Here is a 71,831-nt window from a genome sequence, read left to right as displayed (position 1 = left end):
TAAAATTAATACACAGAAATCTCTTGCATTTCTAACTGAAAAGCATTTCTCTTGCATAACTAACTGAAAACCAGAAAGAGAAATTAAGAAAACAATCCCATTCACCACTACAAAAGAATAAAATACCTAGAAATAAACCTACCTAAAGATACAAAAGACCTGTATGCAGAAAACTATAAGACATCGATGAAAGAAATCAAAGTTAACTCAAACAGATGGAGAGATATACCATGTTCTTGGATTGGAAGAATCAATACTGTGAAGATTACTATATTACCCAAAGCAATCTGCAGACTCAATGCACTCACTATCAAACTACCAATTGTATTTTTCATAGAACTAAAGCAAGGAATTCCACAATTTGTGTGGAAGCAAAAAAGATCCTGAATAGCCAAAGCAATCTTCAGAAAGAAGAATGGAACTGGAGGAAGCAACCTTCCCAACCTCAGACTATACTACAAAGCTACAGTCATGAAGACAGCATGGTACTGGCACAAAAACAAAGATATAGACCAATGGAACAAAATAGAAGGCCTGGAGATAAATCCACCTACCTGTGGAAACCTTACCTTTGACCAAAGAGGCAAAAATATACAATGGAGAAAAGACAGTTTTTTCAGCAAATGGTGCTGGAAAAACTGGTCAACTACATGTAAAAGAATGAAATTAGAGCAGTTTCTAACACTATGCACAAAAATAAATGCAAAATTAATTAAAGATGTAAGTGTAAGGCCCAAAACTATAAAACTCTTAGAGGAAAACATAAGCAGAACACTCTCTGACATAAATCACAGCAAGATCCTTTCTGACCCACCTCCTAGAGTAATGGAAATAAAAACAAAAATAAATAAATTGGACCTAATTAAACTTAAAAGCTTTTGCACAACTAAGGAAACTATAAGCAAGGTGATAAGACAGCCCTCAGAATGAGAGAAAATAATAGCAAATGAAACAACTCACAAAGACTTAATCTCCAAAATATACAAGCAACTCATGCAGCTCAATACTAGAAAAACAAACAACCCAATAAAAAAAGTGGGCAGAAGACCTAAACAGATATTCCTCCAAAGAGGGCATACAGATGGATAATAAACACATGAGAAGATGCTCAACATTGCTCATTATTAGAGAAACTCAAATCAAAACCACAATGAGGTATCATCTCACACCAGTGAGATTGGTCATCATCAAAAAATCTACAAACAATAAATGCTGGAGAGAGTGTAGAGAAAAGGGAAAACTCTTACACTTTTGGTGGGAATGCAAATTGATACAACCACTATGGAACAGTATGGACATTTCTTAAAAAACTGGAATAAAACTACCCCATGACCCAGCAATCCCACAACTGGGAATATACCCTGAGGAAATCAGAACTGAAAAAGATACATGTACCCCAATGTTCATTGCAACACTATTTACAATAGCTTGGACATGGAAGCAACCTCGATGTCCATCAGCAAATGAATGGATAAGGAAGTTGTGGTACATATACACAGTGGAATATTGCTTACTATAAAAAGGAATGTATTTGAGTCAGTTCTAATGAGATGGATGAACCTAAAGCCATACAGAGTGAAGTAAGTCAAAAAAAGAAAGACAAATACCATACTTTAACACATGTATATGGAATAATCTAGAAAGGTGGTACCAACAATGCTACTTGCAGGGCAGCAACAGAGACACAGACATAAAGAACAGACGTTTGGACTCAGGAGGAGAGGGTGGGATGATTGAAAGAATAACATTGTAGCATAATACATTACCATATGTAAAATAGATAACCAATGAGTGTTTGATGAATGATGCAGGGCACCCAAAGCTGGTGCTCTGTCATCACCTGAAGGGATAGGGTGAGGAAGGAGGTGGGAGGGGTGTTCAGGATGGAGGGGACCCATGCATACCTATTGCTGATTGATATTGATGTATGGCAAAACCATCACAATATTGTAAAGTAATTATCCTACAGTTAAAATAAATAAATAAAAAATTTTAAGAAAAGAATCATATACCATGATCAAGTGGGATTTATCCCAGGGATGCAACGATTTTTCAGTATTTGCCAATCAATCAGTGTAATACACCACATCTACAAATTGAAGCATGAAAACCGTATGATCATATCAATAGATTCAGGAAAAGCTTTCAACAAATTTCAGCACCCAGTTATAAAAAAACTCTCCAGAAAGCAGGCATAGAGGAAACACTGTTGTTAGTTACTAAGTCATGTCCGACTCTTTGATGACCCTATGAACCCTGGCCCAACAGGCTCCTCTGTCCATGGGATTTCCTAGACAAAATTACCAGAGTGTGTTGCAATTTCCTTCCCCATGGGATCTTCCTGACTCAGGGATTGAAACTACAGCTCCTCTCTTGCAAGCAGATTCTTTATTACTGAGCCACCAGGGAAGCCCCAGGTTTGTCATATATGGTCATTATTACATTGAGGTATGTGTCCTCTGGCTTTCCTGGTGGCTCAGCAGTGATGAATCTGTCTGCAATGCAGGTGATGTGGGTTTAATCTCTAGGTCAGGAAGATCCCCTGGAGAAGAGACTGGCAACCCACTCTGATATTCTTGCCTGGAGAATCCCATGGACAGAGGAACCTGGGGGGCTACAGTCTACGGGGTCACAGAGAGTCAGACAGGACTGAAGTGACTGAACACACACACACACTGGGACCTACGACCTGGGGCCAGTTCCTCTGGGAGAGCATACAACTGGCTTTAGACTGTAACATCTGGCATGTCTTTGCCACCCCAGGCACTCCCCAGTACATCCTTATTGTGGCTGCCATACCCAGCCCTCTCCCCAGCCTGAAGGAACAAATTCTTAAAACATTTGCCAAGGCTTGATTTAGTATCCAACATGTAATTTCCCCTGAAGAACGAAAGTTCCACACACACTTGAGAAAATGTGAAATCTGCTGTTTTTGGATGAAATGCCCTATAGATAACAATTTGGTCCAACTGGTCAAATCTATTATTTAAAGCTTGTGTTTCCTTATTGATTTTCTCTCTGGATGATCTGTCCATTGGTATTAATGGGGTATTAAAGTCTCCCACTATTACTGTGTGACTGCTAGTGCCCTTGTGCCCATGGTGAGTCCCTGCCACCCCATGCCTCTGCAGGATGCCTTCCAATACTAGTATGCAGGTTGGTTCAGTCTTCTATGGAATCACTGCTCTTTTCCCCTGGGTCTCAGTGTGCACAAGATTTTGTGTGTGCCCTCCAAGAGTCTCTTTTTCCCCTCTCCTGTGGAAGTCTTGCAATCAAATCTTGCTGGTCTTCAAAGTCAGATTCCCTGTGGACTACTCCTCGCATTGCTGGTCTTTCCTGGGGCTCAGAATCTTCATAACAATGGGAGAACCTCTGTGGTATAATTGTTCTGAGTTTGTGGGTCACAAATAGAGCAGGTATGGGATTTGATTTTATTGTGATTGTGTCTCTCTCTTACCACTGAGATCTCAACTCAATCCTCACTGCAGTGGAGAAGCCTTCCTAGACACTTGCAAAATCCCCCTTTATAAGGTTGACATAGTACCATGCACCTTTCTTTCATAGTAGTCATCACTGCTACAATATTATTTGAGGAATAATTTGATTGTTGGCCTCTAAAAACTGAAGTCCCTTTTCCCTTTCTGTTGCACCAGTGAAAGGGAAACTTCTGTATTTCCTTTTACTGACAACCAATACATCTGACACCAAATGTGTGGGCTTTTTTCCCCACACCAAAAAATTGGCTTAAAGCTCAACATACAGAAAACTAAGATCATGCCATCCAGTCTCATCACTGGCAAATAGATGGGGAAACAGTGGAAACAGTGGCTGACTTTATTTTGGGGGGCTCCAAAATCACTGCAGATGGTGACCGCAGCCATGAAATTAAAAGACACTCCTTGGAAGAAAAGTTATGATCGCATATTAAAAAGCAGAGACATTACTTTGCCAACAAAAATCTGTCTAGTCAAGGCTGTGGTTTTTCCAGTAGTCATGTATGGACCATTGGCCTATAAAGAAAGCTGAGTGCCAAAGAATTGATGCTTTCGAACTGTGGTGTTGGAGAAGACTTTTGAGAGATCAAACCAGTCTATCCTAAAGGAAATCAGTCCTGAATGTTTATTGGAAGGACTGATGTTGAAGCTGAAACTCCAATACTTCGGCCATCTGATGCAAAGTACTGACTCATTTGAAAAGATCCTGATGCTGGGAAAGATTTAAGGTGGGAGGAGAAGGGGATGACAGAGGATGAGATGGTTGGATGGCATCACCAATTCAGTGGACTTGAGTTTGAGTCAACTCCGGGAGTTGGTGATGGATAGGGAGGCCTAGTGTGCTGCAGTCCACGGGGTTGCAAAGAGTCGGACACGACTGAGTGACTGAACTGAACTGAACCGAACCAATTCTATGACACAAGCTTGGTGTCATTTCAATTCTGAAACTATTTATACCTAAACCAATTCTATGATGTAAGCTTGGTGTCATTTCAATTCTGACACTATTTATACCTAGAGTTAGTGTCATATTCCACAAGTTAAGTGCTCAGACCCACAAGACTGCCCCACTTCTGAGGTCAGTCTTAAGTCTGGGCTTCTTGTACTTCTGACCAACCCTTTATGAATGGAGGATAACCTCTTTTTTTCCCCGAACAATTTGTTAGAATGGCTCACAGAATTCAGGAAAACAGTTCACTTACTGGATTACTGGTGTCAACAAAAATTTTAATCAATAGTCAATCTGAGAAAGAAATGAAAAAATTTTATTCAAGCCAGACTGAAGGTGCAACTGAAAGGACAATCTAACTGAAAGCTCTGAGGACTATCCTAAGAGGTGAAGGAAGAGACTAGTCCATACGGATTTTGGCAAAGGTAATACAGGCAATTAAGCACACATCTCCTTGCTGCTAGTCGCTAGGAACAGACATCTCAGTTAATGGTTGTAGTGGTTTTCTAAGTATGGGAAGATGCAAGGATTCAGGTTCATAAGAAGTTTTTCCTGAGAATACCTCACCGTCTGAAGGCCAGTTCTGTCAGTTTTACCAGAGTATAGAGTATCTCATCCTGATCAGTTCAGTTCAGTTCAATCGCTCAGTCGTGTCTGACTCTTTGTGACCCCACGAATCGCAGCATGCCAGGCCTCCCTGTCCATCACCATCTCCCGGAAGTTTCACTCAGACTCACGTTCATCAAGTCCGTGATACCATGCAGCCATCTCATCCTCGGTCGTCCCCTTCTCCTCCTGCCCCCAATCTTTCCCAGCATCAGAGTCTTTTCCAATGAGTCAACTCTTGTCATGAGGTGGCCAAAGTACTGGAGTTTCAGCTTTAGTATCAGTCCTTCCAAAGAAATCCCAGGGCTGATCTCCTTCAGAATGGACTGGTTGGATCTCCTTGCAGTCCAAGGGATTCTCAAGAGTCTTCTCCAACACCACAGTTCAAAAGCATCAATTCTTCAGTGCTCAGCCTTCTTCACAGTCCAGCTCTCACATCCATACATGACTACTGGAAAAACCATAGCCTTGACTAGACAGACCTTAGTCAGCAAAGTAATGTCTCTGCTTTTGAATATGCTACCTAGGTTGGTCATAACTTTTCTTCCAAGGAGTAAGTAATTTCATCTTTTAATTTCATGGCTGCAATCACCATCTGCAGTGATTTTGGAGCCCAAAAAAATAAAGTCTGACACTGTTTCCACTGTTTCTCCATCTATTTCCCATGGAGTGATGGGACCGGATGCCATGATCTTCATTTTCTGAATGTTGAGCTTTAAGCCAACTTTTTCATTCTATTCTTTCACTTTCATCAAGAGGCTTTTTAGTTCCTCTTCACTTTCTGCCATAAGGGTGGTGTCATCTGCATATCTGAGGTTATTGATATTTCTCCTGAATTCTTTTCAGGATATATTGTGGGTCAGTGACTATGGCTATTATGGAACTTATAGACTATGACTCTTATAGAACTGGATGACGGGCAGCATTCTTTACAATCACGTCTCTTTTAGTCTTAATTTGGACCAAGATTTGGGAGGCATTTTGTGACCAGTTTGTCCCATGGCACTAGGACTGCTTATTCCCATATTTCCATATCTAGAGTTACATCATTACAATCCTTGATCTTATAGGAGTATATACTTGGTCAATCATTTCAAGTCACTAGTCAACATAAACTTTATCTGAGACTCAGATATGCATATGGTAATTCAAGAAACAATAATCTTATAAAACAGGCAGAATATAGGTAAGATAGCTAGTAATACTAATGCGGTCTTAAGTTAATAGTTAAGCTAAGAACTTTCATTAATTGTGGCCCAGCATCCCCTCAGTTGTCTGACCATTCTGTTCTGTACCACTACTACCTTTATGAAATATGCATATGCATATATTCTATATATTGCATATGCATATAATCTACATGCATAAGATGGATGCATCTCCAAAGACATATGCATAGACAAGGTGAGTAGTGGGTTATTGTGACTCCTTATAGAATTTAAGGGAATATTATCTTCTAAGGAGTGACATGGCTGGTCCCAGAAGGAGAAAATTTTCTTTATGGTTGAGTAGATATTTCTGCCATTGGTGCACTCTGGTTAACACATATGCAGTGGCACAATGCACACTAGAGGTGGCGGGGGGGGTAGCGAGGGGACAAGGAGGTCAAAGGACAGAGGAAATCATGTATGCTTAATGTTCTTGTCTTGCCTTAAAATGTGAATTTTTATTTCATCAGTGGTTTTTTATAAAAGATACATTTCAGGAACAGACAAATGGAAGAGATGGACAGAGCAAACTCCTTACATACGTAAGGAGTGTGAAGCTTCCATGTCTTCTCCAAGCTCACCACCCTCCCAGAACCTCCATGTGTTCACCAGCCTGGAAGCTCTCTGTACCCTCTTGGTGGGCAATTTTTTAAAAGAGAGGCTTCATCATGTAGGCATGACTGATTAAATCATTGAACTCTGGTGACAGAACTCTGCCTCTAGCCCCTCTCTCATCCCTGGAGATTGGAGGTGGGTGGGTAGGAGAATTGGGTGATGATGGGGCTGAAATTCCAACCCTCTAACCATGTGGTTGGTTCCCCTGGTGACCTGCTAAAATCCTGAGACTATGCAGGAACTTCAGTCATATGATTGTAATAAGATCAGTCATCTTATCACACACACACACACACACACACACACACAACGCATTGCTTTGAAGATTTCAAGGATTTTTGGAGCTGTGTGTAAGGAACGTGGGAGAAGATCAACATATATTTTTTATTATATCACAATATCACAGCTTCTCACATTAGAATATAAGCACTCTGATGGCAGAGACCTCTGTTTTGGGCTCACTGCTTTATTTTATGTTCAGCACAGTTCCTGGCACTGTGTGATGCTCAATAAGTTCTGCTGAATGAGTAAATAATGAAGGCATGCATGAATGAATAAATATCTGCCTGAAATGGTATAGATGCATTTCTTGTATTTCTATTTCCATTTAAGCACCTGGGATCTACAGCTCACAAGCCCTAAACTACACAGCTGGGGGCTGCAAGTGTTGGATCTTGATGTAAAAGGCGATTTCCTGTCCTTATCAGCTGGTGATTTCCTGTCCTTATCAGCTGGTGATTTCCTTCCCCTGCTGGTTGAACTCTTGAGGTGAGGTGTCCTTCTGCATCTGGCCTTTGGAAAGATCTTGCATGTCAGGATTCCAGATCCATTGGCATCCTGGGCCCAATTTCAGCTCTGGTGGGAAAGAGAAAGAAGAAGTGGGGAGAGTAATTCTAACCGTTTTAGCACGTGAACTGGCTTAGAGGAGAGAGGAGGTGGGGGAACGGATGCAGTTACAACCCTCCCCCTCCTAATTGTCACCCCTTCTGAAGCTCCTCTAACCTCAAGCCACCATCTCATAACCTTTTCCTCTGATGAGTCTTGAGGGGCTTCTTCCCACCCATCCTCCTTCGGAGAAAGCACTTTCCATCTTCCTCCATCTCACCCCCGACAGGTGGGTCTCAGATTTTCCCTTGCCCCTCACAGTGGGCAACACTTCTGTTTTTCCTCACGGAATGTTTATTTAAAATTTCTTCCACTCCATTATGTAATATGCGTCTTCTCATTAAAGAACATTTGAACAATGAAGACAAGCAGAAGAAAACGATGCTATCTACCGCCCCTCCCCCCAAAAGACAGTGTTAATATTTTGATGGTTTTTTTCTGATGAAACAAATTCATATTTTATGGCAAGTCAAAAAAAAAATTAAACATAAAATTTTTCTTTGCCCACTTGGGGCTTCTCCTTCCCCCTTACTGTGTATTATGTGTCTGCATAACCAGACCTCCTAAGGAATAACACTTCTTTTTAATATTATAAAGCATCATAACTCTTTAGGAGATAATCTTCCTTCTTAATCTTGTAAGGGGTCAGGACCTATGACTCACTTACTTTCTTTGTATGCATAGATATGGATTGAGTAACCTGTCAATAAGCCATTTGACTATAACCGTTTGTCTCAAAATCATATATAACTGTGGTTTGATTTCTACAAGGGATGAACAGTCCTCAGAACTTTCTTAAAGAGCATCTCCTGGGTTATAATTCTCAGGTTGGCATGAATAAAATTTTCTATTTCTTTCTTAGGTCAACTATTGATTAATTTTTTCATTGACACAATTTCTTTTTGCATAGGCCTTTTAAAAATGCAATTGTAATCATACAACATATTAAAATTTGCGTTCTACTTTTTATACTTGTGATGTTGTAGGGGATGAAACCCAATCTTCTACCCTCTCCCTTTCTAGGTTCTGTGACTGAGACCCTCCCCTTAATCAAAGATTAACAAAAGAAAAATAGACAGAAGTGTAATAACAAGTATACCACCTATGTACATGTGAGATACCTAGGAAAACTAAATAACACCCCCTGTCCCCAACATGGCCCCTTCCAACTCCACCTCTAGCTAAAGAGAAAAGATAATGTGAAGGGCAGTCATGAGAGGTTTGGGCAAAGCACAGTAATGCATGGTTGTTATGCAGTTTTAGATCACTGCCTTCTTGCCTGGATGGGAGGGGAGTTTGGGGAGAACGGATACATGTATATGTGTGGCTGTGTCCCTTCCCTGTTCACCTGAAACTACCACAACATTGTGTGTTAATTGACTATATTCTATTACAAATGAAAAGTTAAAACAATTAAAAATTAAACTATGAGTAACATGTTCTTTTATTGGACAGAGAGGTTTACTGGTATTTGAAACTCTGTTGTCTGCTCGTCAGTCACATGCCCGTGGGTGGCCCTATTCAGAGGGAAGTCCAGGCTCTGGTTTAAACTTGATCCTTCCTTGCTTTTCTCTCCATGATCCTGGAGTCAGAATGAGGAGGCTTTCTTGGGGAAGCCAAGATTGAAGGATCCATGAGGGTGATAAGGTGGAGATGTACATTGATGGTTCAGGGGTGCTTTCCAGAGCCAAGTCACAATATTACACTGTTTGGGGAGTAGTCCTAAAACCTAATGTTGGCATGGTTCCATCTTAGCTTTTATCAGCTGGATGTGAATGAGGCTTCATTGTCATATACTTAATATGTTTGCTTGCTGCTGCTGCTAAGTCGCTTTAGTTGTGTCCGAATGTGTGACCCCATAGACGGCAGCCCACCAGGCTCCTCCATCCATGGGATTTTCCAGGCAAGAGTACTGGAGTGGGTTGCCATTGCTTTCTCCGAATATGTTTGCTCAGATCTTTGGCTAACCAACTTTTTTCCATGACTTTCTGACAGCTATTTTTGTTCAATAATGAATAATGAAGTGAGATTTACTGTAAAAAATAAATTACCGCCTTTTCCACTGATAAGAGTTTTTAGAGATTTAGTCACCCTCCTCTTCCTGGTACAAAGGGGAGACACCCTTCACATGGAGATTTCCTTATAAATATAAATGTCCCTTACAAAAGGATAACTTCTGCTTGGTTTTCAGAGCTTCTCCCGTGTCTGCTGATTCTTAAAAATAAAAAGCTCAAGGAAATTCCCTGGTGGTCCAGTGGTTAGGACGCTAGACTTTCAATTCCTGCTCAAGGAACAAATATCCTACAAGCTGTGTGGTGTGGCCAAAACAAACAAACAAAACACATGCACACAGAAAATCAGCTCAAGGTAATCATGCTCAAGAGGCATAGTTTTGGGTGGTAAAGTTGGTTATCCTTCATAACATTTTCTAGTTTTATAATGCATAATTCTCTACTGTAAGTTTTAAAATCACTGATTCAATTTCATTACTGGTAATTTATCTGTTCACTTAGTGAGTGATCAACAACAGCAGCAACAAAAATTGATCTATTCATATCTTCTACTTCCTGGTTCAGTTTTGGGAGATTTTCCTTGTCCATTTCTTTCTAGGTTGTTCATTTTACTGTCATATGGTTGTTCACAGTAGTTTCATATGATCATTTATATTTCTGTGGTGTCATTTGTAGCTTCTCCCTTTTTCATTTCTGATTTTTTTGATTTTCGCCCTTTCTCTTTTTTTCTTGGTGAGTCTGGCTAAAGGTTATCAATTTCATTTATCTTTTCAAAGAATCAGCTTTTTTCTTTCTTTCTTTCTTTTTTTTTTTAAATTTTAATTGGAGGTTAATTACTTCCACCTCCCTCCCTATCCCATCCCTCAGGGTCATCCCAGTACACCAGCCCTGAGCACCCTGCCTCATGTGTTGAACCTGGACTGATGATCTATTTCACATATGATAATATACATGTTTCAATACTATTCTTTCAAATCATCCCACCCTCACCTTCTCCCATAGAGTCAAAAGTCTGTTCTTTACATCTGTGTCTATTTTGCTGTCTCACATGTAGGTCATCATTACCATCTTTCTAAATTCTATATATATGTGTTAATACACTATATTGGTGTTTTTCTTTCTGACTTACTTTGCTCTTTATAATAGGCTCCAGTTTCATCCACCTCATTAGAACTGATTCAAATGCATTCTTTTTAATAGCTGAGTAATATTCCATTGTGTATATATACCACAGCTTTCTTATCCATTTGTCTGCCGATGGACATCTAGGTTGCTTCCATGTCCTGGCTATTATAAACAGTGCTGCGGTGAACATTGAGGTACCACGTATCTTTCAATTCTGGTTTCCCCAGTGTGTATGCCCAGCAGTGGGATTGCTGGTCGTATGGCAGTTCTATTTCCAGTTTTTTAAGGAATCTCCACACTGTTCTCCATAGTGACTATACTAGTTTGCATTCCCACCAACAGTGTAAGAGTGTTCCTTTTCCTCCACACTCTCCCCAGCATTTATTGTTTAGACTTTTGGATAGCAGCCATTCTGACTGGCATGAGATAGTACCTCATTGTGGTTATGATTTGCATTTCTCTGATAATGAGTGATGTTGAGCATCTTTTCATGAGTTTGTTAGCCATTTGTATGTCTTCTTTGGAGAAATGTCTCTTTAGATGTTTGGCCCATTTTTTTGATTGGGTCACTTATTTCCTGGAATTGAGCTGCATGAGCTGCTAGTATATTTTTGAGATTAATTCTTAATTAATTCAAATTTGAGATTAATTCTTTTGAGATTAATTTTTGGAATTAATTACTTTGTTTGCTATTATTTTCTCCCATTCCGAAGGCTATCTTTTCACCTTGCTTATAGTTTCCTTCATTGTACAAAAGCTTTTAAGTTTAATTAGGTCCAATTTATTTATTTTTGCTTTTATTTCCATTACTCTGGGAGGTGGGTCAGAGGATCCTGCTGTGATTTATGTCAGAGGATGTTTCGCCTATGTTTTCCTCTAGGAGTTTTATAGTTTCTGGTCTTATATTTAGATATCTAGTCCATTTTGAGTTTATTTTTGTGTATGGTGTTAGAAAGTGTTCTAGTTTCATTCTTTTACACGTGGTTTACCAGTTTTCCTAGCACCACTTGTTAAAGAGATTGTCTTTTATCCATTGTATATTCTTGCCTCCTTTGTCAAAGATAAGGTGTCCATAGGTGTGTGGATTTATCTTTGGGCTTTCTGTTTTGTTCCATTGATCTATGTTTCTGTCTTTGAGCCAGTACCATACTGTCTTGATGACTGTGGCTTTGTAGTATAGCCTGAAGTCAGGCAGGTTTATTCCTCCAGTTCCATTCTTTCTCAAGATTGCTTTGGCTATTTGAGGTTTTTTATAATTCTATATGATTGTGAAATTATTTGAAAGAACCATCTTTTAATTTCATTGATTTTTTTTCTATTGTGTTTTAGTCTATATTTTATTTATTTCTGCTCTGATCTTTATGATTTCTTTTCCTTCTATTAACTTTGGGGTTTTTGTTGTTGTTGTCGTTGTTCCTCTTTCTCTAGTTTATACTCCTTAATTCCTACTGTAAAATTCATGTATCTTTCCCTTGTGGTCAGACTCTTAGGTGTTTTCCAAAACTTCACCATCACACATGGCAAAATAACACGTTTCTGTAGGTAAGCCTTACATTCCTTTTTGAGACGAGATAACTCTCAATCCAACTTCTTCAAGAAGCATTGTTTTTAAGTTATTTTAACATTTGGTAGGGAGAGAGATTAATTCCCATTTCCTCCCTCTCTTCCTGCCCCTTTTTGCTATAAGTCAGTATTAAAATAAATTTCTTGGTCCAAGATAGAGCTGCTTCAGCCTAGGGAGTCAAGTGAGCAAAGTGAAACTCAGATAACTTGTGTCTCTCCAAATGTTTCCCTTGATCAAAAATGCAGTGTATCTGGTCAGCCAATCCCCAAAGGCCAAGCCAACTTTGGGTCTTCTCACCCCAAACAAGGTTGATGATGTGGCTCCAGCCAATCAGATATTTTCTGTTTCCTTGTTCTTCATTCTTTATCCTGTAAAAAGTGTCCAGCCTCTTGCCCAATTTGCAGTTCTCCAAATGGAGACTGTACCCTTCATGAAGTGTTTGTTTGTATCACCTAAGCTATTCATGTTTTAATGCCAGTAAATGGGTCTAGAATATGCCACCTTAGAATGTGCCACTTTGGCAGGTGAATTATTTTGCGCTAAAGTCAACTAAGTTCCTGCCATCCAGGAAAAACTTTTTATCACTCCTTAAAATTGCTTAAAGTAATTTAGAAATGTGGTCTGTACCAGAAAGAGGGTTATTACCAAAGACAGCTTTTTCGTCTGAGACATGTGTCTGTACAGCAGGCAAATATCTGCTAACCAAATATTTGCTCTTCTTATCTTCCTGTGAGCTGTCTTCTACCCTGATGAAGTCCTAGCTCCCCATTTCTTTTATTAGCTTAGGATGGTATATAAGCCTTAATTGCCTGACTGCCTTTGAGTCTCATATTCCTATGGGTCTCCCATACATATAAAGTTAAATTTGTTTCTGTCTTGTAACTCTCTACCATTGATCTAATTATTCCAGCCAATAAACCTAGAAGATAAAAAGAAGAATTTTTTTCTCTCCTACAATAGACATCTCTCTTTTAAAGGCTGAGTATCCACTTTAATGCTTCTGTTATCTTATCCTGAGTTGACTTTTGGGAAGTTAACCATTAAAAAAAAAAAAAAAGTACTATTGTCTTTGCTAAGCATCAGTACCATATATGAATCTGACTACAGACCAAGAGCTTGTTTCATATAATCCTCACCACTGGAAGCCCTGTAAGGGTTTTAGAGATAAGAAACTAGAGGCTCATGGAACCCAAGTCTTTGGTGAGAGTTGTTCTGCTAGTAAGTGTTCTCAACCCCAAGCCTGCCTGTCTCCAAAGCTATATCCTTTCCTCCATCTAAAGTTGGGAAGAGGGGGATTCACCCTTCTCAAGCTTTGAGCCACATCTTCCTCTGCAGTGGCTAATAGGTGGTGGAGAGGGCTTTGCTTTTGTTCTAGCCTTGATTGCACTCTGAAGTGTGGAACTTTAGCAGGGCTCCTAGTTTGTCTTGATTTCAGTGTCAGCATCTGCAAACTGAAAATACATACCCCAGAATAGCTTGCCTCATAGGCGTCATATGAGGAGCCAATGGAACAAAATTTATGTGAAAGTCACTGGCCCTAGTGAGGGATTGTTGGGTGGGAAAGTGTGGCAAGAGAGGGGCGTCTAAGAAGACTCACTTGTTGAGAGGGTTAGGTGGGTGTAAAATGCTAGTGGAATCTCAATGACACATTTTCTCCAGCGGAGTCAGGCAAACACCCTGAAGGTTATCATCTCAGTCTAGGGAATACTGTAAAGTAGTATTTTTTTCCAGTTAGAATAATGGGGGAGTCACACTCTTGCCTAAAGACCCACCTGACTTTGGACTGAGGGAGAGAGAACAGTGCAGCTCAGAGGATAAAGCATCAAAAATTTAACTAAAGACAGAATCCGAGCAGATTATTTTAAGCTGAAAATTAGTCATCAGTTAAGGAGATTAGCCATCAGTTAGGTCTATTAAACTGTAACTTGTCTTCTGATCAAACTTGTTTTAATTGTCTTTACAAAAACTTCGGTGTCCTTCAAGCATCATGTAGCCTAAAGAAAATGTTTGCCCTAATTGTTTTTTAGGAACTTGGAGTCATCTGTTCAGTTGGAGATTGAGCCAGTTAAGACTGATTAAGATCTCTGGTTCTCCAACTGGGCATGCATGAGTGTCCTCTTGGTGACATTTTAACATTAGCGGGTTCAAAAGTCCACCCTTGGAACATGCTCATGCAGCCATTTTCAGAACATGCATCCAATGAAGAAGCCTGTATCTTAGTTGTAGTGCACAATGATTATTATCTCACTTTTTTTTAAAATTTCTAATTACCTTTCCCCACATTCCTCATGCTTCAGGCCACCTGCTTTCTTACCTGAGCCCTTCACCTTTGGAGAAGTAGATTTGGGATTTGTTCTCCTGTCTCCTCACTTGGCTGTCTTATGAATAAACCTTTCCTCTACTTCAAACTTTGGTGACTCAGGAACAACACTGATGCCTAAAAGAATTTAAGATAAGAGGCCTATCCAGGAAGGTTCCGCACCCCCAATCTTTCTGAGAATTAGAAAAAAGCCTCTTCCTCAAGACTTGCTGATTTTATCTTTAAAAAGTAATTATATAGAGGAGCGTGGCCCCCGACGTGGGCTTCGCCTTGTGGGCGGCCTGCGGAGGGACCCGGCCCTGGGGCGGAGGGCGGCGGTGCACCTGGTCTCGGGTCCAGCCAGGTGGGCGGACGGGAGGGGGGCTCCGGAAGGCGGCCCTGCCACATGCTTTCTGCGCGGGGCTGCGCGCCCTGGCTGCCTGAGACTTCTCCCACGCGGACCTTCCAGGGCTGAAAGGAGCGGGGTTGGTAACCTGGGAAAGGAAGTCTTAATAGAAGACTACGGGTTAAGACGTGTTTTTTTTTTTTTTCCCTTCTTCTTCTAAAGCTGCCTTATTTTAAATTCAGATGAGGGTGGTGGGATTTGGTGCCACAATTTACCTCAAAGGCTTTTCCGAGGTGGTTTTCCTCACGTGAAGGGCCTTGAATTGTTGGCAGTTACAGTGGTCCAGTTGTAGTCCTCACTGAGAAACGGTATGGTGAAGCGAGGTTCAATTCTCGCTGGAGGTGTCATTTTTAAAACGTGTGTGCTCAAAGAACGTAGCAAGAAGAGAGTAGCCTTTTTATCCAAAGCAAAGGCTGGTAAAAATCAAGGTGACTCCAAGAAAATGGCTTCTGCTCTGAAAGAGGTAGAAGATAGTGAAGATGAGGAAATGTCAGAAGATGAAGACGATGAGAGCAGTGGAGAAGAGGTTGTTATCCCTCAGAAAAAAGGCAAGAAGGCTACCACAACTCCCCCAAAGAAGATGATGTTTTCCCCAACAAAAAAGGTTGCAGTTGCCACACTGGCAAAGAAAGCAGTTGTCACCTCTGCAAAACAGGCAGCAGCTACACCAGCCAAGAAGGCAGTTACACCTGCTAAAGCAGTGGTAACACCTGACAAAAAGGGAGCCACCCCAGGCAAAGCATAGCATTGGTAGCACCTCTGGTAAGAAGGGAGCAGCCGCCCCAGGCAAGGGAGCAAAGAACGGCCAGAATGCGAAGAACGAAGACAGTGATGAAGATGAAGACGACAGTGAAGAGGAAGACGACGATGATGAAGAGGAGGATGAGTCAGCCGTGAGGAAGGCAGCTGCTGCTTTTGGTGCTGCTCCTGCCACAGATGATGAGGATGATGAGGATGAAGATGACGATGAGGAGGAAGACGAAGATGACTCTGAAGAAGAACCTATGGAGATTGTATCAGCCAAAGGAAAGAAAGCTCCAGTAAAAGCTGTTCCTGTGAAGGCCAAGAGCGCTGCTGAAGATGAAGAGGATGATGATAATGAAGAGGAGGAGAAGGATGAGGAGGAAGAAGAGGAAGAGGAGGAAGAAGAGGAAGAAGAGCCTGTCAAAGAAGCACCTGGAAAAGGAAAGAAGGAACAAAAAGCAGCTCCTGAAGCCAAGAAACAAAAAGTGGAAGGCACAGAACCAACTGCATCTTTCAATCTCTTTGTTGGAAACCTGAACTTCAATAAATCTGCTCCTGAGTTGAAAATGGGTATCAGTGGCCTTTTTGTTAGAAATGATCTTGCTGTTGTCGATGTCAGAATTGGTGTGTCTAGGAAGTTTGGCTAAGTGGATTTTGAATCTGCCGAAGACCTGGAAAAAACCTTGGAACTCACTGGTTTAAAAGTCTTTGGCAATGAAATTAAACTAGAAAAACCAAAGGGAAAAGACAGTAAGAAAGATCGAGATGCAAGAAGGCTTTTGGCTAAAAATCTGCCTTACAAAGTTACTCAGGATGAATTAAAAGAAGTATTTGAAGATGCTGTGGAGATCAGATTAGTCAGCAAGGATGGAAAGAGTAAAGGGATTGCTTATATTGCATTTAAGACAGAAGGTGATGCAGAAAAAACCTTGGAAGAAAAGCAGGGAACAGAGATAGATGGGTGATCCAGGCGGACTCATGTTGATGTATGGCAAAACCAATACAATATTGTAAAGTAATTAGCCTCCAATTAAAATAAATAAATTTATATTAAAATAAAATAAAATAGAACATAGTAAAAAAAAAAAAAGAAAGAAAGATCAAAGTCAAGACCATAGAGATGGAAAGAATAGCACTTGGAGTGGTGAATCAAAACCCCTGGTTTTAAGCAACCTCTCCTCTAGTGCAATGGAAGACACTCTTCAGGAAGTATTTGAGAAGGCAACTCATATCAAGGTGCCCCAGAACCAAAATGGCAAAGCGAAAGGGTATACATTTATAGAATTTGCTTCATTTGAAGATGCTAAAGAAGCTTTAAATTCATGTAATAAAAGGGAAATTGAGGGCAGAGCCATCAGACTGGACTTGCAAGGACCCAGGGGATCACCTAATGCAAGAAGACAGCCATCTAGAACTCTGTTCGTCACAGGTCTCTCTGAGGATAAAAACAGAAGAGACGTTCAAGGGATTGTTTGATGGCTCTATTCAAGCAAGGATAGTCACTGACTGGGAGACTGGATCCTCCAAAGGGTTTGGTTTTGTAGACTTCAATAGCAAGGAAGATGCCGAAGCTGCCAAAGAGGCCATGGAAGATGGTGAAATCGATGGGAACAAAGTCACTTTGGACTGGGCAAAACCTAAGGGTGAAGGTGGCTTTGGTGGCCGAGAAGGAGGCAGATGTGGCTTTGGAGGCCGAGCTGGTGGCAGAGGTGTTTGAGATGGATTTGGTGGCAGAGGCCGGGAGGCTTTGGAGGGCAAGGAGGCTTCCAAGGAGGCAGAGGAGGAGGAGGAGACCACAGCCACAAGGAAAGAAGACGAGTTTGAATAGTTTCTTCTATCCCTGTCTCTCCCTATTCCATTGGAAAGAGAGGACTCGGGTTTTTACTGTGTTATCTGATCAATGACAGAGCCTTCTGAGGACATTCCAAGACAGTGTACAGCATTGTGGTCTGCTTGGAGGTCCGTATAGATAACATTTCAAGGGAGATAACCCTATTGGTGTTGACTGGATATTCGTATAAACTTTTTAAAAGAGATGAGTGATAGAGCTAACCCTTATCTGTAAGTTTTGAATTTATATTGTTTCTTCCCATGTACAAAACCATTTTTTTCCTATGGAGTTTTGTGTGTGTGTGTGTGTGTGTGTGTGTGTGTGTGTGTGTGTGTGTGTGTTGGGGGTGTAAAGGAAAGCAGAATGTTTTATCATGATTTTTGCTTCAGCAATTTTGGGACAAATTAAAAGTCCTAGAACTTTGAAAAAAAAGTAATTATAGTAATAAATACAATCACTTACAATATTTACCATGTGAATATCACTCCACTGGGTGTGGTGTCTCAGAAAGGACCCATCTATGAAGGGGAGCAGAACTCTTTGGCATAAGGATTATTTTGTGCTGATTGTTTTTACAGAAATAGCAAAAGCTCTGAAAATGAATAGACCTTCCTCTTTTGTAAGTTACATTTATTTTTACACTTTCCCAATGCAGAAGTTGTTTTCCCTTAAATAAAGGAGACACTTCACACCCCCAGACCTGGGATCTCAGATCTGTTCCCAACATTTCCATTCAAGTTGTGTATCCAGAAAGACCCAAAAGCAACCTTCCCTCTCTGCATGTTCCTTGTCTGAGTTTCCAGTCAGCCAAACTGTCTTCCACCTGGCTTCTCTCCTTGTGCACTTTGACTCCCAAGTCTTGTGTATCCACTCTTGACCCTCTGGGTTTCAGAAATCTGTGGTCAGGCCTGCTGCCACTGCCCAGGGAAGTAGTTCCTGAAGGGTCAGTTTCAGGATAGCAGAGAGCATGTCTGACCAAAATCACTGTGTGCTCAGCACAGCACTTGTGAGGTCAGCATGTCACTGATGAGTCAGTAAATCAATCCCTTCAACTGCTGTCTTCTGCTTCTGTTGCTGAGGTCGGCTGGCCACCCTGAAGTTCTTGCCCTCTTGGCAACCAAGCACTTGGTGTATTCCTCATCTCCAAGCCCTGGAAAGGGAGCTGTTTGAATCTGTGTTAACATTTCAACAGAGATGCTTCTAAGCCCCTTGCTTTGAGTTGGCCAATAAATTCCTAGTCAAATTTCCAGGGTCAGATTTAGGGTTTGGGGAGATTTGTCAGCAGTGGATAGGGATGTGAGACTTTTTTTTTTCCTCACTCCATGGCTTGTGGGATCTTAGTACCATAACCAAGGATTGAACCTGGGCCCTCAGCAGTGAGAGCACAGAGTCCTAACCACTGGACCACATGGGAATTCCCAGATTAGGAACTCTTAACTCTGAAGGAGCATAAGGTATAGTTTATTCTGGAAGTCAGAGTTCTTCATTCTTTCTTGATGTTTTTGGTCCAGTCAGTGAATTCTTCTGGTCATTTTCTTTGGAACACATGTCTGTTCAGATGACCTTGTTATAGGTACATGATCTTGGTGTATCTGATGACATGGGCAGGGAGTGGGGTTCTGTTACCTGTTGGGCAGACATAAAGATGCAGAACGCTGTAAGGGAGCAGGGCTCTGGATCCTCCCAAGAGACCCCAGCATCCCAGACACTTCACTGCCAAGGGTACTCAACCCAACCTCCCCACTGTGCTTGCTCGTCTGTTTAATCATTTTGACCTTAGAAAACCCATCCCTCAAGCGTAACCCACGTTTATCTTGAATTCTTAATGGACTGAACTTTCCTTCTAACATTCTATCCAAACCAACCTTTCCTATTACTAAGCACAGTGCTTGCCCCATCCTCAATTTTCTGATCTGGTTTGAAGACAAGAAAGGAAGGTATCCCTGCTTCCACCAAGCGTGATCTCTGTAGGAATAAGATTTACAAACTTACTGTGTTGGTAGTAATTAGACTGTGGGGGGAGGTGTAAACTAGATGTAACATAGCTAGATCTTGGAAAAGAAGAAGAATGTTCTCCTGCCTCTAGTTTACAAGTGACTCAAAATAAGCTGGAGTTGTCTCCCCAGCCATCCCTTTCTCCCGGCACAGGCTAAGCTGTGGACATTTTCCCATGCCCTCAGGCAGGATCCTGCTGATTTTCCCTATCACTCCTACCTGGAAACTCTCTCCTACTCTATTTGTTCCACTTTATCCCCACTTCAACTCCTAAAACACAATTCTCTCCTTTTCCCCACATACTTGTAAACTTAAGCAACGGGAATGGGATACACTGGGTGCCTTTTAGTACCAGGGAAAATGAGATCCCTGGGGCCCAAGAAATTTTAGGTAATCTTGAATAAGAAAAGAGGATGAGACACCTAAGATGAAACTCAACCCTAAGGGTTCTTACCTTTGGGGGTATGTGCAAAATGGAATAGATGGTATTTGCTGGGTTTTCCTCTGGAATAACTCTCTGTTAGAAAACAAAGAACAAACAAAAGAAATCATCACCTACACCCTGGGTCCTTGGAAGAAAAGTTATGACCAACCTAGACAGCATATTAAAAAGCAGAAACATTACTTTGCCAACAGAGATCTGTCTAGTCAAAGCTATGGTTTTACCAGTAGTCATGTATGGATGTGAGAGTTGGACTGTGAAGAAGGCTGAGGGCTGAAGAATTGATGCTTTTGAACTGTGGTGTTGGAGAAGACTCTTGAGAGTCCCTTGGACTGCAAGGAGATCCAACCAGTCCATCCTAAAGGAAATCAGTCCTGAATATTCATTGGAAGGACTGATGCTGAAGCTGAAACTCCAATATTTTGGCCACCTGATATGAAGAGCTGACTTATTGGAAAAAACCCTAACACTGGGAAAGATTGGAGGCAGTGCTGGGAGCCAGCGTGAGGAACTCTGCCCATGGCAAAGGTCATGAGGAAGGAGGCTCGGCATACGCAAAGGCGGGATCGAGCCTCAGGAGACCCCCTGTTCCTGAGCATCTACCCCCAAAACCAGAGTCTGCCTACATTACAGTTTTATGCTCTCATCTACACCTCTGACTTTACAGGGGGCTGTCCCCCACCACCTCTCTCTCTAATGGAGTTAACTTAGGACTCCAGATAATAAATCTCTTGGGCGTGACAAAGGTGTCTCAGGTCAAATCTCTCTGCTGGCAGACTAGCTTCTGTGACAGGATTATCCACACTCCTGCCACTACACACATGATTGTTTACTACCTCTCAACCATAAACAGCACAGAGAGTTTGGAGTATTTTAAAAGTCTTAATTAGCATAGAGCTTTTCTCATTGTTGAGTCATTGATTGCCACCAGGCCTCCATATCCTTAGGCACCTGGGAGTATGTTAATCAATGTAATTGGAATGTAGAAAAGGAAATATAGTAGTTTTGATGTTAGCAATGCTAGACTTTTTGAGTTAATGAATTTTGTTTTATCACTGTACTCCTCTTTCTTTGTTACAAATCACTGTGTCCTTGCTATGTAAAAATGTAACTTTATCACTATCTTAAGACTAAGTAGATCTTAAGGGGAAACAGGTTTTCTTAAATTGAAGAAAGTAGGGAAAACCGCTAGACCATTCAGGTATGACATAAATCAAATCCCTTATATTTATACAGTGGAAGTGAGAAATAGATTTCAGGGCCTAGATCTTATAGATAGAGTGCCTGATGAACATGGAATGGGGTTCGTGACATTGTAAAGGAGACAGGGATCAAGACCATCCCCATGGAAAAGAAATGCAAAAAAGCAAAATGGCTGCCTGGGGAGGCCTTACAAATAGCTGTGAAAAGAAGAGAAGCAAAAAGCAAAGGAGAAAAGGAAAGATATAAGCATCTGAATGCAGAGTTTCAAAGAATAGCAAGAAGAGATAAGAAAGCCTTCCTCAGTGATCAATGCAAAGAAATAGAGGAAAAGAACAGAATGGGAAAGACTAGAGATCTCTTCAAAAAAAATTAGAGATACCAAGGGAACATTTCATGCAAAGATGGGCTCAATAAAGGGCAAAAATGGTATGGACCTAAGAGAAGCAGAAGATATTAAGAAGAGATGACAAGAATACGCAGAAGAACTATACAAAAAAGATCTTCATGACCCAGATAATCACGATGGTGTGATCACTAACCTGGAGCCAGACATCCTGGAATGTGAAGTCAAGTGGGCCTTAGGAAGCATCACTATAAACAAAGCTAGTGGGGGTGATGGAATTCCAGTTGAGCTATTTCAAATCCTGAAAGATGATGCTGTGAAAGTGTTGCTCTCAATATGCCAGCAAAGTTGGAAAACTCAGCAGTGGCCGCAGGACTGGAAAAGGTCAGTTTTCATTCCATTCCCAAAGAAAGGCAATGCCAAAGAATGCTCAAACTACCGCACAATTGCACTCATCTCACATGCTAGTAAAGTAATGCTCAAAATTCTCCAAGCCAGGCTTCAACAATATGTGAACCATGAACTTCCTGATGTTCAAGCTGGTTTTAGAAAAGGCAGAGGAACCAGAGATCAAATTGCCAGTATCCACTGGATCATGGAAAAAGCAAGAGAGTTCCAGAAAAACATCTATGTCTGCTTTATTGACTATGCCAAAGCCTTTGACTGTGTGGATCACAATCAACTGTGGAAAACTCTGAAAGAGATGGGAATACCAGACCACCTGATCTGCCTCTTGAGAAATCTGTATGCAGGTCAGGAAGCAACAGTTAGAACTGGACATGGAACAACAGACTGGTTCCAAATAGGAAAAGGAGTGCGTCAAGGCTGTATATTGTCACCCTGCTTATTTAACTTCTATGCAGAGTACATCATGAGAAACGCTGGACTGGAAGAAACATAAGCTGGAATCAAGATTGCCAGGAGAAATATAAATAACCTCAGATATGCAACAGATGACACCACCCTCGTGGCAGAAAGTGAAGAGGAACTCAAAAGACTCTTGAAAGTGAAAGAGGAGAGTGAAAAATTTGGCTTAAAGCTCAACATTCAGAAGACTAAGATCATGGCATCTAGTCCCATCACTTCATGGGAAATAGATGGGGAAACAGTGGAAACAGTGTCAGACTTTATTTTGGGGGCTCCAAAATCACTGCAGATGTTGACTGCAGCCATGAAATTAAAAGACACTTACTACTTGGAAGAAAAGTTATGACCAACCTAGATAGCATATTCAAAAGCAGAGACATTACTTTGCTGACTAAGGTCCATCTAGTCAAGGCTATGGTTTTTCCTGTGGTCATGTATGGATGTGAGAGTTGGACTGTGAAGAAGGCTGAGCACCGAAGAATTGATGCTTTTGAAGTGTGGTGTTGGAGAAGACTCTTGAGAGTCCCTTGGACTGCAAGGAGATCCAACCAGTCCATTCTGAAGGAGATCAGCCCTGGGATTTCTTTGGAAGGACTGATGCTAAAGCTGAAACTCCAGTACTTTGGCCACCTCATGACAAGAGTTGACTCATTGGAGAAGACTTTGATGCTGGGAGAGATTGGGGGCAGGAGGAGAAGGGGACGACCGAGGATGAGATGGCTGGATGGCATCACTGACTCGATGGACGTGAGTCCGAGTGGACTCCAGGAGTTGGTGATGGACAGGGAGGCCTGGTGTGCTGCAATTCATGGGGTCACAAAGAGTCGGACATGACTGAGCAACTGAACTGAACTGAACTGAACCTTTATCAATAGAAAGTAAGGTGGGACCATAAAATGTTGATCGGCCTCCAGGCCAGAAGATATTGTGAACAAATGTAAGACCTTTGTAAGAACAAAGATATGCTGATAAGGGTTGGAGCAGCTGACCCTGAGTGACTCTGTTTCTTACATTTATCTCTATGTATAACTAAATGTATAAAAGTGGACCTGGAAAATAAAGAAACAGGACCAGTTCCTGGAAAGATTGGTTTCCCCCGTGTGGTCTTTTCTCGTTCTCTTCTTTTCTGGCTGAATTCCCATCAGGAGCATGGAGGCTCGCCATGTCTACTTACCTGCCCTGGCTTCTAAAACCCACATGAGAGGGAGCCCAAGGAGGGGCACCCTCCACTATTCAAGCAGGCACTTGTGGCCTACATAGATAGTGCAAACCTCTTGTCTCGAGGTTTTATTGGTTTTCCACATAAACCAAGTTATTCAGCCTCTTTTTCTCCACTTATTTTCCTACTACACTATTTCTTTCTAATTTCCATCCATATCTTTAATTAAGCAATTAATTCCTAGGGCGCTGACTCCATCCCCAGTTTGAATTACCCTGGATCCACCGGGGCTGGTCCCCGGCAAGGCAGGAGGAGAAGGGGATGACAGAGGATGAGATGGTTGGATGGCATCACTGACACAATGGACATGAGTTTGAGTAAACTCAGGGAGTTGGTGATGGACAGGTAGGGCTGGAGTGCTGTAGTCCATGGGGTTACAAAGAGATGGACACGACTGAGCAGCTGAACTGAACTGAACTGAACTGAACATGCTGGGTCGCATAGACATAGACAAGGCTAAAGAGACATCCAGAATCTGGAGAAGGGAAAGCAGAGGTGGGAAGAGATGGTGAGAGGGAAGAGAGGGTTCTGGAACAGGAACAGGGAGTGAGAAGTATTCTTGCCCATGACTGCCATTGTAATTATTAATGACTTTTTTTCAAGAAGCAACTGCATTATTTTTAAACTGTGTTCTGTTTAAATCACTTAATAAATATGTAAGATAAAGAAGTCCCATGAGCTATGAATCTCCCAAGTGATTAAAGAATAATTTGAAATAATTCTGCTAATATTGCAAACAACTCAAATCAGAAAGGGATAAAACAATGATGACAACAATAACAAAAGCTCCTTCCAGGGCAGAGAAAGATATCCTGGGTCAGTAAAGTTTATTCTTGAACATCGAGGACAGTGCTGTGGTCTCCAGGGAATGTGTCTTGAGCAGGAGAAGAGGAGCATGTTGGGAAAGTGATCAGTTTTGACAAAAGTCAGGCTGAATGGAGCACATGGAGGTCTCTCCTGTGAGGAAGGAAGGAGCTCTCAGGACATCAACAACTTGGAAAAGGAAACGTAATGACTCCTCTTGGAAAAGTTGTAGATAAGTGTAAGAAGATGCATCCTGATCCAGAGGCATTGACGGATGGAGTGACACGAAGATTTTTGAGGCTGTAAAGTGCTTTAACTCTTTCATTAAGTGGGCCAATGTGGAAACAGCACTATGACCCCTAAGAAGCAAGCCCAGCTTTGGCTACAATGATTGCTCCTAGGGGACCTTTTGAAGCTGTCTATCTAGTTCTTGTCTCAAAACTGCATCTCTCTCTCTCTCTCTCTCTCTCTCTCTCTCTCTCTTCTATAACCAATTAATCAATTTAGCTCTGCTGAATCTTAGTTGTGGCACACAGGATCTTCATTGCCGGGTGCAAGCTCTCTTAGTTGCAGCATGTGGGGTCCAACTCCCTGACCAGGGATTGAACCTGGGCTTTCTGCTTTCGGAGTGTGGAGTCTTAACCACTGCACCACCAGTGAAGTCCCCAACTTGTCTCATTTTTTGGATTAATTTCAACTTTATCTTGAGATTTTCTTTTCAAAGAGTTTTCTTTGAGTTAACCTTGTGGTCACTGAAGCTTGATGACCCACACGTGGGAAGTCTTGGGTGTGGAACATCTGAGCCCTGCTGGTTCCTTGAATTGCCTCAGAGGAAAAAGCATCTCTGAAGCCCATCTTCTGACACCATAACTAAAATATCATGTTAAAATCACATTTCTATATCCTCCTTCCTATACAAAAGGAATCAGGCCTGTTCAGTGGCCATTGTGCCGGGGCCAGGGTCGGGGGGGGGGGGGGTGGCGGAGAGGGGTGATTCCATGGATCACAGTGTTAGCATTCCTGGCTGAGTCAAAACCAAAGGCCATCAATTCCTGCACAGGAAAGAATCCATAAACATAGAAGAGATAAAGTGCATTGGGTTTCAAGGGTTACACATTCTTATTTTTCATGCTGCCCTTGGAAAAAGCTCAACTAAACAAAGGAGGGACTCAGAGGAGAATCAGGCCCCAGAAAAAATGGGAAATAACTCACATTAAAATTAGAGATTGTATCATACTCGGGCATCTCTTCAGAAATGGGAGGGAAGTGAAGAGTTTCCTGATGAGTGTCCAGTTCCTTCTTCTCTTCAATGATCTCTGAAAATAAGTTGAGAGAGAATCAGAGCTGATCCTCTTTCCACTAGCCACCCCTATTGGTCCACCATCCCATTTGAATAACCCACTTAGGGTGATTATCAAGCATCCTGATTTTCCTATAACTGAAGGGTTTTCCAGAACATGAGACTTTCAATGCTAAACCCAGGAAAACTCCAAGATGAACTAGTAACCCTCATCACTTTGCTTCCCAAACTCTAAATAGGAAGCAGAGGAGATCATAAATTCTTCCTCAGTGTTTCCAGGAGGGAAAGAAGATCTCAGTGTCTGCAGTTCATTCCTAACCAATGCTTAGGTCCCTCCCTGATACCCTGAGCGGACGGTATCAGTGGGAACCCAAAAAGACAAATCAGCAGGGTTTAGGGACATGGGGTATAGCATGCAGAAAGACAGACAATGCCTTCTCCAAGAGGAATGTATCTAAACTGAGGTGGGGAGGAAAGAGAAATCTCTGGAGTTGATCCAGTGGAGGGAATTGGGATGGGTGGGGGCTCTGACAGGGATGGGCTGACTGGAGTGTGCTGGTCTGTGGCTCTCAGTGTTGGAGGCCATGGCCTCCCAGTCAGGGTAGCAGAGTCAGCTGTGTGGGGCCTGTGTCAGCAGAAGGGCTACACTAGCAAGTCCCTCTGGGGGGAAGGAGAAGGCAGGCACTGGAGAAGGGACTGAGAAGACCTTGGTCTCAGGATAGAAATTAAAGTATTCTCTCCACTCCAGAACCAAGTGCCAATGGATGGTGCTGTCCTTTAGGACAGACTGTGGCTTCTTCATTTCTGCATCCTTAGTGCCAGGTACGAAGCTTGGCACACAGTCCAACATATGCTTGTTAAATGAATGAGGGAAAAGATTGAGGTAAACAGTACATACTCTACCTTTTTTCCTTTCTCTTCGTATGATCAAAATAATTAACACCAGCGTGAGGGAACAGAGCAGGAAGAGTGACAACAGGACATAGAGGATCACATAGGGAGTCTGGCCCCCAGCAGCACCTTTAGAAAGAGAATGGGTGGGGGCACAGGGCAAGGAGAAGAGTCAGCTAGGGAAAATGGCACAGCTTTTGGAGCAATTGCAACCTCCCTCCCAGTCTGATGATTTCCCCAGGGCTTCTAGTTTTCACAAAAGGTTTGTTCACATGGGAACCAGGAGTAGAAGATATAGGTCTTAAGAACAGGGGCTCCTGGAGAAACAGGAGAGACAGTCACCTTCACAGAGATTCTGGGCAAAGATAGGGTTTGAGGAGTTGCTGCTGATGGGGTTACTGGCCATGCAGATGAAGGTCATGTCACTTTTCTCCCACCTCCAGGATATGGGAAGGATGGAGCCCCTGTGGGATTCATTGGTTGCCTGGTCCAGAGACTTCCAGCTGTAAGTTACATCCTCTTCTCCATGTTCCATGGAACATGTGAGATTGGTTACACAGGTGCCATTCTTATTCTCCTGCAGACCTATGATGACTTTGGGCTTTGACAGGTACTCTGTAAGAGAAATAGACAACCGAATAGACATCCAGTCTTTGTTTGAACAGCTTCAATATCAGGGAGTTCACCACTTTATGAAGGCAGTCATCCACCTTTGGACCTGATTCTGCTCACCATAGACATGCAGCTCATACTCTTGGGTGAGGGGATCCTGGAGGGTTGAGTTGTGTATCTCCACACGGTAGACACCTGAGTCATTCTTCGTCAGTCTGCTGAGCTTCAGGGAGTAGCCTTCATGTGGGAAATTCACTCTTTCCATGTTACGCTTTTGGGTCACTATGATAAGGGCGTTTTTGTCTGCCGTTTTTGGCTGTATGATGACGAGAGTGGTTGAATTGAAGACCCAGATAATGCTGTCAACTAGATTTACTGAGAGATTCAGAGGGAAAATCACAGACCCACCAATGGCACCAACCAGCTTCTTTGGGATTCCAGAGGCTGCTGGCCCTGCAAAACAGAGAACCATAAAGTAAACCTGAGTCCCTGCCTTTGCCACCAATTACTCACTCCCTTTGGGTCTTGGAAAGGTCCCAAGAAAGCCTTTCAGTCTAACCTAACCAGCCCCAGGAAACCTTTTGGGACCTCCTCACACAAAGACATTGAGGTCAGAACTCGCTGCCTGAAAGGGGTGATGGCAGGTAAATCCACCCCATTTCCAGAGACCTCTGGTTGAAGAGACCAAGCTCTGAGGCACACCATGAAACCCAGCTCCAGCCTTGACAAGTTCCTGTAGAGGGACAAGTAGGGAGGTTACTGTTTAAGCTCCACTTAGGACTTCCAAGATACTCCTGGGAGAGCCAATTTTGATGCAGATGAGGAAGGTAGCAGCCTATGTGACCTGGGGCAGAGGTTCTCAAGCACAAGCCAGAGCATTGAGAAAAAAGCTATAAGTTCTTAAAGACAATGGTAACATAGAATTTTGAGGATGATTTATTTTTCTATTTTTTAAAATTAATAATTTTTTTATTAAAGGATAACTGCTTTACAGAATTTTGCTATTTTCTGTCAGACCTCAACATGAATTAGCCATAGGTATACATATATCCCCTCCCTTTTGGAGCTCCCTCCCATCTCACTCCCATTCCCACCCCTCTAGGTTGATACAGAGCCCCTGTTTGAGTTTCCTGAGCCATACAGCAAATTCCCATTAGCTATCTATTTTACATATGGTAATATCACCTCACACCAGTCAGAATGGCCATCATCAAATAGTCTACAAACAATAAATGCTGGAGAAGGTGTGGAGAAAAGGGAATGCTCTTGCACTGCTGGGAATGTAAATTGATACAGCCCCTATGGAAGACTCTATGGAGATTCTTTAAAAAACTAGGAATAAAACCACCATATGACCCAGGATTCCCACTCCTAGGCCTATACCTTGAGGAAATCAAAATTGAAAAAGACACTTGTATCCCATTGTTCATTGAAGCACTATTTACAATAGCTAGAACATGGAAGCAACCTAGATGTCCATCAACAGATGAATCGATAAAGAAGTTGTGGTCTATATACACAATGGAATATTTTTCTATTTTATAATAGAATGGAGGGAATTCAAGATCATGCCCAAATGAGGTTCTCATTCACTTGAGTTCCAGTATCCAGTTCCAGTTTCTTGAGTGAAAAGGAAAAAAATGAGTGACTGGGAGCTCTGGAATATGCCCAGGCTACCTTGTAATGCTTACTCTGGACTATTGGGAATTGTAGTAGGGTTTTAATGCCCACTGTTTCCCCAATTTTTATTTCACTGCAATATTAATTCACCTCAAAAAGCATGACTTGCAAACAACCATCACTGATTTTTTGTCTCCAGGTGAAAAATAGCTAAGAATGGCTGCTGAAAAAGCTTCCAGAAGTGGTCAAGTGAGTATTTCTAGTAAACAAGTATGAGGAATAAGTCACCTTCTACCTATTAAGATCTGAAGGTTGGCCTCTGGATATAGCAGTGAGGGAACTTAGATAAGGACTAGCGGTTTGAAAGCCCCTACTCTGATCTCATGTAACCCAAACCAATGCTTAGAGGAAGAATTTTTTTTTTCCCCAGTCTCATTTTACAGACCAGGAACCACAGCCACAATGAGGTTAAGTGACTTACTGAAATACATGGTAAGAGGCAGACACGACCTCAGTAATCATAGGGTTAAGACCTTACAGAGCATATTTTACAAATGAGAAAACTCAATAGTGGAAGTTATTCAAGGTTCAGAAATAGTGGAAAAACTAAAACCAGAACCAAAATCTTCTCCTTAAAGATGTTCTCTGTGAAAGTAAAAACCCAAAGTTATTTTTCCTTCCTAGTTGGTCATTCTTCCATAAAATATTAAAATTTATATTTTGTGCTGTGTTGGTATAAAAATGAATGTTAACACCTGTTAGATTTATTACTACATAGTCATTATTATTGCAATATTTTTTCTTCAGGTTTCAAAAAAATATCAAAATGAAAACTTATGTGGGTCCCAGGCACTGTGCCTAATTGGGCCTGTGTGATTGACCAAGCATTCAGGTTCTTTTTTGTTTCACAGATAGATCTCCTGCCATAGTATTTTCTACCACCTCAGCACTCATGCGACTCATAACTCTTCCAGTAAAACACAAATTCCTGCAACTGTCTTATTCCGATATCTAAACTCATGAAAGCCTGAAAGTGAAAGTGTTAGTTGCTCAGTCATGTCTGACTGTTTGCTACCCCATGGACTATAGCCCGCCAGGCTTCTCTGTCCATGGGATTCTCCAGGCAAGAATACTGGAGTGGGTAGCCATTCCCTTCTCCAGGAGATCTTCCCAACATAAGGACCAAACCCAGGTCTCCCATATTGCAGGCAAATTCTTTACCATCTGAGATACCAAAAGAAGATTTTTATCTAAAATTATAGTTCCTATTAACACTCAACTACCCTGCTGTTGCTGCTGCTAAGTCGCTCAGTCATGTCCGACTCTGTGCGACCCCATAGACGGCAGCCCATCAGGCTCTACCGTCCCTGGGATTCTCCAGGCAAGAACACTGGAGTGGGTTGCCATTTCCTTCTCCAATGCATGAAAGTGGAAAGTCAAAGTGAAGTTGCTCAGTTGTGTCCAACTCTTAGCGACCCCATGGACTGCAGCCTACCAGGCTCCTCCATCCATAGGATTCTCCAGGCAAGAGTACTGGAGTGGGGTGCCATTGCTTTCTCCAACTCAACTACCCTAGAAAGTATTATTCCCAAATAACTATATTGCTGTTACTAAGGGTTTATTCTATGTCAAATGTCTTTTTTTGTAAATATTATACCTGTGACTTAGAGCAATCCTGAAAATTAGTTTTGATCCTTTTATCAGGGATCAGCAACCTTATAGGCCATGGGCCAAATCTGGTCTGCCCCTGTTTTGAAAATAAAGTTTTATTGGAACTCAGCCACGTTCTTTCCATAGCAGCAGTCTATGACTGCTTTTCCACTACAAAGGTTGAATTGGATAGTTGTGATAAAAATCATACTGCCTGCAAAACTTAAAATATTTACTATTTGGCCCTTCATAGCAAAAGTTTGTAAACTGGATTTGATTTAAAAAAAAAACAAAAAAAAAACCTCAAGTAACTTGTCCAAGAACACAAAGCTAGCAGGTGATAATTTGAGGGTTTAACCCAATGTCATTCCATCCCTGGAGCCTGAACTCTTTACACTACAGCTCAGTTTGAAGGTCCCTTGGCATTTGTTACAGCTCCAGGCCTTTCCATTACTCCCCATCCTCAGTTCCCTCAAGGGTTTAGGTGTCCACTCTGAAGCCCAGGGGCCTCATTGAATCCCAATTTCCCATTCAAGTCCTTTCTTGATCTTCCTTCAGGGGCAAGCAGTTCTATCAATGCCCCAGAGTAAGGGAATCTGTTGCTACCAAATGTTGACCTAGTCCTCTGATTACAGGTCTTGGATCTTAACCAACTTATTTGTTAAATTTATCTCTGCAAGAACTGGTTTCTCTTCCTGGGTGAATGATCTTTAGGAGTTGGTTTTTGCTTTAAAACATTTCCCTCTCTATAATTTATCAGTCAGTGGATATATACTTTGGATCACTCAAGCCTTTGTCAAATCACCTTGTTAACCAGACTTTTTTTTTTAATTGCCTCCTTGCTTCTCTAATACTAAGGGAAAGATGATTTTTCATTGCTTTCTCTTTGGTCATCTCATGAGGTGTCAGAATAGTCCCAGTAAATATTACAGACAAAAATTACTTTTATTTTGAATTTTTGATTTATCGATGAATGCATTCGTTCTTTTACTTCAATCGCAAGATGGAAGGGGTGAGTATTTTGAAGTCAAGTAAAGACTGGCTATGACTTGCTGCTAAGTAGGTGATTTTCCCAGATTAGGGTTCATTTCAGTATATATTTTTTTCACTTGAGATGTTGGGGGGATGTTTAAGTTGGGGACGTGATAAAACTATAAGAGTGTGACTTTAGTGGTTTAGCACTCATGCAGCACTTAAGCCAAGAGTAAATAATTGTTCTTTTTATGTCTCTACATATGTAGTTCTATCTCCCCAGGGTACATTTTAAGAAATGTGAATATTGTGAAGATATAAAAAAATGTCTTCAAATTCAATTGTTCCTTGTTAGAATGAAACTGGAGGGCAATATAGTGCAAATTGCCAGCGGGAACCTAGATGGAGGACATTGTTCTGGCTTTATTGTATCTTCAGGATGAGAAGAAGCACCATAAAGGAGGAAGGTGGTTCCATGCCATTCCCATATGTGAGCTCAGAGGTTAGGGGGCTGGACTGGCGAATCCTAACCAATTTTGCTTCCTCTTCCCAGTTGACTGTTTCTTGATCCAGAAACAAGACACTTCTCTTCTCAGGTGTTAAGACAAAACTAAAGCTTCCCTTTCTTGAATGGCTTCCCCACCTTCAGTGTGTGGCCCTCTGTAGGGTTTTACCACATCTAGGTAGGTCATGCTCTGCTCATTCAGTCATTCCTTCTTTTAACAAGAGTTTGTTTAGCTCCATATTTTGGCCAGATATGATTAGGAACTGGAGGGTATAAATGGGGAGCAAAATAATCATGATCCTTGCACTCATGGAGCTGGAAGAGAGTCATTAAATAAGTAACAACATGTGTTGTGAAACGAGAAGTGACAGGTACTTAGGGAACACACAGTGGGGGATGGGGGATGTAACATGTGTGATCAGAAGAGCCTAGAGAATGGGTGGCTATTTCCGTTTATCTACAAGGCCTGGAGGTTTGGGCCCCGTGAGATTCCCACCTGGATCAGTGCAGTGAATACTGTAACTTTCCTCCTCTGCATCCATTTCATTCCCTCCTCATTTTGTAGCAGCAAAATGGTTTGGATAAGACTGACAGGCACTCAACTCAAGTAGTAGCCTTCCTCTGGCATTAGTTCAGAGGCATCACACATCCCAGGTTGATTGTATCTAGAGAAGCCCAGGATTTTTGCTCCTAGGCAAGCAAAAGTTGATGCTGTGGGATGATATGAAGCCTTGGATGGCCACTCACTTAACCAGCAGACAAGCAACCAAGACTCCCCCCTCAGCTGACCCCCCGTTTATGTCCTAACTCATGCTGTTGTTGGTGCTTTATCCTTTTCTCTGTCCATCAAAATCATATTTAATACTCATAAAGCCTACTTCAAAGCCCTTCCCTGAGAAAGTCTTCAACTCTTTCTCACACTTAACCCCTTGAAATTCCACCAGGATTGTCATTTTATTTTCCACTTTAAATTTCCCAGAAGGAGCTATTCCCCTGGTAGTTGACTAGACATACCATTTTGCTGTGAGTTAGGAGATGACTGATCTACAGGCATTAGGTTCCAGATCCCGTGGTGATGGGGTCTGGGATCTCATCCAGGGATGAGTGGAGATGACCTCTCCTCTCAGGCAGCTTGGAGCAGTGTAAAAAAGAACTCTGAGCTAACTGGGTGTCAGGAGACTTGAGTTCCATTCTGGTTTCTCTGTGGCAATAACTCCAGCAATGAATACTTGGTATTATGAGTACTTTCTTGATCCTCAAAGCAACTCTGTGTGATAGAGGTTAAACTGCACTTTATAGATAAAGAAACTGGGGCTCCAAGATGCTGAGTCACTTTCCCAAGACCCCAAACTGGAAAGTGGCAGATGTGACAAGAGGAGATAATTTGTTCCTCGGCCTCCTCTAAAGACCCTCATTCTTTCCGCTTCTGCCTCCCACTACTGCTTTGAGTTTCAGTATTCTAAAGACTCATAGGAGAAAAGGCATAACCTTTATTCACCAGAATTTGGGTGAGGGTGAAGGGTGAATACAGATGTGAAGGCTGTTCTTGAGAAGCACAAAGCAGTCTGAACCACGGTGGGGGGCCCAGGGGAAACAGGCAGTAGTGGTATAAGAGACAGGCTTTGAGAACGCTTCCTATTTTTTGGTTTCATTTCTACAAGAATGGCTAAAAGTGAGATTTCCCCAAACCTCTTTTGGGTGGCTTCTCACAAGTTAAGCTTCTTATAAGATGGTCTGGACCCTAATGCATACACATCAGTCACTGGCTAATGCACAACAAAAGAGTATGTCCAGCCATCTCACAGGGAGATAGCTCCTACAGTGAGCATTCCCACCTACTTTTGGAAGTGGAGGGAGCTGGGAGAGAAGACCTTTTGCTTTCTGTCATGGCCAAGATATTTTTTGCACCAGGAGAGTCAACCCAAAGATGCTCTTCATAACAAGAAGGGACCATAGCTCCTCCCCTTTGCCACATGATTTTCCTGTGAGTTGTCACCTCCCAAACCTTCCTTCTTGTTTTTCTCATCTTGTCTTTTTCAACACCTCCCCAATACCGTCTCACCCACTTTTTAAAATTTCATTTCATTGACTTTCTCCTCAACACTACGGTATAATAGAATCACCATAAAATTGTGCCCATTTTCCAGATAAGAATACTGAGGCTGCAAGAGTTACTCCTTAGCCCCTCTGAATTTGGCTAGGGTAATTCTTGGTTGGTGCATCCACATTCTGACAATGGAGTTACCTATTCTTCTTGGGCATTTCCAGCACCTACATTGGCTTCATGTACCTGGAGAGGGAAGGAATCCCTGGGGAAGATTCAGCTCAAGTACACGTTTATCAAGCACTTTTCCTCGGAGTACAGTGTTATCCAGTTAGTTTGCTGTGATGAAATGAGCACTAGCTTTGGAAACAGTCTCTGCTCTACCTCCTCTTGCCTAAGACATTTGACCTCTCAGAGCCTACATTTTGGGGATAATACTATCTATCTTGTAAACTTGTGAGGAAATTGTATGAGAAATGCCTTGTGTAATAGGAGCTTAATAAATGGTGATTTATTATTATCTTGTTTTGCATTTGATATCTCATTTAAAACATCACAATAATTTGCAAGTTAGGTTTCATTTTCTGTTACGTATTTGTAAGCAAAAAGTTTCAGAGGCCAAGAAACCTATTCACAATAATATAGTCACTATCAAACTCAGGACTCCTTGTCCAGGGCAGCACTGCTTCCATGGTCCTTCTTCCTGGAAGCTCTAGAACAATCTTGGATTGTCCTTTCAATCACAGGAGGTATAGCATGCAGGCTGCCACAGTCTCTTGGAGCAGGGCTCACACTTGCAACCCGCTGCCCCAGGTCAGGTTTCAAGTGAGCACCTGGGTTGTGAAAAGTCCTGCCATGTTTCCCCCCGTGTCACCATCCCCAAGTTCCACTTCTGATCACCACTTCTGTTCAGGAGTGGTTTTTAAAGTGGGGCTCTATACCAGGACCATGTGCTTCCTAAAAATGGAAACTTCTAATGAACTCAAGGAGGGCAAGAGTCTGTTGATGCTTCAAGAGGTCTGGTGGTGGGGAGGAAAGGATTGGTTTTCTAAGCAGAGACTGATTGCATTGCTTGGGTTAAGAGAGAAAATTCAAATGTTCTCTGTCATTAAAATGATTGTTAAATGCAAAATCATTTAAAATACTTTTCTGAATAACATATATTTATATTGACATAAATATGAAACATGGGCTTCCCTGGTGGCTCAGTGGCAAAGAAACTGCCTGCCAGTGCAGCAGATGCAGGTTAGATCCTTGGCTCAGGAAGATGCCCTGGAGACAGAAATGGCAGCCTACTCCAGTATTCTTGCCTGGGAAATACCATGGACAGAGGAGCATGGCAGGCTACAGCCCATGTGATCACAAAACAGTTGGACATGACTTAGCAACTAAACAACAATGAAAATATAAAGCATAGAAAAATATATGTATAAATGTTATAAATATATTTAAATAAAAATATTTAAAATACATATTTGTAAGTAAAGAAATATACACTTGTACCATCTCACCATCTCATTTGGTTTTTAAAATTACTCTCACAATGAGGGAGAGCTGAGGTCTGGAGAAGATGACATTCTTCATCTAATACATGGCAGACTCCAGGTTAAAACACAGGTCTTCCTGATACCCAGCACCACTTCTCTCAACCCTTCCTTCCCTGGGACAGTCAGAAGAGCAGTCAACCCCCAAAGTCATCCCTTCTCCTGTCCCTCCAGTCTCTTTCAGCCCTGGGTGATTCAGATACCACAGGAAACAAAAAGCAATATTACGTGAGTGACAGAGCCTGCTGAGTTGAGCCAGAGGTCCAGAGTGGAGCCAGGAGCCTGGAGCTACACCCAGGATGGGGTGGACAGTCAGAAAAATAAGAAAATCTTGTTGCACTCACCTGCGAGCTGGCAGAGGAGAAAGATAAAGCATGCTGGGACGCCAAGCATGTTGCTCTCTGAATGTTAGTGACTGAAACAAAACCATCACTGAAACAAACTACTTCCTGTCTGTAGTGCTTATATCTCTTCCCCTGTTGGAAAGTGGGGTCATGGGATAATGAGTCACTTTAGTGACTCTTTCTCACTATGTTCACAAGGAATGACTAAATCACTAATGATTAAAGCTATATGGTCAGCTCTTTCTGCTGTAACATAGGACCTCTCAGAGATTTAGAAGAGAGAACATGGAAGGAAATAGAAGGTTATATGGAGAATGAGAGAGTTGCACTGGAGATAATACTAATATCTCTTGAGCTTTTCAGAGTACCAGGAGTACCTGAATTCTTTTATGTATTCCTCATAACAATCTTGTGAGTAAAATACTTCCATAACCCCTAGTTTTACAGATGAGAAAATGAAGGCTTACAGTATATTACAGCAAAATCAAGTAGTTCTTTAATCAAAAGATATCATTATAATAGTAAAAAGAAAAGCCATGTGGTGGTAGAAGATATTTGTGTTCAGTTCAGTTCAGTTCAGTCGTTCAGTCGTGTTCGACTCTGTGCAACCCCGTGAATTGCAGCATGCCAGGCCTCCCTGTCCATCACCAACTCCCGGAGTTCACTCAGACTCATGTCCATCGAGTCGGTGATGCCATCCAGCCATCTCATCCTTTGTCGTTTTCTTCTCCTCCAGCCCCCAATCCCTCCCAGCATCAGGGTCTTTTCCAATGAGGTAATTCTTCGCATCAGGTGGCCAAAGTATTGGAGTTTCAGTTTTAGCATCAATCCTTCCAAAGAACACCCAGGACTGATCTCCTTTAGGATGGACTGGTTGGATCTCCTTGCAGTCCAAGGGACTCTCAAGAGTCTTCTCCAACACCACACTTCAAAAGCATCAATTCTTCAGTGCTCAGCCTTCTCCACAGTCCAACTCTCACATCCATACATGACCACAGGAAAAACCATAGCCTTGACTAGACGGACCTTTGTTGGCAAGTAATGTCTCTCCTTTTGAATATTCTATCTAGGTTGGTCATAACTTTCCTCCCAAGGAGTAAGCATCTTTTAATTTCATGGCTGCAATCAACATCCGCAGTGATTTTGGAGGCCCCCCAGATAAAGTCTGACACTGTTTCCACTGTTTCCCCATCTATTTCCCATGAAGTGATGGGACCAGATGCCATGATCTTAGTCTTCTGAATGTTGAGCTTTAAGCCAACTTTTTCGCTCTCCTCTTTCACATTCATCAAGAGGCTTTTTAGTTCCTCTTCACTTTCTGCCATAAGGGTGATGTCATCTGCATATCTGAGGTTTTGATATTTCTCCCGGCAATCTTGATTCCAGCTTGTGCTTCTTCCAGCCCAGCGTTTCTCATGATGTACTCTGCATATAAGTAAAATAAGCAGGGTGACAATATACAGCCTTGACGTACTCCTTTTGCTATTTGGAACCAGTCTGTTGTTCCATGTCCAGTTCTAACTGTTGCTTCCTGACCTGCATATAGGTTTCTTAAAAGGCAGGTCAGCTGGTCTGGTATTCCCATCTCTTCCAGAATTTTCCACAGTTTATTGTGATCCACACAGTCAAAGGCTTTGGCATAGTTAATAAAGGAGAAATAGATGTTTTTCTGGAACTCTCTTGCTTTTTCAATGATCCAGTGAATGTTGGCAATTTGATTTTTGTTCCTCTGTGCTGCACTCAATATGCCAGCAAGTTTGGAAAACTCAGCAGTGGCCACAGGACTGGAAAATGTCAGTTTTCATTCCAATCCCAAAGAAAGGCATTGCCAAAGAATACTCAAACTACCGCACAATTGCACTCATCTCACACGCTAGTAAACTAATGCTCAAAATTCTCCAAACCAGGTTTCAGCAATATGTGAACTGTGAACTGCCAGATATTCAAGCTGGTTTTAGAAAAGGCAGAGGAACCAGAGATCAAGTTGCCAACATCTACTGGATCATCAAAAAAGCAAGAGAGTTCCAGAATACTTGTATTCTATAAGGGTCTCGTATCCGTAACACATGGTTGTCCCACTGTTCCAACACCATTTATTGAAAAGACTGTCCTTTCTGTATTGATTTGTTTTTACACCTCTTTCAAAAAGCAGCTAATCATACCTGTGTGTGTATATTTCAGGGTTCACTATTCCATTCCATTGGTTTATATAATGTAGTTATTGATTTATCATGGCTTAAATCTGCCATTTTACTCTTTGCTTCTGGTTTCTTCTGATTTTTTTTGTTCTGTTTTGCTTTCTTGGCCATTCTATAGGTTACTTAAATTTAAAAAAAATCCATTTTGATTTGAAACGAAGATCATGGCATCTGGTCCCATCACTTCATGGGAAATGGATAGGGAAACAGTGGAAACAGCATCAGACATTATTTTGGGGGGCTCCAAAATCACTGCAGATGGTGATTGCAGCCATGAAATTAAAAGACGCTTACTCCTTGGAAGGAAAGTTATGACCAACCTAGATAGTATATTGAGAAGCAGAGACATTACGTGGCCAACAAAGGTCTGTCTAGTCAAAGCTATGGTTTTTCCAGTAGTCATGTATGGATGTGAGAGTTGGACTGTGAAGAAAGCTGAGCGCTGAAGAATTGATGCTTTTGAAGTGTGGTGTTGGAGAAGACTCTTGAGAGCCCCTTGGACTCCAAGGAGATCCAACCAGTCCATCCTAAAGGAGACCAGTCCTGGGTGTTCATTGGAAGGATTGATGCTAAAGCTGAAACTCCAATACTTTGGCCACCTGATGCGAAGAGTTGCCTCATTGGAAAAGACTCTGATGCTGGGAGGGATTGGGAGCAGGAGGAGAAGGGGACAACAGAGGATGAGATAGCTGGATGGCATCACCAACTCAATGGACATGAGTTTGAGTGAACTCCGGGAGTTGGTGATGGACAGGGAGGCCTGGCATGCTGCAATTCACTGGGTTGCACAGAGTCGAACACGACTGAACGACTGAACTGAACTGAACTGATAGTGTGTGTTGAATGTATCTCAATAGATTTTTAAATGACTGCTTAAAGCCTTACATTGTTGTTGTTTTTCAGTTGCTAAGTCATGTTCAACTCTTTGTGACCCCACAGAGTGCAGCACTCCAGGCCTCCCTGTCCATCACCAACTCCCGGAGTTCACTCAAACTCATGTCCGAGTCGGTGATGCTATCCAACCATATCATCCTCTGTCATCCCCTTCTCCTTCTGCCTTCAATCTTTCCCAGCATCAAGGTCTATTCCATTGAGTGAACTCTTCATATCAGGTAGCTAAAGTATTGGAGCTTCAGCCTCAGCATCAGTTCTTCCAACAAATATTCAGGGTTGATTTCCTTTAGGATTGAATGGTTTAATCTCCTTGCTGTCTAAGGGACTCTCAATAGTCTTCTCCAGCACCACAGTTCAAAAGAATCACTTCTTCAGTGCTCAGCCTTCTTTATGGTCCATTTCTCACATCTGTACATGACTTCTGGAAAAACCATAGCTTTAACTATATGAACCTTTGTCTGAAAAGTGTCTCTGCTTTTTAATACACTGTCTAGATTTGCCACAGCTTTCCTTTTAATTTCATGGCTGTAGTCACTATCCACAGTGATTTTGGAGGCTAAGAAAATAAAATCTGTCACTGTTTCCCCTTTTTCCCCATTGAAGTTTTAAGGCAGTTTTTTCACTCTCTTCTTTCACCCTTGTCAAGAGGCTCTTCAGTTCCTATTTGCTTCCTGACATTAGAGTGGTATCATTTTATTATCTGAGGTTGTTAATGTTTCTCCTTGGAACCTTGTGATTTATCCAGCCCAGCATTTCACATGATGTACTCTGCATATATGTTAAGTAAGCAGGGTGACAATATACAGCCTTGATGTACTCCTTTCTCAATTTTGAACCAGTCTATTGTTTCATGTCTGGTTCTAAGTGTTGCTTCTTGACTTACATACAGTTTTCTCAGGAGGCAGGTAAGGTGGTCTGGTATTCCCATCTCTTTAAAAATTTTCCACAATTTGTCGTGATCCACACAGTCAAAGGCTTTAGTGTAGTCAATGAAGCAGAAGTATGTGTTTTTCTGGAATTTCCTTTCTTTCTTTATGATCCATTTACCAGTTCAACTAATGTGTAGAAATATTATCTGTACTAGATTCTTTTACCATCACTCCTTAATATCTTATCTTAAATAAAACCTCTCCATACATTGAGAATCATGTCAGGTAAAGCTGTAATTTTTGCTCCAGTTATCAGACATAATTTAGAAAACTCCAGAGGAGAAGAATAGGAAATTACCTATTTGTCCAGTGGTTAGGAGTCAGCGCTTACACTGCAAGGGCTGGGTTCAATCCTTGGTTAGGAACTAAGATCCTGCAAGCTGCATGGAGTGGCAAAAAAAAAAAAAAAAAAAAAGGAAAGAATAGAGAAAGATAGTCCATTATATTTTCTCATGTATTTTTACTCTTCCCATTGCTCTTTCTTTATGCTTGATGTTACAAGTTTCTTTCTATTTTCTTTCTGTTTCTAGATATTCCTTTAGCCATTCTTTTAGGGTAGGTCTGTTGGTGACAAATTTTGTTAGTTTTCCCTCACATTGAGGATGTCTTGATTTCATCTTCATTTCCTGGGTATAGAATTCTAGATTGACAGTTCTTTTCTTCCAGCACTTGAAAAACATTATGCCACTTCTCTTGCCCATATTAGTTTCTGATGAGAAATCAGCAGTCCTTTAAATTACTTTTCGCTGTAGTTTATGTTATTTCTCTCTGTTATGAAGATTTTTTTTCTTTTTTGTTAGTTTTCAGCTGGTTGATATTAATGTGCTTTGGTATATATTTTTTGAGTTTCTCCTGTTTGGGGTTTATTCGGTTTATTGAATCTGTAGGTTTGTGCCTTTTGCTGAATTTGGAGAAATTTAAATGTTTGTTTGAATACTTTTTCTTGAGACAAGAAAAATAAAAATATATGTAAGAGGAGAGACAAATTATCATATTTTCAGATCCTATTACTGCTGATGTAGAAAATCCAAAGGAATCTGTAGACAAAGTATGAGAACTAATAAGGCAGTGAACAGGACTCAAGCAAACAACGATACTGTATACAAGATATTCTTCTAACTTGGCGCTCACTTGTTTACTAATCTTGACCTTGTTCAATTAAGAGACAAAGAGGTATTTTCCTCATGGTAACACAGCATCTTATTAGCAGAATCAGAATATTGTGGCTTTTCTTGTTCTAGAAATGACCATGCTAAGGCTTCTGGGAAAATAAAGAGAAAATATTTTTGAAATGGGAAAGGGCATGGATGGGGTGGAATGAGATCAGTGAAAAAAATCCTAGGGATGCCCCATTAGGACACAACTGAAAAGAGGAACTAAAAGAAGTTTATGCTTTTAGAAACAGAAAGTAATTATGTTTGAAGAGTGAAACTTAGCAGCAGAAACTTATTATTCAGTAGTCCCCCTCCTCAGATATTCATGGAATAATTTTGCTCATGGAACTTTGTTCTCTCCTGGTTTTCTCCTACCTCAGGCTTCTGTTATATGAATTTGTTGCAAATTTCTCCCATCTATAAATATTGAAAAGTCTCTGAGTTCAGTCCTTGTTGCTATTGTTGTTTAGTTGCTCAGTCATGTCTGACTCATTGCAACCCCATGAACTGTAAGGGTTCCGTGGGATTTCCCAGGCAAGAATAATGAAGCGGGTTATCATTTTCTTTTTCAGGGGGTCTTCCCGATCCAACGACTGAACCCACGTCTCCTGCTTGGCAGGCAGATTCTTTACCACTGAGCCACCTGGGAAACCCTCAGTCTTTAGACTTACTCATTTCTTTATCTATCCCAATTCCTTAGTCCATCTCATTCAGCCTCCTGATTTGAAATGCCCAATTTTATTTCCAGGCCTGACTGTTTCCTTAATTTTTGTCTTGTATATTCAGCAACTTACTCAGCATCTCCATCTGAATGTCTAACAGGTATCTAAATACCAAATCAAACTGTTGCTTCCCTATCTTCTATTTCTTTCTCCATCTATCTTCATCTCAGTAAATTGTCACTCATTCTTCAAGTTTTCCACCCAAAAAATTTAAATTATTCTTGACTCCACTTTCTCCTATGCTATGTCCAATTGTCAAAAAATTCTATTGGCTCTACTTTGGAAAATCAAGAACTTAATCACTTCTTATCACCTTTACCAACTTTTGCCAACACCATCTCTTCCTGCACTATTGCTGCAGCTACCTAACAAATCTCCTTACGTGTACCTTGGCCCTCTGTAATCTGCTCTTCACAGACTAGAGTGATATTCTAGATCACTAGATCACTGGAGTGATATTTATATCAGATCATCTCATTTCTCTGTTTGCTGGTTGTTTCCTATATTACTTGGGATAAAGAGCAAACTCCCTTTCAGGGCTTCTTGTTAGGCTTTATGATAGCCCTTGGCTACCTTCTGACACATTTTCCTAGCTCTTTCCCCAACTTAGTTCACATCTATGACACTCACCACCTCATTGTTCCTAAAATTCTCCACCACACTCCCACCTCAAGGTCTTTGCAGTAGAAGAAAGCTCTTCTCCTAGATGCCCACATGGCTATCTCTTCCTTAAGATTCACTCAATGTTACCTATTAATGAGAGTCTCCTGATCCCCTTGATATAACAACACTGCTTGATCTTTTACTCCCTACCTCTTTATCCTGCTTTATTATTTTATTCTATGAAAAATTGATAAATAGAAATCTCAATCAGAGTTGAGAAGAGGGAGCTCTCATGTCTGAGATGAAAACAGAGCCCAAGAGGAAAAACAGAGACTTCCTTCCCTGGCAAGGATCAGCCAGTGAAAAGACATGAACTTTGTTTAGAGCAGCCCTGCCAAATTATCTTTACTCTTTTTAAAAGCATTCTCCTTTTTTGGCTGTGCGGGGACTTGCACATGGCTTGCCATGATTGCAGACCCCAAATTTCAATTTTCTACTAATTTCTAAATAAACCCATCTTTGCTAGAGAAATATCAGGCAGTCTATCTGTTTCAGGTCAGCATTCTATAGGATCTACCATGCTAAAATGTAAGAGTTCTAAGAAGAGAGACTTTCTCTGCGTGTTCAGAACTCCATTCTCAGAACTGGAATAGTGCCTGGTACACAGTAGATCTTCAACACATAGTTGAATAAACAAGTGAGTGTCCTGAGCATTAAGAGTTCAGTAATTATGAATGATACCTGGCATTTCCCTCTTTCTATTTGGAAAATAAAATTGAAAGCAGAAAAGGTATGGATTTCTTAAGACCTCAGGACTCAGCCTTCTGTGAAGATTGGTACAGTGGCAGAGAAGAATATGAAAGGAGGATTCCCTCAGTCTAGAGAGGTGAGAGAAAATTTATTTAAAAAATAGAATGCTTGTATATTTCCAAAAGGAAATCTATGTCATCTGAAAGTGAGAAACGGTTATTGCTTTCAACCATGACTGTATTGTTAAGACTCACTTATTTTAAAGTTAGCCTTTCAATAGTACTTTATTTTCAAAACATCAATAATTAGAGTATATTATGCAAAAATAGCCACAAAGCAAGCACAGCAGTCACATTTCTTATGGTGTGATTTTTCATTCAATTGTCATTAAACTTTTTCATTGTAAAATGACTAAGCATGATACTAAAATGTGAAATAGAGAGCCTAAAATTTCAGGTTAGAAAATGCAAGAACATCTTGATACCTTTATCACTAACATGTTAATCACAATTTGACAAAATTTTGAACATTTTCATTAGAATGGTTCTTCGAACTCACTCTGAAATGTTTACATTAGTGTTAAAATGTCTCTGGGAATGCACATAATTTTAATCATGTAGTGCTTTGAGACTTCATAGAAACCAGCTGCAGTGAGAGTGTCATGTTTTCACCGGTCAGTGGCTCCCTTGTTACACACCACACAGGGCACTCCTATTGGCAGAGCTTCACAAGGAAATCTTCAAGTCCAGTGCCTAAAGAGGGAAGCACACCCACATTCCTCTGTGTGCCCTTGTTCTCCTCCCGCCTGCTCAGCCAGGTTTGGACTCTGCTGATTGTCACGTCTTGTGCAGATTAGTTGGATATGAACTTGTGACTGTACTTTCCTGGAGTTGCCCCCATTTTCTACAAGTGGGCAGAGGTGAGAGAATCATTAATAGATCTCACATCTCTATTGTGCATTCCAGTCTTCACACTTATTAACTTACATTCTCTCTCTGGGTCCCACCAATCACATGGCATGTCCTTTGGGCAAGGCACCTCTGGGAATGAAGGTAATCCCTTTCTTGTCCCAATTACCATGGCCAGACCACCCCTCCCCCACATGCTAACCCCAAACACCCAATGATCTACAGCAACTACTATGGTGAAGGGTCCTGAACCAAAACCCTGGTGCTCCTCATTTGTCATCAACATAACATGTGTCACTCACTGTATTATCTGTTGAAAATACAGTTAAAAGACTTTTCTTCTTTCAAACAAACCATGCTTTATTGGGGAAATCCACACATAAGGCAACAATTACAAAGCAGAGGGCAAGGACTGCAATGGATAAAGTCTAAGGGGCTTTTGGAGTACAGAGTAGTTCTAGTAAAAACTGCCTCCTCTTAATGACCTCACGAGTTGTTGTAGGGTCAAAATTGTAGAATGGATGTGAAAGCACTTTGTAACTCTAAAGGGCAGTACTATTGTGACTGCAAGACTTTGCTCCTGCTATAATGGATGGTAATTTCCAGATATGCTTGGAAGACAAAGCAATTACAAGTTTTCTGTTATCTCTCCATTCAATCCCTTTGAGAAGGTGGGACATAGGAGGGGAACTGATGTAAGAAATGCTCAATGTGCTCTTGTCAGTCCATTTACCCAGAGATTGTCCACATGCCTTGTTACTCACAGTACAACCCTCCTCACTTCCCCTGGTAGAACTCCTGCCTCTCTCTCTCTCTCACACTCTGGAAGTATTACCCAGTGAGTGGATGAGCACACAGATGCTCCAGCCACACTTCCTAGACTTGAGTCCCGATTATGTCCCTTCTCCCTGTTTAGTCTTGGCCACAATGACTTTAATGCTCTATGCCTCAGTTTACTCACATGAGAAATGGGGATAACTATAGTTCTTAGTCCACAAGATTATAAATATTAAAAGACTTAATGAGAGACTTCACTTGTGGTCTTGCGGCTTAAGACTCCATGCTCCCAATGCAAAAGTCCTGGGTTCAATTCTGGTCAGGTAACTAGATCTGACATGCAGCAACTGAGTTTGCATGCTGCAACTAAAGATCTTACAACCACAACGAAGATCCTGCATCCTGCAACTAAGACCTGGTGCAACCAAATAAATAAATATTTTTTAAAACAAATAAAAAATGTGTTAAAAAAGATATAATAGATACTAAAGTGGCATAGAGACTACCTCCTAGTAAAGCGAAAGTGAAAGTGAAAGTGAAGTCGTGTCTGACTCTTTGTGACCCCATGGACTGTAGCCTACCAGGCTTCTCCGTCCATGGGATTTTCCAGGCAAGAGTACTGGAGTGGGTTACCATTTCCTTCTCCAGGGGATCTTCCCGACCCAGGGATCGAACTCAGGTCTCCTGCATTGGAGGCAGGCACTTTAACCTCTGAGCCACCAGGGAAGCCCAAGTCCTTAGTAAACATTAGCTATTATGTTAATTAATTCATTTAAAATATCTTCTAATCAGTTACAAAGAGCCAGGCCTTGAGACCTAAACATAAATAGATGAAGTCTCAGCCTTTATGTGAGGAATGCTGGTGAGCCATACGCCAACTGTGCATCTCCACTTGCCCTCTGTCCTCTCTGTTGGTGTTTCAGGTTCCTCCCCATGTAGAAAAGCCACCTGACCCCTTCAGACAGGCCATAGCACTCCTAATAGATACCTCATCTCCAATTCCCTGAATCTTTGCTGCTCTCTGCTGGCACAGATATGTGTGCCATGTGCCAGGCTTACATAAGAGGATGGGGGGACAATAGGTGGGAGACTGAAGGTGTGTGTAAGGTGACAGACATGGAGATGTCTGCTAGACCTAGTCTCTGCCTTCACATAGCTCATGCCACCAATTATAAATTATGACACTATATTCATATACAGCTGTCCCTTGGTATCATAGAGGGCTGGGCCTAGGACTGCCCACCTCATACCAAAATACCCTGGTTTCTTAAGTCCCTTAATCACCCTTGGTATTTGCACGTTCTGGAGAATCACAGATACGGAAGGCTGACTGTGATATAAATCTTTTTCAGAAAAGGTAGGGAGTCAGGGGGAACTTATTAGAAGGTCAACATTTGTAGTTACTTAGCTGTGCAGATTAGTATAAAGGGACTTATAAATCACTTTGGGAGCCGTTTTGTGGAAATTAAGGGTGATTTTTTAATAACAGACTATATTTTGAAGTAAAGAAGACAGGCTACGTTAGCACATTAAGATGATTATCACATCAGATCGATACAAGACTAGAAAGCACACTGGAAGGGCTTGCCACCATGTGCCCCTGACAATCTGTGACCAGCTCTGATCTCATATAAGTTGTTGGTATTGACTCCACAGCTAAACTGAGCAAATGAATACATTTAGTAAAAACTCACAAAAAGAACACAAAGGTATTGTGGATTAGCAAGTGAATAGAAAAGTTCTGTCTTAGAAGAGACAAGGAGTAACATTAACAATATGGTGGTATAGTTCAGTGTAGCTGATTTATGATGTTGTGTTACTTTCTGCTATTCAGCAAAGTGAATACATTATACATATATCCACTCTTAAATTCTTTTTCCATGTAGGCCATTACATAGTATTGAGTAGAGTTCCCTGTGCTGTATAGCAGGTCCTTATCAGTTATCTGTTTTATACATAGTAGTATGTATATGTCAATCCCAGTTTCCCAATTTATTTTTCCCCTCCTCTCTTCCCTGGTAACCACAAGACTGTTTTATGCTTCTATGACTCTATTTTGTAAGTAAGTTCATTCATATCAATTTTTAGATTCCACATATAAGTGATATCATATGATATTGTTTATTTTTGCTTTTGTTATTATGCTATTGTTGTCATATTTTTAAAAAATCATTATCAACACCAACGTTAAGGAGATTTTCCCCTATGTTTTCTTATAGGAGTGTATCTATCTTCTCTCTCTGACTTCCTTTACTCACTATGACAACCTCTGTGTCCATCCATGTTGCGGAAAATAGCATGATTTTGTTCTTTTTATGGCTGATATTCCATTGCATATATGTAGTACATCTTCTTTATCCAATCCTCTGTTGCTGGATTTTTAAGTTGCTTCCATATCATGGTTATTGTAAATATTGCTGCAATGGACAAATGGCGTGTGGGTTGCATGAATTTCTTAAATATTTAGACGTTAATCCCTTATCAGATAGAAGGTATTCAAATACTTACTTCCATTCAGTAGGTTACCTTTTCAATTAGCTGATGGTTTCTTTTGCAGTACAGAAGCTTTCTAGTTTGATGTAGCCCCACTTGTTTATTTTTGCTTTTATTATTTGTGCTACTGCTATCATATTAAAAAAAAAATCATTACCAAAGCAATTTCAAGGAGACTTTCCCCTATGTTTTCTTATAGAAGTTTCACAGTTTTGTATTTAAATCTTTAATCCATTTTCACAGTTTTTGTGAGTGGTATAAGATAGGGATCTAATTTCATTCTTTGGCATGTGAATAATCAGCTTTCCCAGCACCACTTATTGAGGACTATGCTTCTCCCATGGAGAAGGCAATGGCACCCCACTCCAGTATTCTTGCCTGGAAAATCCCATGGACGGAGGAGCCTGGTGGGCTGCAGTCCATGGGATTGCTAAGAGTTAGATACGACTGAGCGACTTCACTTTCACTCTTCACTTTCATGCATTGGAGAAGGAAATGGCAACCCACTCCAGTGTTCTTGCCTGGAGAATCCCAGGGATGGCGGAGCCTGGTGGGCTGCCATCTATGGAGTCGCACAGAGTCAGACACGACTGAAGTGACTTAGCAGCAGCAGCAGCAGCAGCATGCTTCTCCCATTGAGTATTCTTGGCTCCCTAGTCAAATATTTGTTGACGGTATTTACATGGATTTATTCTTGGATTCTCAATTCTGTTCCACTGGTCTATAGGTTTGTTTTTTATGCCAGTACAGTATAGTACAGTGTTTTGCTTACTGTGGCTTTGTAATAAAGTTTGAAATCAGATATGTGTTGTCTCCAACTTTGTTCTCCTTTCTCAGGATTGCTGTGTATATTTTCTCAGGATTGCTATGGTCTTGTGGTTTCATGTAAATTTTTCTATTTCTGTGAAAAATGCTATTGGAATTTTTTTAGGGTTTGTACTGAATCTATAGGTGGTTTTGGGTAATGCAAATATTTTAACAATATTAAATCTTCCAATTCATGAACACAGAATTTTTTTTTGGTATCTTCAATTTCTTCATCAAAATCTTATAATTTTCAGTATACAAATCTACCCTTTGTTAAATTTGCTCCTACATAGTTCATTATTTTTGATTCTATCACAAATAAGATTGTTTTCTTTATTTTTCGGTTAGTTCATTGTTATATAAAAATGACTCATGAATTTCCCTTGCCAAGCAAACCAAAAATATTCTCATAAAACAGCTCCTGACACATTCATAACCATCAAATGAATAGCTCAAATGATTCTTCAGAAAGATTGATGTACAATAAAATTTTATGGCTAGTGAAAAAATCCAATTGGTTTTTATGTGTTGATTTTGTGTACTGCAACTTAGCTAAATTGCTTTGTAAGTTCTAATAGTGTTTTGCTGGAGTCTTTAAGACAATTTAGACAAATTTACTTCTTGCTTTCCAACTGGATACATTTATTTCTTCTTGTTATCTAATGGATCTGGTGAGGACTTTTAGCTCTATGGTGAATGAGAATCGTTGGTATGGGCACCATTGTTTTATTCTCTAGTGTTGTCAAGAAACCTTTCAACCTTTCACCATTGAGTGTAATGTTAGCTGTGATTTTGTCACATATGGCCTTTCCTATGTTGAGGTATATTCCTTCTATACCCCATTTTTTGTGAGTTTTATTATGAAAAAATACTGATTTTTTTCAAATTTGTTTCTGCATCTATTAAGATGATTATATTATTTTTATCTTTCATCCTATTAATATAATTTATCACATTTATTTATTCACATGTATTGAAATCCTAGGGATAAACTTTGCTTGATCATGCTGTATAATTCTTTTAATATGTTGTTGAATTTGGTGTGCTAGTATTTTGTTGGGAATCTTTGCATCTATATTCATGAGGAATGTGGGCCTGTAGCTTTCTTTTCCTTTAGTTCCTTTTGTGGTTTTGGTATCAGGGTAATGCTAGTGTAATAAAAATGAGTTTAGGGATGTTCCTTCCTCTTCAACTTTTGGGGAAGAGTTTGAGAAGAATTGCTGTTAATTCTTTCTTAAATATTTGGTAGAAATCACCAGTGAAGCTGTCTGTTTGGCTTTCTCTTTGTTGAGAAGTTTTTGATTACTTATTCAATCACCTTTCTTGCTATCGATCTGTTCAAATTTTCTGTATTTAGTCACTCAATTGTATCCTACTCTTTGCTACCCCATAGGCTGTTAACCCACCAGGCTCCTCTGTCCATGGGGGTTCTCCAGGCAGGAATTCTGGAGTGGGTTGCTGTGCCCTCCTTCAGGGAATCTGCCCAACCCAGGGATTGAATCTAAGTCACCTGCATTGCAGGCAGATTCTTTACAGTCTGAGCCACCAGGGAAACCTCCCTGAGATATAGGGGAAGTTCAAATTTTCTATCTCTTCATTATTCAGTCTTGACAGGTTGCACATTTCTGGGAATTTATTGATTGCCTCTGAGTTACCTAGTTTGTTGGTGTATAGTAGTTCATAGCAGACTCTTATAATGTTTTGTATTCCTGCGGTGCCAGTTGTAATGTCCATTACCTCATTTGTTTTATTTATTTGAATCATCTCTCTTTTTTCTCTTAGTCTAGATAAAGGTTTGTCTATCCAATCTTAAAGGGAGATGGCACATTTACTGGAACATATAAGAAGTTTACCTCCCAAGAACATAACAGCACAGTCAGAGTTATAAGCTATTCTACTCAAATAATGGGAGCGGTGGAGTGACTAGAGAATAGTGTGATAAATGAATGGAATATAATATCTTCCAGAATAGTCACAGAAAAGTAGAAAACCTTTGTTTAAACCCTATGGTTATGATTCCCACACCAATGATAAGCTTGTCTGCAATTCTGAAAAATCCAAATGGGGAGAAGGTGCTGGGACTTCAGTCTACACTTTCTCAATTTCCAGAGAGTCTCTGTGAAGGTTAGCCAACTGTGAAGGGGGCAGTCCCTAAGAATTTCCTTACTTCTGATTACTTCAAATTGAGGGGTTTCCCCAAACTATATTTTGATAACTCATTAGAATTCACGTGAAACGTTCTTGATTTGTAATCAGGTGGAAATACCAGGCTCTCCAGGTGGTTCTGTACTCAAACCAAGGCAGCAGATATGAACCTCAGCATCACAGTCCCCTGTTAACAACAGCACTGGACCCAGGGAATTGGTGCACACAGCAGGGCTTGGTATTGAATCCTGGCTCTGCCCGCTCGGCCACTGTGTGCGCTTCTTGCTCTGCTGATCTTTCTGGATCTCTCTCTCCATTTTTTAAAAAAATTCCCTGAAAGCTTCTATACTCATAATTAAAGTTTATTATAGGGAAAGGATACAGATTAAGATAAGCAAAAAAAAAAAAAAAAAAGAGAGAGAGAGAGAGAGAGAGATGTTTCTGGCAGTGTCCAGAAGGATTTTAAACATGGATCTTCCAATACTTCTTTGCCTTGGAGCCATGGACAGTGTTAACTCTTCCTGGCAGTGATGTATGACAATATGCATGAAGTATTGTTAATCAGAGATGCTTACTCCAGCCTTGGCATGTACACTCAGTACTGTTGGGGTTCCATCATTTAGGCTCCAATATGGCTGATTTTACGGAGAAGGCAATGGCAACTCACTCCAGTACTCTTGCCTGGAAAATCCCATGGATGGAGGAGCCTGGTAGGCTGCGGTCCATGGGGTCGCTAAGAGTCGGACATGACTGAGTGACTTCCCTTTCACTTTTCACTTTCATGCATTGGAGAAGGAAATGGCAACCCACTCCAGTGTTCTTGCCTGGAGAATCCCAGGGGCGGGGGAGACTGGTAGGCTGATGTCTATGGGGTCACACAGAGTCGGACACGACTGAAGAGACTTAGCAGCAGCAGCATGGCTGATTTTAATTTTCACCCTTTCAGGAAATTGAGTTAATATGTATGATCCAAAGCTCCCACCTTGAATCATATTTTTGATGTGGCTCAAATCCCCAGCCCTAAATCATATTATTATCATCTGGAGCTGCAAGCCCCCAGACACTCCTATCATGCTTGACAATATCCAAGGGTTTAGAGATTACCTCTCAGAATTTAAGGAAAACCATCTTTGACTGGGTTTGCTTGTTAGAGAGAGAAAATTGTGTTAAAAAGACAATAGTGAGGGTACAGTGAGGCCTGACTTAAGATTCACTCACCTATGTGAGAACTACACATCGAGGAGGTAAATGATGGTGATTTCTACAGTCAGCTGGATAGGGGAGCACCACAAAGGCTGAAAGTTCTACTTTCTGCCTCAAAAATGTCATAAAAGACTTGAATAACATCTACAGAGTTGAGGAAGGTGCAGGTGATGACCCAAGAACTCTATAGCCATTTCAAGTCAGCATTTAGTACAAGGGAAAAGGAGGAGCATTCTTGGATGCATGAAAAATATGCCACTCTTGTGAAGTTGTAACTGAATGAGCTAGATCCAATGCATGTTTAGACTGGTATGCCAATTGCCTATACTGATATCAACAGTATCTTCTTTTCTTTTAATAATTTTATTCTATAAATTTGTGGGTTCTTGCATCAATGTTATTCCAACACTATCATCTTGATATTAGAAAAATTCCATCATGAATATAAACATGATAGGGTGTAGATGAAGCCACAGAAAAAGAGCAAATCATTCAGGGGCTGTATGTGAGAAGAGAAAGGATGAAGGATACAATTCTGGGAACTACCAATAATAAAAATGAAGACAAGAAATAGAATCAGAGAGGTGAAATAAAACAGGAATGGGAATTTTGGATTAGTAGATGCAAACTGTTACATATAGAATGGATAAGCAATGAGGTGCTACTATCCAGCACAGAGAACTATCCTCAATTATTGTTGTTTAGTTGAGAAGTCATGTCTGACTCTTTAATGACCCCATGAACTATAGCCTACCAGGTTCTTCTGATCGTGGGATTTCTGATGAATACTGGAGTGGATTTCCATTTCCTTCTCCAGGGGATCTTCCCAACCCAGGGACTGAATCTGTGTCTCCTGCATTGGCATATGGTCATTTTTCACCACTGATCCACCAAGGAAACCCAATTATATTCAATATCCTGTGATAAATCCTGGGATAAGGTTCTCATTTTACCCCAAATAAAACTTAATTCAAAAAGAATATTAAAAAGAATATCTATCTATTTATAGTTGAATCATTTTTTCTACAGTAGAAATTAACACAACACTGTAAATTAACTATATTTCAATAAAATAAATTTTAAAAAAGGTCTTGTGTGTATTTGTTTACAATTTTTCCTCAATGATATGTAACAGATTTCTTTTAGATCAATATGTTCTTTTCTATTTCATTCTGTATTATAGCCTCATATTGTCCCACAGCATATTAATACCATGATTTATTCTTTTTTATAATATAAATTTATTTTAATTGGAGGATAATTACTTCATAATTTGTATTGGTTTTGTCATACATCAACATGAATCCACCACAGGTGTACATGTGTTCCTCATCCTGAACCTCCCTCCCACCTTCCTCCCCATACCATCCCTCTGGGTCATCCCTGTGCACTAGCCCCAAGCATCCTGTATCATGCATCGAACCTGATTTATTCCATTTCTTTATTTCTGTATATATATGAGATGATAGGTATTCCCTAAATTTGTGTAATAATCATTCATGATATATAAAAGTCAAATTTATGATGTACTCCTTAAACTTACACAATGCTACATGTCAATTTCATTGCTTTATGTCGATGAAACTTCAAAGTAAAAAAGAGCACTAAGCCACAATGAGGGCTCCACTCTCATGATCTAAACATCTGCCAAAGACCCCATCTTCTAAGAGATTGTTGTTGTTATTCAGTTGCTCAACCATGTCTGAGTCTTTGTGATCCCATGAACTGCAGTATGCCAGGCTTCCCTGTCCTTCACTATCTCCCAAAGTATGCTCAAACTCATGTCCATTGAGTCAATGATGCCATCCAATCATCTCATCTTCTGTCGCCCCATTCTCCTCCTGTCCTCAACGTTTCCCAGCATCAGAGTCTTTCCCATGAGTTGGCTCTTCACATCAGGTGGCCAAAGTATTGGAGCTTCAGCTTCAGCATCAGTCCTTCTAATGAGATTCAGGGTTGATTTCCTTTAGGATTGTCTGGTTTGATCTCCTTGCTGTCCAAGCGACTCTCAAGGGTCTTCTCCAACATCACAGTATGAAAGCGTCAATTCTTTGGCACTCAGCCTGCTTTATGGTCCAACTCTCACATCCATACATGACTACTGGAAAAACCATAGCCTTGACTATATGGACCTTTTCAGCAAAGCGATTTCTTTACTTTTTAATAAACTGTCTAGGTTTGTCATAGCTTTCCTGCCAAGAAGCAATCATCTAATTTCATGGCTACAGTCACTGTCCACGGTGACTTTAGAGCTAAAAAAAAAAAAAAAAAAAGGGAAATCTACCACTAATTCCACATTTTCCCCTTATATTTGCCATGAATTATTGGGAACAGATGCCATGACTTTGGTTTTTTTAATACTGAATTTTAAGCTGGCTTTTTCACTTTTCTCTTTCAGCCTCATCAAGAGGCTCTTTAGTTCCTCTTCACTTTCTGCCATTAGTGTAGTATCATCTGCATTTCTGAAGTTGTTGATATTTCTCCTGGCAATCTTGATACCAGCTTGTAACTCATCCAGCTCAGCATGTTTCATGATGTGCTCTGCATATAAGTTAAATAAACAGGATAACAACAACAACAACAAAAGCGTTGCCATACTTCTTTCTCAATCTTGAATCAGTCAGTTGTTTCATGTAAGGTTCTAACTCTTCCTCAGAAACCTGTATGCAGGTCAAGAAGGAAGAGTTAGAACCCTACACAAAACAACTGACTGGTTGACTAGTTGTCTCACTGGTTGTTGAGACAGGTGAGACAGTCTGTTATTCCCATCTCTTTAAGAGTTTTCCAGTTTGTTATGACCCATACAGTCAAAGACTTTAATCAATGAAACAGAAGTAGATATTTTTTCTGAAATTCCTTTGCTTTCTCTAGAATTCAGCGAATGTTGGCAATTTGAACTCTGCCTCTTCTAAACCCAGCTTGAACATCTGGGAGTTCTTGGTTCGCATACTGCTGAAACCTAGCTTGAAGGATTTGGGGCATACTCTTACTAGCGTGGGAGGCGAATGCAATTGTCTGGAAATTTGAACATTTTTTAGTACTGCCCTGCTGAGGAATTGGCATGATGATTGACCTTTTCCAGTCCTGTGGCCACTGCTGGGTTTTCCAAATTTGCTGACATATTGATGCAGCACTATAATAGCATTATCTTTTAGGATTTTAAATAACTCCGCTGGAATTCAACCATCTCAACTAGCTTTATTGGCAGCAGTGCTTCCTAAGGCCCACTTGACTTTACACTCCAGAATGTCTGGCTCTGGGTGAGTGGCCACACCATCATGGTTATCTGGGTCATAAAAATCTTTTTTTGTGTAGTTATTCTTTTCATTCTTGCCCTCTCTTCTTGATCTCTTCTGCTTCTATTAGGTCAGTACTGTTTCTGTCCTTATTGTGCCCATCTTTGCATGAAATATTCTTTTGATATCTCCAATCTTCTTGAAGAGAACTCTAGTCTTTCCCTTTTTGTTTTTTCCCTCTATTTCTTTGAATTGTTCATTGAAGAAGGCCTTGTCTCTCCTTGCTATTCTCTGGAACTCTGCATTCAGTTGGGTATATCTTTCCCTTTCTCCCTTTCTTTTCACTTCTCTTCTTTCCTCAGGTATTTGTAACACTTTGCCTTCTTGCATTTCTTTTTCTTTGGAATGATTTTGTTCACTGCCTCCTATACAATATTATGAACTTCTGTCCATAGTTCTTCAGGCACATGGTTTGCTACATTGAATACCTTGACTCTATTCCTCACCTCTGCTGTGTAATCATAGGGGATTTGATTTAGGTTGTCCCTGACTGACCTAGTGGTTTTACCCACTTTCTTTCATTTAAGTGTGAATTTTGCCATTAGGAGCTGATGGTCTGAGCCACAAGATGTTATTTTTGCTGACTGTATGCAGCTTCTCCATCTTTGGCTACAAAGAGTGTAATCAATTCGATTTCAGTATTGACCATTTGGTGATGTCCATGTGTAAAGTCGTCTCTTGTGTTCTTGAAAAAGGGTTTTGCTATGACCAGTGCATTCCCTTGGCAGAATCGGTTAGCCTTTGCCCTGCTTCATTTAATACTCCAAGACTAAACTTCCCAGTTATTCCAGGTTGTCTCTTGACTTCCCACTTTTACATTCCAATCCCCTATGGTGAATAGGACATCTTTTTTGGTATTAGTTCTAGGAGGTCTTGTAGGTCTTCATAGAACTGATCAACTTCAGCTTCTTCAGTATTGATAGTTGGATTACTGTGATGTTGAATGGTTTTCCTTGGAAACGAACTGAGATCGTTCAGTCACTTTTGATGTTGCACACAACTACTGCATTTTGGACTCTTTTGTTGATTATGAGGGCTACTCCATTTCTTCTATGGGATTCCTGCCCACAGTAGTAGATATAATGCTGTGCTGTTCTTAGTCACTCAGTTGTGTCCAACTCTTTGTGACCCCATGGACTGTAGCCCACCAGGCTTCTCTGTCTGTGAGGATTCTCCAGGCAAAGAATACTGGAGTGGGTTGCCATGCCATCTTCCAGGGGATCTTCCCAAGCCAGGGATCAAACCCAGGTCTCCCATGTTGCAGGTGGATTCTTTACTATCTGAGCCACCATGGAATCCCTGATATAATGGTCATCTGAGTTAAATTCACCCATTCCCATCCATTTTAGTTCACTGATTCCTGAGATATTGATGCTTATTCTTGCCATCTCCTGCTTGACCTTGTCAAATTTACCTTGATTCATGAACCTAACATTCCAGGTTCCCATGCAGTACTGTTCTTTACAGCATCAGATTTTATTTTCATTACCAGACACATCTACAACTGAGCATCATTTCCACTTTGGCCAAACAGCTTCATTCTTTCTGTTGTTGCTGCTGCTGCTGCTAAGTTGCTTCAGTCGTGTCTGACTCTGTGCAATGCCATAGATGGCAGCCCACCAGGCTCCCCCATCCCTGGAATTCTCCAGGCAAGAACATTGGAGTGGGTTGCCATTTCCTTCTCCAATGCATGAAAGTGAAAAGTGAAAGTGAAGTTGCTCAGTCATGTCCGACTCTTAGCGACCCCATGGACTGCAGCCTCCCAGGCTCCTCTGTCCATGGGATTTTCCAGGCAAGGGTACTGGAGTGGGGTGCCATTGCCTTCTCCCATTCTTTCTGTAACTATTAATAATTGTCCTCTGCTCTTCCCCAGTGGCATATTGGACACATTCAGACCGGGGTTGGGGGTGCTCATCTTTTGGTGTTATACATTTTTGCCTTTTTACATAGTTCATGGAGTTCTTGTGGCCAGAATATTGGAGTGGTTTGCCATTCTTGAGTGGATGACATTCATCAGGACTCTCCACTATGACCCTGTCTGTCTTGGGTGGCCCTGCACATCATGGCTCATAGCTTTGTTGAGTTACTCAAGCCCCTTCACTTCAACAAGGCAGTGATCTATGAAGGGGATAATACCAAGGTATTATACAGGTTAAATTTTGATAGATAGCACCAAATTTTCGTCCAAAAAGATTGAATCAATTTATACTCCCATGAACAGTGTATTTATCTGGTTTCCTCTAATTTTATCATCACTGGAATCTATCAATTAAATTATTTTTTCCAACTTGAAGGTAATATTTGTTTAATTTTCTTTTGTTTAATTTGCTTTTCTCTGATTCCTAGTTTGAATGTGCATTTTTTATGCTTATTAAACATTTTCTTCTTCTGATACTATAAATTGCCTGTTTATTTACTTTGCAATGGACACATCCCTGTAACAGAGCATTTCATTTCTGTAGCATTTGACATTGTTAACATCCCAGTTCTTTGGATTCTTTTTTAAAAATTTATTCTTAATTGGAGGATAATTGCTTTACAATGTTGTGTTCGTTCTGCCATAAAGCAAAGCTAATCAGCCATGAGTATACATCTGCCTCCTCCCTCTTGAAACTCTTTCCCATATCCCATCCCATTCCACCCCTCTAGGCTGTGTGAGTATGAGGTTGAGCCTCTATGTTATATAGCAGCTTCCCATTAGCTATCTATTTTACATATGTTTCAGTGCTACTCTCTCAATTCATCCCCCCCTCCCCCACTGTGCCCACAAGTCAGTTCTCTATGTCTACATCTCTGTTCCTTCCCTGTAATCAGGTTCATCTGTACCATTTTCCTAGATTCTATATATGCACATACATTTATATACAACATTTTTTCTCTTTCTGACTTACTTCACTCTGTATAATAGCCTCCGGGCTCATCCACCTCACTGTGAGCATGCACGTTAATTTGCCTCAGTCATGTCCAACTCTTTGGACAACCCCGTGGACTGTAGCCCAGCAGTCTCCTCTGTCCATGAGATTCTATAGGAAAGAATATTGAAGTGAGTTGTCATGCCCTCTTCCAGGGGATCTTCCCAACCCAGGGGCTGAACTCACATCTCCTGCAGGCAGATTCTTTATTACTGAACCACCAGGAAAGCCCTGTCCACCTCACTGACTTAAATTCATTTTTAAAAAATGACTGAGTAATATTCCATTGTATATATGTACCACAACTTTATCCATTCAACTGTTGACAGACATCTAGGTTGCTTCCATGTTCTGGCTATTGTAAATAGTGCTGCATTGAAGACTGGAGTACATGCATCTTTTTCAATTCTGGTTTTCTCAGAGTATATGCCCAGGAGTAGGATTGTTGGCTCATAACGATAGTTTTATTCCTAGCCTTTTAAAAGGAATCTCCATCCTGTTTTCCAGAGTGTCTGTATCAATTTACATTCTTACCAACAGTGCAAGAGGGATTTCCTTTTTCCACATCCTCTCCATCATTTATTGTTTTTTAGATATTTTGATGATGTCTATTCTGGCTGGTGTGACGTGATATTTCATTGTAGTTTTGATTTGCATTTCTCCAATAATGAGCAATGTTGAGCATCTTTTTATGTGCTTGTTGGCCAACTGAATGTCTTTGGAGAAATGTCTTGTTAGGTTTCCCATCCATTTTTTGATTGATTGTTTTTCTGGTGTTGAACTTCATGAGCTGCTCATATATTTTGGAGACTAATCCTTTGTCAGTTGATCCTTTTGCAATTATTCTCTCCCATTCTGAGGGCTCTCTGTCTTATTTATGATTTCTTTTATTGTGCAAAAGATTTTAAGTTTAATTAGGTCCCACTTGTTTCCTTTTCATTCCATTACTCTAGGAGGTGGGTCAAAGAGGATCTTGCTGTGATTTGCGTCATAGTGTTCTGCCTATAGTTTCTTCTAAGGGTTTTATAGTTTCTGGCCTTACATTTAGGTCTTTAATCTGTTTGTGGTTTATTTTTGTGCATGGAGTTAGGAAGTGTTCTAATTTCATTCTTTTATAGGTAGTTGTCTAGTTTTCCCATTACTACTTATTGAAGAGGCTGTTTATTCTTCATTGTATATTCTTGCCTTCCATGTAAAAGATAAGGTACACATAGGTATGTGGGTTAATCTCTGGGTTTTCTATTTTGTTCCATTGGAAAATATTTCTGTTTTTGTGCCAATACCATATTGTCTTGATGACTGTAGCTTTGTAGTTTTGTCTGAAGTCAGGAAGGTTGATTCTTATTGCTTTGATATTCAGTCTTTTGTGTTTCCATACAAATTGTGAAATGTTTTGTTCTAGTTCTGTGATTTGATAGGTATTTGATTCTTTTTGTTGCAGTGCTGAATGGAATGATTATATTAATTTCTCGCTCCAGTTTTTGTTGTTAATGTATAGGAATGAAAGAGATTTCTGTGTATTGATTTTGTATCCTGTGTGTTTACTAAATTCATTGATTAGCTCTAGAACAACAACAACAAAACGCCCCAGAGAATTGCAGAAAGCCAAAGTAGAAGTAGAAATAGATAAAAGAAATAAAAAGTGTGATTTTTAAAAAGGTTCCAAAAGCTTAAATGGCTATAATAATAAAAACAACAACCACAGCAACAGAGAAAAAACAGAGGAGAAAAAATTTAGAATCAACTACAGAATGAATCAGAATAAAGGGATGATAATGAATGCTTTTCCTGGTTCTCAGCTGTCAGTGTCCTTTCCCCTGCTGTGAGCCACAGTCCACCTCCACCTTCCTAGGAGGCCCTCCAGTACTGGAGAGGGCTGCACTCTAGACCTGCTGTGGAATAGCTCAGACTCTGATCTGGCCCTACTCCTGCGTGTTCTTGCCTCCAATGTCCACAGCTGCTAGAGACAGAGCATTTCCTTTTGTGGGAACACTCATTGACCTTTTATATATTCCATAGACATAGAGTCTACATAGCTGGTTATGTGGATTTAATCTGCAGCTTGTATAGCTGGTGGAAAAGTTTTTGATCCTCTTTCTTAATCACTCCACTCCTGGAGCTCAATTGTGATTTTGTCTCCAGCTCTGCATGTGGGTCATCCATAGAAGTTTGCTGCTGAGGTTGCCCTGGATAATTCGGGTCTGCCCCAGTGAGGACTGGCTGTGCAGGGGGCACTGCTGCTTGGATCACATGGACCCCAGCGGCGCCAGGTGTGCAGGGAAGCAGGAGGCCACAGACACAGAAGATATGGCACTGTTAGAGTTCTTTCCTAAACTCTGGCAGCTGGTGCTCAAAGGCCACCCTTGCTGGTCCTTCCCTATCACTCAGCACAGGAGGTGCTCAAAGGGCAACCATGGTCGGGGTCCTTCTCTGTTGCTCCACGTGTCAGTTGCTCAGTGTGCCACCCTCGCTGAGGTCTTTCTCTATTGGTCAGCTGTTGGCACTGGCCTGTGGGGAGAGAGAGGCTAGAGTGACGGCTCGACTCCCCGTAGTAGTGCCCTACCTCCGTGGCCTCCCAGCTTTCCTCCAAGGGCATTCCCCATGTGGATTTCCTTCCTCCCATCCCCTCAGCTGTCTCCCCAAAGTCAACAGCAGTTCTTGCCCTGGTATTGCTCTCCAATCCCCACACTCCAGTCCCAGCCACTATGCATTCCCGTGGATTGCATCCCTGTGTGGTGTACAAAGGGCTGTGGTCCAGATTATCTGTGTGGTTCTCCAACCTTCAGGCTTTCACAGATTAGCTGCTTCACTCTCTGACAGCCTCAAATGTTTCCTTTCTGTCCTAAACAGTTGCCCTGGATATGGGGATCTTACCCTTGCTTCAGCTCCCCTACTATCTGGATGCAGGCCGTCCTGCTCATTCTCCTCCTCTTTTTCCCTTCCTGCCTTCATCCTACCAAGTTTTGTATGAGTCTTTATATTCCTTTCCAGTGATCAGTGACTCCTGCCAGTGCTCAGCTGGTGCTCTGTGAGGTCTTCTGCATCTGAAGGTATATTCATGATGCATCCTTGGAGAGAGATGTACTCCACATCCACCTACTCCTCTGCCATCTTGTCTTCTCTGAAATCCTTTAAAAACTTTAAATTTGTTTCTCACTCTTCTAAGAAATTGTTGTCAGTCTCCTTCGTGTATGTCTCTTCCTATACAAGTCTTTCGATGTCAATGTTGCTAGCATGCTATAAACTGGTTGCCTGTGTGTCCTCTCTACACCTTAGGTCTTTTGTTTAATCTTAATCTTTTAATTGCTAAAGACTTTGACTATGTGGATCACAGCTAACTGTGGAAAATTCTTCAAGAGATGGTGATACCAGACCACCTTACCTGCCTCCTGAGAAACCTGTATGCAGGTCAAGAAGCAATAGTTAGACTCAGACGTGGATCAATGGACTGGTTCAAAATTGGGAAAAGAGTAGGTCAAGACTGTATACTGTCATCCTGCTTATTTAACTTATATGCAGAGTATATCATGTGAAATGCCTGGCTGGATGAAGCACGAGCTGGAATCAAGATTGCTGGGAGAAATACCAATAACCTCAGGTATGCAGATGATACCACCTTAATGGCAGAGAGCAAAGAGGAACTAAAGAGCCTCTTGAAGAAGGTGAAACAGGAGAATGAAAAAGCTGGCTTAAAACTCAACATTAAAAAAAATAAGATCATGGCATCCGGTCTCATCACTTCATGGGGAAAAAATGGAAACAGTGACAGATTTTATTTTCTTGGGCTCGAAAATCACTGTGGACTGTGACTGCAGCCACGAAATTAGAAGATGTTTGCTCCTTGGAAGAAAAGCTATGACAAACCTAGACAGTGTATTAAGATGCAGAGACATCAATTTGCCTACAAACCTCCACATAGTCAAAGCTATGGTCTTTCCAGTAGTCATGTATGGATGTGAGAGTTGGACCATAAAGCAGGCTGAGTGCCAAAGAATTGACGCTTTCATACTGTGGTGTTGGAGAAGACCCTTGAGAGTCGCTTGGACAGCAAGGAGATCAAACCAGACAATCCTAAGGGAAATCAACCTTGAATCTCATTGGAAGGACTGTTGCTGAAGCTGAAGCTCCGATACTTTGGCCACCTGATGTGAGGAGCCAACTCATGGAAAAGACCCTGATGCTGGGAAACATTGAGGACAGGAGGAGAATGGGGTGACAGAAGATGAGATGATTGGATGGTATCATTGACTCAATGGACATGAGTTTGAGCATACTTTGGGAGTTGTGAAGGACAGGGAAGCCTGGCATACTGCAGTTCATGGGTCACAAAGACTCGGAAACAGCTGAGCGACTGAATAACAACTGTCTCTTAGAAGATGGGGTGTTTGGCAGATGTTTAGATCAGGAGGGTGGAGCCCTCACAGTGGAATTAGTGCTCTTTTTTACCTTCAAGCTTCATTGAGATGTAATTGACATGTAGCATTGTATAAGTTTAAGGAGTACATCATAAATTTGACTTTTATACATCATGAATGATTATTACACAAATTTAGGGAACACCTATCATCTCACATAGGTACAGAAATAAAAAAATAGACAAAATTTTTTTCTATGAGAACTCTTAGCATTTACTCTCTTTGAAACTTTCATATTTAACACACAGCAACATTAATTATATTTATTTATCTTGTTGTACATTACATTCCTAGTACTTATTTATCTTGTAACTGGTAGTTTGTAGCTTTTTAACACCTTCATTCAATTCCCCTCCCCCCAGTTCCAGCCTCTGGTCACCACAAATCTGATATTTTTTTATGAGTTTGTTTGCTTTTGAAGTGCAATTGATCTACAATACTATGTTAGTTTCTGTTCCACAACATAGCAGTTTGGCATTTCTCTAAATTTAAAAATGATTACCACAATCAGTCTGGTTATGATGTCATCATTCAAATATATTAGGTATTTATTATATTCCCCCCATTGTACATAACTATCTATATCTATATACATATGTATATATACATATACATTGGTATACACACACACACACACACACACACACACACAGAGGTTCCTGATCTCTTAAGTTCAAATGCATTTTAACAACTCTGCATTTTTATGCCCCCAATGCAGTGTTTTTGACTTCATGTTTAATATTCTGGGGCTTCCCTGGTGGCTCAGATAGTAGAGAATCAGCCTGCATTTCAGGAGACCCAGGTTGGATCCCTGGGTTGGGAAGATTCCCTGGAGAAGGGAATGGCTACCCACTCCACTATTCTTGCGTGGAGAATTTTATATCTTTTTGTTTTGCTTATCTCTTAATTACTTATTGCAGGTATACACAATTTTAATATCTTCGTCTTTTACCCTCTCTCCTAACTTTACACACAGCTGCTTTACTACCTTTATTGTACATTTGCCTTTATTAATGAGATTTTTTTCCTTTCATGATGTTCACATTTCTTGTTGTGGCCTTTTTCACTTAGAGAAGTCCCCTTAACATTTCTTATAAAGTTGGTATGGCATGAACTCTTGAGCTTTTGCTTGTCTGTAGCACTTTCGATTTTGCGTCAAATCTGACTGAAAGCCTTGCTGAATAAATTATTCTTGGTTGTGAGTTTTCCTTTTTGTCACTTTACCTATTTTGGGCCACTCTGTTTTGGCCTACAGAGTTTCTGCTGAAAAGTCAGCTGATAGCCTTATGTGAGTTCCCTGGTATGAAGCTTGTTGCTTTTCCCTTGCTGCTTTTAATATTCTCTCTTTAGCTTTTGACATTTTAATTACAGTGCCTCTTGTGTTCCTCTTTGAGCTGATCCTGTCTGGGACTCTCTGGCTTCCTGGACACAGACATCTGTTTCCTTTCTCAGGTTAGGGAAGTTTTCAGCTATTATGACTTTAAATGTGTTCTCTGCCCCTTTCTCTCTCTTCTCCTGAGATCCTTCTAAGGTGAATGCTGGTATGCTTGATGTTATCCTGGAGGTCTCTTAAACTGCCTTCATTTCTTTTTATTCTCTTTTTATCCCGTTCCTTTATACTGATTTTCCTTACTCTGTATTCCACCTTATTGATCTATTCCTCTGTATCATCTAATCTGTTTTTGATTACTTCTAGTGTATTTTTCATTTAAGCTATTGTATTCTTCATCTCTGGTTCTTCTTTATATTTTCTAACCCTGTTAAAAAATTCTAACTTCTCACTCTGTTCATCCAATCTTCTTCTGAGTTCTTTGAACATCTTTATGATTATTAACTTGAACTCTCTATAGGGTACATTGCCTTTCTCTACTTCACTAGTTCTTCTTCTGGAATTTTATCCTTTCCCTTCATTTAGAGGATAACCCTCTGTAGCCTCAATTTACGGTTTTTTATTTCTATTTAATTGGCAGGTTGGTTATGTTTCCTGCTCTTGGAGAAGTGGCTTTACAGGAGCTTTCGTATGCCTCCCGGCAGTATACTCCCTTCTATGAGCTCTATGCTTGAGGATTGCCCCTCCTTGGGCTGGTGTTGGTCCTTCTGTTGTGGCAGGCTGACTACTGTGGGTGATCTGGTAGATGTAGCTGGCCCCCAGTGTAGTTGGTTGGTCCTGCCTTGAGTAGAGGCTGCTGGCCCCTGGTTGGCAGGGCTGTTATGAGGCTGCTGGCTATGGGACCCCAAGTGGTCTTAGGTCTGGTTCTGGTCCACTGTCAGGCAGAGCCTGGTTCTGGCATGGCTGGCTATGAAGCCAAGGGTTCCAAACCTGATGTCAGTCTACTGGAAAGCGGGGCCAGTTCCTCACACAAATATCTGTGGCATCCAGGCTGTCTCAGAACTGCTGTTGGCCCTCTGATGAGTGGGACTGGACCCCAGCACAGCTGGTTGAGGAGTCCACGGTATGTTGGAGCTGGTTTTGGCTTGCTGGTGGGCAAGTCCAAGGCCAGGGGTCCTGGAGCTGGTGTCTATCCACTGGAGGGTGAGAATGGCCCTAGTGTACCCTGATGGTACTAACCTGGTGGCCCAGCCAGGTCCCAGGTCCGTCGACGGCAGTGCCCTGGGGTTCCCAGGGCTAGTGTTGATGGACTGGTGAGTGAGGTCAGGTCTTGGGTCCTCTGGTGGACAATGCCCAATCCTGGGATGGCTGTGGTTTTGGGAAGCCTTAAGGTAGAAGCTCTGCTGGTGGGTGGGGCTGTGTTCCCACTCAGCTTGCGGCTTGGCCCAAGGGACCCCAGTACTGGTGCTGAGAGTCTGGTGTGCTAGGCCAGGCCCCAGTGTTAATGAGCTAGAGGAAGGAATACAAATGGTGCTTGCCAGCACAGTGTCCTCATGGTAGAATAAGCTCCACAAAATGGCCATCTCCAGTGTCTCTGTTCCCAGGGTGAGCTGCAGTTGCCTCCTCACTCGTCAGGGGGCTCCCCAAGATTAGCAGGTGGGTCTGATACAGGCTCCTTTCAAATTACTGCCTATTCCCTGAGTCCCAGAGTACATGAAGTTTTGTTTCTAAGAACCTTGTAAGACTGGAATGTCAGCTTGCATAGCCTTCTCACTCTCCTGAGAGCAAGCTCCATTGGCTTTCCAAGTCAACTATTCATCTTCCTGGTGCAGGACCTGAGGGCTGGGGAGCCCAGTGTGTGTAGAGCTCAGACCACTTGATCCTTGGGAAGAACCCTTACAATTGTAATAATCCTCCCATTTGTGGGTTACCCACCTGGGGTTATGAGTCTTGACCATAGCACATTTTCACTCTCTACTGTCTCATTGTATCTTTTCTTTATATCTTTATTTGTAGATGATCTTTTTTGCTAGTCTTCTTTTTTTCCTCATTAATAGTTACACTGTAAATAGTTCTAATTTTGATATACCCATGAGCTCAAAGTCTTCCTACTATGCTATCTTGGCCTCACTGTAGACTAAGACTTTTTAAAAAGAGAGTTCTCTCAGAGAGCTCCCTCTTCCCTTCTGCCATGTAACGCCAGTGGACATCTTCCAGTGTGAAGATGCTCATCTCTGCATCAGTAAGTGGATTCTTGCTAGACTCTGAGTCTGTTGGTGCCCTGATCTTATGCTTCCCAGCCTCCTGAACTGTGAGAAGTAAATGTATGTCCTTTAAGCCATACAGCCTATGGTATTTCTGACGTGGTAGCTGGCATGACTAAGACACAGGGGATGCCCCTCCTCAACCCTCAACCCCATTTTCACTTTACATACTCTGAGAGAGATCCTTCTAGCACATGGTCTGACCTCAACCACAATTTATGTGCTGCATAATCATGTTCCTGGTAGGTAGCTCAGATCGCTCTCTTGAGCCCCACATCCAAATATTCAACTCTGTCTTAGGCATCTTAATCTTAACATATCCCACACTGAACTTACCATTTCTCGTGTTCCAGTTTATCCCTTCTCCTATCTTGGGTTGATCACTCAAGCCAGCAACCAGACTCTATCTTCTCCCTCTCTGTCAACCTGCATATAAAAAATGAAACTGTGCTGAATCGAACTTCTCTTCATCTGCCGCACCCTGCAGCTCAGGCCTTCTTTAATGGTAGATGAATTCTTCCAATACTTTGGAATACCTCCTTGCTTCTAGTCTCATTCTCCTCTACTTCAGATTTCTTTCCAACCTGTGAATTGAAGTAGGACGCTTCTATGCCCCGAATCCTTTATTTACATCTCCTTGAAAGGCTTCAGGATAAAATCCAAGCTCCTAATCTATGCACGCTAAAACCTTAACACTATAGAGCTGTTTTTCTTTCCTTTTATTTCAGCCTCATTAAAATATCCTCCGTTTCCTGAAATAGCCAAGTTCTCTAGTTTCTCAGATATTACCCGTGCTCATCTTCCTTATATAACATACTTTCATCATTCTTAAAAGGAGTTGCACCTATTCACTCATCCCCCAGTAGCCTCCTCTCATAACATAGTTTGTATTTCTGTAGTCTTTCTAAGTGACCCCATAGTTTCAAAACCACATTGTAATGCTTTCCTTCTTTGTCTGGTTCCTTCATGAGATTGCAAGCTGCTTAAAAGTAGACAACAGTGTAGCTTTTATTTCTACATCCTCACTTGTAGCTCTAGAAATATCCAATAGATACAGGGAGGAAGGAACACCTGCAGTGTTGTACTGCCCCTACTGGTATCACCAAGAAGTCATCCTGCATCTGCCGCTGCTGCTAAGTCGCTTCAGTCGTGTCTGACTCTGTGTGACCCCAAAGACGGCAGCCCATCATGCTCCTCCATCCCCGGGGTTCTCCAGGCAAGAACACTGGAGTGGGTTGCCATTTCCTTTCACTTTCATCCTGCATGGGTGTGTGCTAAGTCACTTCAGTCGTGTCCCACTCTGTGTGATCCCATGAACTGTAGCCTGCCAGGCTCCTCTGTCCATAGGATTCTCCAGGCAAGAACACTGGAGTTGGGTTTCCATGCTCTCCTACAGGGGATCTTCCCAACCCAGAGATCAAACCCACGTATCTTGTGTCTCCTGCATTGGCAGGTGGGTTCTTTACCACTAGTGCCAACAGAGAGGTCCCACCTTTCATCCTAGGTGGTTGGGAATAGATTTTTCTATTCTCTGCTGGTTCAGATCTCAAATGCTTCAGCAAAACACTGGACAACAGCCCTTTTGCAAAATCCCCAGAGGAGCCAAAGTCCGAGCAAGCCCACGCACAGTTCACTTCTGTCCCTTACCTGGTTCTATCATTTGCCCTACTCCTTCTCATGGCTTCACCGGGGCATCAGTGGTAAAGAATGCTCCTTCTCGGCTTCTTTCTCATGGTTTGCTTTAAAGTCTTCCTTAGTTAACCTCACTTTGATCTTGTTCATTCCACTTCAGTCTCATCTTTTCTTCTAGTCCAAAGATTGACTGTAGCTCGCAGGAAGGGAAGAGCTGAGTGAAGAAGACTGGGCTTGACTGGAGCTGCACATGACCTCAGGCAAATCAGACGCTGAGTTTCAGTTATCAAATACAAGTAGTAATCCCTGTTTTCCTCACCTCACAGGCTCCAATATGATCAGGTAAATAGGGTGTCCTACGCAGTTTCAGGTAGTGAGCTGACTCCATTTCCCCATGCTGATCTTTCGGGGAGGATAACTACTTCCAAGACAGCAGTTCACAGATTGAGGAGAGCGGTTTTTGTTGGTCATCTCCACTGTGAAAATCAGAAATGTCCCCAGTCTGAAACTGCTACAAATATGGTACATCAGGGACTGTGGCTTTCCTATGGGTCTTCAAAGTGTCCTGGGTGGGTGAATAATTCATTTTGATTCAAGAGGGATGGGCCTGAAACTCTTAGACCCAAGGGTGCAGAATACATTCATTTGAGTCAATAACCTTTGATAATAGGTTAGTAATACAATATTTGAATATAGGTTAATAATAATAATACTGATGTTCAGTGGGTAGGCCAATGTAAAGGTTTCAATAGTGAACTTACCCATAAGGGAGGAAGAGCTTGGAGGTGGAGGGGGGAGACCAGCACTCAAACTGTGTAGATCTGATTTTCCACATTTTGTGCTCTCAGCCTAAGCCACATTGATCTACTTTCTACTCCTCACATGATTTAGAGTTGGCTCAGGTCCGAAATCCCCTTGGGTGGGTGCTCTGGTTAATCAGGGTGTTTCCTGACTGGGAAACCAAAAGCAGATATTCACTCTCAGGGGTCTTTAACATTTTCTGAGTACCAATCCCTCGGAAAACCACTAGAATCTATGGATCCTCTCACCAGAAAAGAGAACTAACACACATTCAAACAAAATTGTTTTTTTAATTTAAATTTATTGATTTCAAATTGAAGGATAATTGCTTTACAACATTGTGTCCATTTCTGCCATATATCACCATGAGCCAGCTATAGGTATACGTATATTCCCGCCCTCACGGCCTTCCTCCCACCTCTCACCCCATCCCACCCCTGTAGGTTGTCATTTGCTCCCTGCGTCACACTAGAAATTTCCACCAACTGTCTAGTTTCACATATGGTGATGGATGTTAAAGGGCTACTCTCTCAATTCGTCCCACCCTCTCCTTCTGCCCCCATATCTGCAAGTCTGTTCTTAGTTTCCTAGTGGTTAATTAAAAAAAAAAAACCGATGGGGCTTCCTATTTTTGGTCCCCAGGCCTCATCCATGAGTTGCTGGGTGGAGAGTTCTAACCATAAGCCTTGAATTAAAGGTACCTTTGGGGAAACACAAGCTGGAATCAAGATTGCCAGGAGAAATATCAATACCCTCAGACATGCAGATGACACCACCCTTATGGCAGAAAGTGAAGAGGAGCTAAAAAGCCTCTTGATGAAAGTGACAGAGGAGAGTGAAAAAGTTGGCCTAAAGCTCAACATTCAGAAAATGAAGATCATGGCATCTGGTCCAATCACTTCCTGGGAAATAGATGGGGAAACAGTGTAAACAGTGTCAGACTTTATTTTTTGGGGCTCCAGAATCACTGCAGATGGTGACTTCAGCCATGAAATTAAAAGACGCTTACTCCTTGGAAGAAAAGTTATGACTAACCTAGATAGCATATTCAAAAGGAGAGACATTACTTAGCCGACTAAGGTCCATCTAGCCAAGGCTATGATTTTTTCTGTGGTCATGTATGGATGTGAGAGTTGGACTGTGGAGAAGGCTGAGCACTGAAGAATTGATGCTTTTGAACTGTGGTGTTGGAGAAGACTCCTGAGAGTCCCTTGGACTACAAGGAGATCCAACCAGTCCATTCTGAAGGAGATCAACCCTGGGATTTCTTTGGAAGGAATGATGCTAAAGCTGAAACTCCAGTACTCTGGCCACCTCATGAGAAGGGTTGACTCATTGGAAAAACCTCTGATGCTGGGAGGGATTGGGGGCAGGAGGAGAAGGGGACCACCGAGGATGAGATGGCAGGATGGCATCACTGACTCAATGGACGTGAGTCTGAGTGAACTCTGGGAGATGGTGATGAACAGGGAGGCCTGGTGTGCTGCGATTCATGGGGTCCCAAAGAGTTGGACACGACTGAGCGATTAAACTGAACTTGGTCTCTTTCTGGCTTGGCTCGGTCTGTGTCCAGAGTTCCAGTAAAGTTCTGGAGAAGAGGAGTATGTGCTCCAGAAGGCACGAGTGGTCTCTGACTCTGGAAATTCTACTGCTGCCTCTCTTGTTCCTGGCAACCAGCAGACAAGGTACTTTCCACAGATTGTCTGCCTGTAACTGTGCACTGGAGGCCCAGTGAGATGGAAAAGGGAATACGGGCGTGTCTCCACCTGAAGTGGAGTAGTGGCTCCAGGCAGCAAGGATTTTCATCCTGGCAGCGGGGTTGGGGAGTCTTCCTTAAGCTTTGGAAAATCAGGCTCCATCTCTTTTCTCAAGCGGAAGCAACACAAATAGAACTTTGGTGAGATGGAGAAGTAGTCCTTTTACATTTCGTGCCATGGTTCCTCATCTGTGAAGCTTCTTTGCATTACAAATAACAGAAGGCTGCAAGGGCAGCTGCCACACTGCAGGCTCCCGGGTGCCGTGATCCTTGAGGCCTTCTTTGAGACCTCTGTCTATGTAAGGGGTTGTTTCATGAGCAAAGGTAAATAATGTCATTGCTCCAGAGAGAAATCAAAATTGTGGGAAAGGAAAGTTGGGAAGGATGGCTCTGTCTAGGGTCGCTGAGTGGGAGTCTGAGCAGAGGCCTGAGTAGCAGGGAAACCCTGGAACATCTGATTAAAAGCCAAAGTTGGTTCTGCTATGGTTGTATTCTGTCCCCTTGTGTGGCAACTTTCCTCTTCCTGTTACAGCTGTCCAGCCCTCCACTACCTGTCTTCCGAGGTCAGCTGAGAACTGAGAGCTAAGCTATTGCCTTTCTTGCTATTCCCCCTAATAAATACTTAAGTCTTTTCCATTAAAGGTGCTTTAATGCTCACTACTATGGCAAAAATGAGTAAAAGTGAGTTTGGGCATAGGAAACAAATATAACGTTTTAAAATTATGACAGTATGTGACTCTGAGGTAGATGAGATAGCCATACTCAAAGGAAATCCTGGTGGCTACTCATGCAAGGCCTCTCAAGGTGGCAGGACATTTGATCTGGCTTATGACTGGCTTTGGGGGAGGAAGACATTTTTCTCTGCCCTTCTAGGATCTCTGACTGGTGTAAGAATTAAACTGACATGAGATAAGCTAACAGGGGACAGTCAGAGTTTAATATTGTGTACATGCTTCCCTGGTGACTCAGAGGTTCAAGCATCTGCCTGGAATGCAGGAGACCCCGGTTGGATCCCTGGGTCGGAAAGAGCCCCTGGAGAAGGAAATGGCAAGCCACTCCAGTACTCTTGCCTAGAGAATCCCATGGAGGGAGGAACCTGGTAGGCTACAGTCCATGGGGTCACAAAGAGTTGGACACGACTGAGCGACTTCACATGGGTGAAACCCAGAAAAAACAAGTAACTTGCTAAAATGGCTGAAGCCCTCATCTTAAATACCATCCTCTGCTAAACACGAAAGAGAATGTTGAGGCTGACAGTTTGGGGAGATTATCAGGAAAAAAACAGCAAATAAAGGTAAGGTTGTTAGGCAGATATAATTTAGTGCCTTCTGCATTGATAAGAGTTTCTAGAGATTTGGTCATCCTCCTCGTCTGGTACAGAGAGGGAGACAGCTTTATTAATGGAGATTTCCCTTACAAATATAAATGTTTCTTATGAAAGAGTAACTCGTACAAGGTTTTCAGAATGTTTACCATGTCTGCTACTTCCTTAGAAAACAACCTACTTGAAACAATTAATATGCCAAAGAGACATATCTTAGGGTGGCACATTCTGCTCCCCTACACTACATCTGGAGACATGCTGTCTTCAGGCCTCCTGTGGCTGTGTGAGCTCCATGGGGCTTACTCAGCTCATAGGTCACTAATATGACCTTGGGAGTAGGGGCTGGTATGAAGTATTCATCCAATTGTTGGGAAAGATAGACATGCCAAGAGAAGTGGACTATCTCAGTGCTTTCTCTAGACATG

At 41.5% G+C, this 71,831-nt stretch overlaps 1 protein-coding gene, 1 long non-coding RNA gene and 1 pseudogene across 7 annotated transcripts; 1 reads left to right on the top strand and 2 right to left on the bottom strand.

Moving 5' to 3' along the window:
* The first annotated feature begins 15,473 nt into the window (after positions 1-15,473).
* Positions 15,474-17,811, top strand: LOC138438019 (nucleolin pseudogene; annotated as a pseudogene).
* A 542-nt stretch (positions 17,812-18,353) lies between these two features.
* SLAMF7 (SLAM family member 7) lies at positions 18,354-36,338 on the bottom strand. Of its 4 annotated transcripts, none has more exons than XM_069546192.1 (7): positions 36,094-36,338; positions 27,535-27,867; positions 27,145-27,417; positions 26,815-26,931; positions 25,824-25,927; positions 20,188-20,250; positions 18,354-19,364 (listed from the first exon to the last, which is right to left on the bottom strand). In XM_069546192.1, the coding sequence occupies exons 1-7, from the start codon at positions 36,140-36,142 to the stop codon at positions 19,293-19,295; spliced, it is 1,011 nt and encodes a 336-aa protein (XP_069402293.1). In that variant the 5' UTR covers positions 36,143-36,338; the 3' UTR covers positions 18,354-19,292. The 4 variants fall into 4 exon arrangements, with proteins under 4 accessions (XP_069402293.1, XP_069402283.1, XP_069402310.1 ...); XM_069546182.1 differs by having other exon boundaries at positions 25,824-25,933; positions 36,094-36,209; XM_069546209.1 differs by lacking the exons at positions 18,354-19,364; positions 20,188-20,250 and adding an exon at positions 24,618-25,663 and having other exon boundaries at positions 36,094-36,227.
* A 10,771-nt stretch (positions 36,339-47,109) lies between these two features.
* On the bottom strand, positions 47,110-68,477 carry LOC138416668 (uncharacterized). Of its 3 annotated transcripts, XR_011247807.1 has the most exons (6): positions 68,287-68,477; positions 67,845-68,001; positions 67,541-67,739; positions 66,230-66,319; positions 57,864-57,995; positions 47,110-47,445 (listed from the first exon to the last, which is right to left on the bottom strand). It is a non-coding gene; the product is annotated as an uncharacterized lncRNA (long non-coding RNA). The 3 variants fall into 3 exon arrangements; XR_011247805.1 differs by lacking the exons at positions 47,110-47,445; positions 67,845-68,001 and having other exon boundaries at positions 57,282-57,995; positions 67,541-67,769; XR_011247806.1 differs by lacking the exons at positions 47,110-47,445; positions 57,864-57,995; positions 67,845-68,001 and adding an exon at positions 58,650-60,392 and having other exon boundaries at positions 67,541-67,769.
* Positions 68,478-71,831: the final 3,354 nt, after the last annotated feature.

This window comes from Ovis canadensis, chromosome 1 (genome assembly GCF_042477335.2).
Source record: "Ovis canadensis isolate MfBH-ARS-UI-01 breed Bighorn chromosome 1, ARS-UI_OviCan_v2, whole genome shotgun sequence".
NCBI lineage: Eukaryota > Metazoa > Chordata > Mammalia > Artiodactyla > Bovidae > Ovis > Ovis canadensis.
The sequence above is the reverse complement of the archived record's forward strand: the minus strand, read 5'-3'. Positions and strand labels throughout refer to the sequence as shown.

Excerpts from the sequence above, each read along its gene's own strand:
- SLAMF7 (XM_069546182.1), bottom strand. The coding sequence starts at position 36,142 with ATGCTTGGCGTCCCAGCATGCTTTATCTTTCTCCTCTGCCAGCTCGCA. Across the intron at positions 27,418-27,534 it reads GTATGAGCTGCATGTCTATG|AGTACCTGTCAAAGCCCAAA; the intron begins GTGAGCAGAATC and ends TTTCTCTTACAG. Across the intron at positions 20,251-25,823 it reads ATACAATCTCTAATTTTAAT|AGAGTTATTCCAGAGGAAAA; the intron begins GTGAGTTATTTC and ends GTTTTCTAACAG.